This window comes from Diplotaxodon limnothrissa, linkage group LG18 (assembly GCF_057381915.1).
Source record: "Diplotaxodon limnothrissa isolate DT_005_m linkage group LG18, D_limnothrissa_male_GT1.1, whole genome shotgun sequence".
Lineage (NCBI taxonomy): Eukaryota > Metazoa > Chordata > Actinopteri > Cichliformes > Cichlidae > Diplotaxodon > Diplotaxodon limnothrissa.
Window position 1 is genome coordinate 43,334 of NC_140613.1, and position 72,089 is coordinate 115,422.

General features: G+C 42.9%; 2 protein-coding genes across 2 annotated transcripts; one reads left to right on the forward strand and one right to left on the reverse strand.

Annotated features, from left to right (window-relative positions):
- Nucleotides 1-5,565: 5,565 nt before the first annotated feature.
- Nucleotides 5,566-54,840, reverse strand: amph (amphiphysin). The gene is made up of 23 exons (XM_085379121.1): nucleotides 54,772-54,840; nucleotides 54,256-54,336; nucleotides 53,177-53,231; nucleotides 50,022-50,116; nucleotides 49,836-49,931; nucleotides 49,651-49,758; nucleotides 49,440-49,525; nucleotides 36,571-36,646; nucleotides 36,396-36,478; nucleotides 30,887-31,025; nucleotides 20,895-21,014; nucleotides 20,730-20,813; nucleotides 20,286-20,312; nucleotides 20,141-20,164; nucleotides 14,677-15,577; nucleotides 13,667-14,592; nucleotides 12,499-12,531; nucleotides 9,401-9,691; nucleotides 8,800-8,844; nucleotides 8,229-8,279; nucleotides 6,029-6,217; nucleotides 5,808-5,909; nucleotides 5,566-5,700 (listed from the first exon to the last, which is right to left on the reverse strand). The coding sequence occupies exons 1-23, from the start codon at nucleotides 54,838-54,840 to the stop codon at nucleotides 5,596-5,598; spliced, it is 3,786 nt and encodes a 1,261-aa protein (XP_085235247.1). The 3' UTR covers nucleotides 5,566-5,595.
- A 13,212-nt stretch (nucleotides 54,841-68,052) lies between these two features.
- Nucleotides 68,053-72,032, forward strand: inhbab (inhibin subunit beta Ab). Its single transcript, XM_085379122.1, has 2 exons — nucleotides 68,053-68,870; nucleotides 70,641-72,032. The coding sequence occupies exons 1-2, from the start codon at nucleotides 68,471-68,473 to the stop codon at nucleotides 71,414-71,416; spliced, it is 1,176 nt and encodes a 391-aa protein (XP_085235248.1). The 5' UTR covers nucleotides 68,053-68,470; the 3' UTR covers nucleotides 71,417-72,032.
- Nucleotides 72,033-72,089: the final 57 nt, after the last annotated feature.

Sequence of the window (72,089 nt, forward strand, 5' to 3'; positions counted from 1 at the left end):
GGTAGAGGGATGTGAGGCTGCGGGCCATCGGGGTTGATGGCCCGTGCACGCTCTGTTCCTCCTTCGGGAGGGACAGATTCTTTTCTTCAACCCTAACCAGCCAGTGCCTCGCTCCGGTTGGTCTTTGGGTCTCACTCCTAGTTAAAGCTGAATCTAGCATCTATACCCTACCCCAGTCATTTACCCTAAACCTAACCATTTCTAATTGGACAGCCCATCCCAATTTGGAACCCTAATCTCAACCAATTTGTTTATCTAAAATTTCTTAACCCTAATTTGGAATCTAGCCCTATTGTATCTACCCCCTGATCTAATCTGGCCCTAAAGTTTTACAATTTTGAAAATCCCGTTTCTACTTCGTTTTTAGAAATTAAATCTTAAACCTCAGCCCAGTACTAGATCTGAAGCCCAAGTAATCCCAATCCCAGCTAAAACCTAAAGCCTAACCCAAAGCCACATCTCCTTTCTAAATTTACTCCCCAAGTCGGGTTGAGTCCTCCCCAAGCAGGGTTGAGAGTTTTGTAGTTGAAGCCAAGTCGGCACTAGTAGTAACCTAAAATTGGAAGAGAAAGAGGTCAGATGTAGGCCAAAAGGAAGGGTAAAGGGCAGAGGTCAAGAGAAGGAAAGAAAAGGATGATGAAAAGGGAAAAGTCAAAGGGGAAAGAGGAAAAGACTGGAAAAGAAGAAAGAAAGAAAAAGGGAACAATGAGAGCCAAAAAGTCTGGCAGAATTGGAAAAGAGCAATAAGCTAAAAAAGATATAAGAAAGCCACAGAAAGCCAAGGAGGCGGGATCAGAGGGAGAGTATAAATAGGAGCCTCAAACACAGAGCTCTTCAGTATGCCCTCGCCTGAGGAAGAAGCAACACCTTCGAAACGTCGCGACAAGGGCATACTCATTTAATTTTTTCTATTTTACGTTAGTTTGTTGTTTTAGTTTGTTATTTTGGGGGATTTTATTTCATGTTTTAATTCATCTTTTATTGATTTTCCTTAAAAACTCAAATTAGAGAGAACTCAAAACTAAATTAAAAACCACACAGAAAACAAATTGGGATTGAAAACACTTTATTGGAAATAAGCCAAAGTAACGGACACGAAAAATGGGAACCTACAAAAACAGAAATACTTACCTTTGAAAATTGGAAACCAAAATAACGGACACGGGAAATGACAAACCTGCAAAAGAAATACTTACCTTTCAAATTAAAAGAACAATTATGGAGGTAGAGGGATGTGAGGCTGCGGGCCATCGGGGTTGATGGCCCGTGCACGCTCTGTTCCTCCTTCGGGAGGGACAGATTCTTTTCTTCAACCCTAACCCCCTAACCCTAACCCTTTCTTCAACCCTAACCCCCTAACCCTAACCCTATTCCCCTTACCCCTAAAACAGGCCCTAATCCTAACCTCAGTGGGCCCAACATAAGGGACAATTTCGGCCCTTAACTTAACCTCAGTGGGGTCCATACCACCTTAAACCTTTTTCACACAAACTCACCTTAAACTCCATTTGAAGTGTACTTTGGGGGCTCCTGAACGTCTGAGAGGAGAACAGGTGTGGTCTGTGCATTGGAGCCCGGCCCCCTTCGGGGACCGGACTCCCAAATTTGTTTTCCCCCAACCCGATTCACAAGCCCTAACCCTAACCATGGGGGTCTTTACTTTTTATTTCCCAACCCCCACTCACATTAGTTAAAATTTCTTTTCAATGTTTCATACGGTTGTAAATAGTTAAAAATAATTTTTCCTGTTTGAAGCATTGTTTATCTTCAAAACATGCAAACTTCATGTCTACAAATGTAAATAAAAGCACCAAAAATGACTAAGCAACAAAAAAATTAAAAAAACCATTAAAAAACAACAAAAAAAACATTTAAAATCATTTCATAAAATACTAAAAACAATTTAAAACACAGTTTTATCTACAACATTTAGTGTGGTTAAAAAGGATTAAAAAATACGTTAAAAACAATTTTGTCATGTTTACAAATGTAAATAAAAGCACCAAAAATGAATAAGCAACAAAAAAATTAAAAAACCATTAAAAAACAACAAAAAAAACATTTAAAATCATTTCATAAAATACTAAAAACAATTTAAAACATAGTTTTATCTACAACATTTAGAGTGGTTAAAAAGGATTAAAAAATACGTTAAAAACAATTTTGTATTATTTGACTATGTACGTATTTTCCATTTTCTGTGTTTTTTCATTATTATAGGCAAGGCTGCATAACTTTAAAACATCAGTTCATTGAAAACTGCATTTTTAGTTTAGTTCGTCAGAGGCTATATAAGGAGAGGAGTGCTGAACACCCTCATTCTAGCCCTGACAGCCAAAGGAGCAACATCTCCAGATTATTCACAGCAGCCACTTTTTCGTTTTGTACCGCGTGTGCCCTGGCCTGAAGAAGACCCGGTGGGGTCGAAACGTTGCCCCGGGCACACTACCATTTGGCCTATTTTGAATTTATTAAAAATTAATCAGTTTTTCTTTATTTTTTTATAAAAAACAAACGCTTTCTTTTTTTCTCATTATTATTTTTTTGCACTATAAATTAGATACATTATCATTCATACCTACATTCATAAATAACAAACAAACAAAATTTATTAAATTATAATACCAAAGGCTGCATCATCCACACAAAACTTTATTATTAGATAACAAAGGCTTCATCACAGACAAGACAATAATGGTCTACCTGGATGAGGACCAGGATTGGATCCCTGTACGGTACCGGGGACGGCGTCTTGTGCCTGGTGGCCGTAACAGGCAGTGGAGTAGCGGGAGGGCCCAAGGGAAGGACCGTGCACCTCCGCGTCCCTTCAGGGGCCGGAACACTTTTCCTCTCCCTAACCCCTAAAACAGGCCCTAAACCTAACCTCAGTGGGGTCCCCACCACCTTAAACCTTTTTCACACAAACTCACCTTAAACTCCATTTGGAGTGTACTTTGGGGCTCCTGAATGTCTGAGATGAGAACAGGTGTGGTCTGTGCATTGGAGCCCGGCACCCTTCGGGGACCGGACTCCCAAATTTGTTTCCCCCCCCCCCTCTCTCCCTCTCTCCCTCCCTTACCCCTCTCTCTCGCTTTCCCTTCTCCCTCCTCCCCCCCCCCCCCCCCGGCCCCCCCTCCCTCCCTCCCTCCCCATCTGGAAGCCTCATGCCCAGGTTGCTAAAACAATCCCTTTTCAGGGCATCAAATTGGGGACATGGTTCCTTGAGCCGGGAGCAAGGATGGCCTGCGCATTGGTGCCCGATTGCCTTCGGCAATCGGTCCCCCATCTTACCTTCTCCTAACCCCTAAAACCCTCCCTCCCTCCTAAAAACAATAAAAAAAAACCCAAAAAATAATGGAAACACATAAAAGACGCAGAACTGGAATGGACAAATATGAAGGGGGTGCCAGACAAGACAAACACAGAACACAGGACGGGATGTCTACAAAGCAGGGGGTGCCATTTAAAGTAATATAAAAAGAATAAACAACAACAGAAAAAGACAAAGAGAGCACAGTAAGGTCACGAAAAAGACAAGGACAAGATAGAAAAAGAACAAACTGAGAAACAGAAGTACAAAGAAAAGAAAGTTAAATAAAAAACAGAAAACCCAGAGTGGGTGGAGACAGACAGTATAAAAGCCGAGACAGGCACACAACACGAACACACAGACACGTTGGGCCAGCTTGAAGAAGGCCAAGTTACGCCAAAACGTCGCGACGGCCCAACGATGCACAGTTGGCCAATTATCACCCTATATGGGCAATTTTTTGAACGGGGGACATCTGCCCACTTCATTCGACGTGAGCGTGCCTCCACAGGGGTCCAGCGGCTGCTGGGTCCCTGTTCTTTTTCCTAAACCCTAACCCCCGTGTGCGGACCAATAAGACTTCTCGACCCCAATCTCAGGACCAGGACTGGTCTTCTTGGGACCGGGGAGGGAGGGGCCCAGGAGGGAAGGACCGCGCATACCTCGGTCCTCCCCAGGGGGGACGGGGCCGTAACCCACGTCCTAACCTCTACACCCCTCCTCCCCCACCTCTCTAACCGCATCTATGACATTCCATTTGGAACTCCACTGGGGGGGTCCTGGACGCCTGAGAGGGGAGAAGGTATGGTCTAACCCCCAGCGTAATTTGTTTCTGAATCATTCATTGCAATTAAACACACTAAGGTGAGAACTGCAAGTCTGCATTTTGAGTCCACCAGGGAACCCTAGACATGACAATACTTAACCCCTAAAAACTCACATTTTGGCCCAAACTTGGCAGGCAGGTGCATGCTGCTACCAGGATGCCACAGAATTTGTGGATTCTAGGCGTTAGGGTTATTCAGTCATTTCCAGTGAACCCCGTTTTAGAGCTGGCTATAGCCTAATGTAAACCATTTAAATCTTTAAAGAATAATTAAAACATAATTCTAATAGCATACCCTTTTTTATCTTTTGACTGATTTCTAAACATTAAAGATACCATTTGGTCCAATTACTTGATTGAAACATTAATATTTTATTATTTATTTTATTAGCATAGAACCATATACAATATCAAACATGGAATTTACTATTTAATTCATTACACCAATATTATCTCAAGGCTGTGTGCATCACATAAAGGTCTACTGGGAGGCTTCACCTGGCTATCAAAACCAGTTTGATGAAGGTTTACATTTTCTAGAGTATAAGAGTAATTTTTCTGAAGCCTAAAAAAATAATTGCAGACTGGTTTGTTAATACCTTCTATTTGATGAAACACTTAAACCGCTGACAAAAAATTTCCTTATTTGCTTTTTTTTTTTTCTTGTAACCAAATTTTCAGATGATATGCCATACACAAATCTATGCGTAACACACAAGAAATTCTTTATTTGTCATCTTTAGTATATGTACTTTGAATATTTAGGATTTTCATGCAGCATTTGCACTACTTTGTGTGCCAAAACCCAGACAATAAACATCAGTATCCCCTTAGCAGAACCAAAGCAACACGGGTCAGTGAGTTAGTTCATCAACACATATTACAAATGAAAGATCAATCACCACACACCCAATAATGATAACACAGAAAACATCAACAGTGATTCAAGAGTTACAGTTACAACGTGTCAGAAAAAAGAAACCCAAGTTTCATGTTGCACTCACAAACAAATCACAGCATTAAAGTTTCTGTAGTCTTTCATAGCAAAACAAAATGATTACCACACAGTGCAAAGACAGTTTTATCTTTTTCCTTTGTTTTCACCTGGTCACTTCAAGCTTTTTGTTGTTGAGTTATTATTGTTTTATATATAATTTCTATTTAAACAAAAGGCATATCTTACTTCCACAGGAGGGTGGAACATACTACCACACCATGCTTAAATCATCAGGGGAACTCGGAAGAGTACTACTCTCTCTCTTCTTTTTTTCCTTTTTTTTTTAACAATAACATTTCATTTTAGTACAGTTTCACCTGCCAGAGAAACTTTATTGTTTGTCCAGCAGACAGCTGCAGCAGGTACAACGTACAAGAAAAGGAATGGCTACATGCTGATTCAATGGCTGGGACACAGATTACTCATGTTTCTACTTATCATTTTGCCATGTCAGGGAACATCTTACTCCAAATGTTGAGTAAAGTTTTCTGGGAAAAGTCCTTTTTGAGCACCAGCTCCAAATGTTAACCAGTCGCTTTCCTTGATCCCTGTGAGCCAGCCAGCATCCTGCAGCAAACACACAAAAACATCAGAACAATCCTGTTAAGATGTTGTTTGTCATGTTGGTGAAGAACTTTTATTTATTACATTTCTGTGTGACCAGCTATTATCACCTGATCTTCCACTGAGGCAGTGGGAACCACCAAAACCACATCGCCTCTCTTCAGGTCAAGTTCATCTGAATTTGCAGCCTCAAAGTCGTGTATGGTCTCCACCTGCAGGTATCCATCATAGTTTACAGACATTAGACTCCACATTTTAACAGTTCATTAGAAAAGTCTTTTTCCTCCTCAATTGATAGCATAAAATATTTGCTTTTACTAAGAAGCCTCACCTTGTAAAGGAAATCATCAGCAAGTCCAGACGCTCCCCCAGAAGGACTGATATGCTTGATGTTCTGGTTTTCAGTTGTCACCCCATTGTCACTGATTGCAGTGGGAGAGATGATGTCAGCATCTCGGTCATCATCACCTTCGTTACTTGAGGCAGGCTCAATCACAACAGAAGGGATTGGCATATTTTCCTGCAGAGGACATTGAGCATTTAGTGATCACATCTAAAAACTTTCATTTCATATTTACAGCATCACAGCAGGTTACTGCTGCAGAGCATCTTGCAAAATGAAATGTCTCACTTAATTTCGCAATATTTTTCTATGGCTGAAAGACTTAGCTGATCTCAGCCCAGCAGGGCACTTTTACAGTTAATAAATTCAAAACAGAAGGCAGAGAGCCACAAACAAGCAGCAGCTGATTGTGCTGCAGTAAAGACCCGCAGAGCATCTCAAAAAGCAAACAACATTCTAGTGTAATGATTCTACAGGCCGTTACCAACTGCAAATGATTTGCTTTCAAGTATTAAAAACAATTCTTATATCTGAAATTATGTCAGTTTTTCAGTTTTGAGCCTTGGTTTAGACCAGGGGTCTGCAACCTTTAACACCCAAAGAGCCACTTGGACCCGGTTTCCACGCAAAAGAAAACACTTGGAGCTGGGAATACTTTTTGAAATCTAAAGTGAAGATAACACTGTATATGTTGTTATTTTTACCTTTATGCTTTGTGTGAACAACTAAAGTAAGTAAGCAAAGTTTATTCATTAAGCGCTTTTCACAGACAGGCAGTCACAAAGCGCTGCACACAAATATTAAAATAAACAATACAATCAATAGACATTATACACAATGTAAAAGATCAAATGTAAATAATGTAAAGAATATAAAATACGTACAACAAAAGGCTTGTTTGAAAAGAAAAGTTTTTAACTGCTTTTTAAAAGAATCCACGGAGCAACTAAGGTGTGTTGCTTATGAAATCCACGAAGTGCTACAGAGAAAATTACCTTTTATTTATGTAATTAACACATTTTGAACTCTTAAAGAAATATAACCAAAGGAAAGACGCTGAACTAAAATGATCCAGCAGACAAAAGCTGCTGTGAGCCACCCTCATATCGCCTTTGTGCTTTTGGAGCCTTGACCTGACTTTTAAAAAATAACTGGAAAAAAGTACTATGCTGCTAAAAATGAAAAATAGATATTTGCAAAATTCTACCTAAATATGTATTTTACCTGGTTAATGTGTGTGGCGGGGCGTGGTCTGCAGTGCCGCTGCATGGAAGTCGGACGCACCTGAGCGGCACCCGCAATCACGCCTCGCCGCCTTAAAGTCTGTGCTCTCTCTGCTGTTGTGTTGGTGTGTGTCGGGCTGTGAGCTGCAAAGCTACAGCCGGCTGTATGTGTACAGCAACCGTGTGTGAAAAGCGGTCAATAAAGAGATGCTGAAAAGCTTGTTCATGCAAGCATCGTCGGGTCTGCTGTGATATGTTTACAATGAGACTTGTGGTCCTGAACCTCTGCGCACAGCGTCTGCAAAACGAGGCTTTCATCTTCACGCAGGACTGTAAGCTGTCATCTGTGAGGCGTGAGCGGTGTTTGTTTTTAACGTAGTTCACGGTGGAGAACAGCTGCTGACATAATGTGGATCCGAAGATCCATAACTGGCCCACCTGGGGTTGAAAGTCTCGATAAATGCACAGCGTTTCGGCGGGTACACCGGCTTCCGCGAGTGTGACGCTTATTTTGAGCGATGAAAAAATAATACGATATAATTTTATTTTTATATTTCAAAATCACAGTAATCTTCCAATTTAGAACTACAAGTTAAAAAGAACTAAACACAAATAAAATACACTTCAGCTAAATACTTCTAATTTATTTTCCCAAACCACCCGGAGCCGCAAAATAAGGACTAAAGAGCCGCGGGTTGCCGACCCCTGGTTTAGACAAATTCCTCCAGTGAAAATGGGAAGTTGTGTAACAGTTAATGCATTACTTTTGTTAAACCCCTTGAATGAAAGCTGAAAGTCTGCACTTCAATCAGATCTTATTGTCCAATCTAAATTAAGGAACAATTTGTATGTTTGTAGAACACGCTGATATGACAATTTCAGCCACTCTCTCTCACACACACACACGGGCATTGAGTTAAGTTTCATGATTTCTTCTGAATCTAAAGTGATGATGCTAGACTCACCGATGAAGCTGCTTCACTGGGAGAAGTTTTGGCCTGTTCAGCAGGAGGAATCTGTTTACAGACAGAAATCATTTCCATTTGAGAACATTTGTGTGGCCATTGAATGTTTGAACAAACATTTAATAATAACTTTTGCTCTTGTAAAATTAGAACTTTGACCTCCCTGTTCACATGTGAGAAAAGAGATATGAAACAGTGACCACCACCCTGAATTCAGCATGTGTAAAATCACAGAAAAAAAATGAATTTTGTTTCAAAAAACGACCAACGTAGGGGTCAAACCATTATTCTTCAAGGTCTCTTTCAGAGAGCTGCATTCATTCTCATCATTTCATTTCAACACTTCATCCATCCTCTTCAGGGTCATGGGGGGGCTGGAGCCTATTCCAGCTGTCTTCAAGTGAGAGGCAGGGTACACCCTGCACAGGTCGCCAGTCTGTCCCAGGGCTAACACACAGATGCAGACAAGCATTCGCACTCACATTCACACCTATGTTGTTCAATAATTGTTGCCGATAAACAGTAAAAATGACAGTGAAAGCAAACAAACAGAAGAAGTGGAGTATCCTACCTCACTGACCTCTGCCTGTTCTGAGCCTGGAGATACCACTGTTGACTTTGGGAAAATAAAATAGATTTTGCGTTGATACCTGCTCAATCATCCAGGTAAGAAAATCCAAAAAGTTGATTCTGTTCATCTGGACGTTTTCAGTGGGAGAAACATTTTATTGTCATCCCACTGGAAACGCTATGGACATAGTCAACTTTTTGGGAAAACAGTAGAATATAACGATTTAAACTCAGTGATGCTAATTGAAAAGGCTTTTGTTTTTGTTTTGTTTCAAAAAGCAGCAGTGTTTTATGAGATTGAGTTCATTTTGTGTCATAAAGTGGATGGGGTAGGGTAAAGATTGGGGTATGGGTTTGTTGGCATGAAATGAGAAGGGCAAAGGGTTAAAATCCTTACACAAAAAGACATTTCATGCGCACTGGATACAGGCTGGAAACAGAAGAATGATTTCCACACTGACACATCTCCAGTGTGGAGTTCAATGATTTTCTCATTCAGTGATGATGATGATACGATGAGATGGAGGTCACAGTGATGATATTGATGAGATGATGATTAGGTTATCACAAAAGGCAGCATTTTTACAAGGTTATCCACTCACAGCAGGCTTTTCCTCCTTCAGGCTGTCTGAATGTGTGTCTGTATCGTCCTGACCAGCTGGAGCAGCTCCAGATTCTTCCACCTCACCAGCAGGGGGAGCTGGAGGTTCCTCCATCTCTGCTCCTGCAGTTGAAGATACAGGTTCCTCTCCAGCAAAAAGAGGTGGGCACTCATCTTGCTCTCCTCCAGTAGTGAGAGATGGAGGTTTGTCTTCTGCTGCAGGCTCTCTTGAGCCTGCAGCTTGGGCCTCTGCAGCTTCCAGAGCGTCATTTGATTCACTGTTTCCTTCATTCTTTTTCAGAGAAAGATGGCATTTAACTTTAAATGTCCCACTTCATTTCACAATATTTAGTATGATGTTCATTAAACGCCACAGAATTCATAATATGAGCTCCCAGCATTTAAACAGTTATATGATTACAAGTTAGGCTTTAGGTCAGTCTAACACTTTTCACTGGCAGAAATAAATACATCTCAGGACTGATATCATATATTTACATGATGTAAAAAAAAAAGTACGTAGTTACCTATGTAGGTGATAAGTACATACATATGCAGCTCTGTGAAAAACTAAGTACACCCTTAATTAAGGAATTAGGAGGTTCCATAGCAGCCAGATGCTGAAGAAAATGCACCAGTTATGGTTGCTTATCAAGTGTGAGCACCTCTGTAAGAGCAGATCTTCTGGAAATTTGCTGGTTTGCACCATTCTGGTGTATGTTAACACAATGACACAATCTTCCCTGGCGTGGACATCACAGCAAATTTACCCCACCCCAACGTTAGATCATAGGATGGCTGTGGTTCAGTGGGTTGTCTAGCAGTCTGGAGGTCAATGGACGATTCCACAACTATTTCAGCCTTAATGTCAAAGTATCCCTGGCCAAGATACTGAATTTTCCTCCAATGCATGCATTACAGTGTTTAACAAGGGATTTTGGCTTTTAAAACAAACAAACAAACAAACAAAAAACCCACTTTAATGAATGTGTGTGTGAGTGGGTGGATAACAGGGCTGGACTGGGACAAAAAAATCAGCCCGAGCATTTTGACTAGAGACCGGCCCACCGGGTATTAAAGCCATAAAGCCTTTGAATGAAAACAAACACTGTTGTGACAGTGATGTACAGTCTTGTTGGTATATGTATGATTTCTATACATTTTAGATCAGATAAAAACTTTGGTCTTTAAGATTCTGATCATTATATATTAAAGTGAGACATTTTAAATGAGAATAAGAAAGTGCTTCTTTGTGTCCTCCTCTCCCTGTTAATGCCCTACCTGCCCCCTGGCAAAGCTTTGCTAGATCCGCCCCTGCACAGTTACCAGCTGTCAGCTACTTAAAAAAGGATCCTGGTGTTATTTGTCTCTCAGAAACAGCTCATAACTTCCCTTCAACTCATTCATGTCACCTAAAAGGTAAACCTGTTTCTCCATCACCTGTTCATCTCCTGGTTTCATCTTCATGTTTCCCTCTCACCACATATCGAAACCGACATCATGACCAGCAGCTTTACAGCTGTGGCTCCAGCAAACATCAGCTGATACTAGAAACTAATATTAAATAAATTCTAACAACAGCTGATCAAGCTTAAACGTGCTGCTGTTGTTTAGCGCGACATCCGCTGGTTTCCTCTTTCTGGCGCAAAGTGGGCGATAAACAAAAAAAGAGACGATCAGCTGATCATTGATCAGTTTCATGATTGAAGTAGCAACAGGAGAGGGAGGGCGAGAGAATGAGAGAAGAAACAGCTGACAGCGTGAAGACACAGAATAACTCCAGCTTTGTGTCATTTTTCCATTCTAGCTGAAGTCCGGGACAAACTGTTCCTTTTCAGCTCAACACGAAACACGTAATATTTTCTCTGAATACGAGATGATTCCGTTTTTACGGGATGGTTGGCAACTCTACTAACTAACCTTATGAGTAAAATACAATTCCTTATCAGTAACATCATAGCACCCACCCAGCTGTATATAAACTCCGTCATGCTAGCTAGTACGCAGTACGAGTTATTGTAACTGACTGTAAAAAGTCAGCACAGCGCAAAAAAACTCCACCTAAACTTGGTTTATATCTGACCCAGATACACTGCAGTGATAACTTCTTACCTGAAGTTCAGTTCACTCGGACCGGCAGCCGCCTCGGGTCTCTCCTCCTCCTGCCTCCCCTTTCTCTCATCCACCTGCTGACTCTGTGGAAGCTCCGCCATAGCCACCACCAAACAACCGACTTATTTTTACACATCGGCCAGCATAAAAAAAAAACTTAAAAAAAAAACATCGGCCCACCAGGCAAATGCCCGGTATGCCCGATGGCCAGTCCAGCTATGGTGAATACGGCTTGTAAGCAAAAAGCCTGCAGTGGTCAGCTAAAGCACAAAAGCAGTATGGAACTACAAGTCCATTTATCATTTACTGTGGGAAACTCCAAAAAAATACAAGAGCTCCATCTCAGACTCTTCAGTTTGCAGGTTTAAACTTAAACTTCATGACAGTATGACTAAAAAAAAGCCTGAGCATGCAGGACTGCCAGGGAAGGCTTCTTCTGTCTAAAAAGAAAGCCTCCTGGAGCAGTATCCTTCAGACAGACAAGACCAAAGTGGAGATGTTTGTCCATAACGCACAAAATCAAACCCAGCATATCAGCAAAAACACCTGAGAGCAGCTGTCAGCACGGTGGAGGAGGGACGATGATCTTAGTGCACCGTGAACTCTTGTCTAAGTGTTCTAGAGTCAGTGTGAGGCCGTCTGTCCCATAGCTGAAGCTCGGACCATCAGCAGCAGCACAAACATCCAACAGAACGGCTGAAACAGGAACGAATGGAGCAACTACGATGGTTTGGTCAGAGTCCAGAGCTCAACCTGAGTGAGATGCTGTGGTTGGACCTTCAGAAGGCTGTGCATAAGTGAGTGGACATAAACTCCTTCACAGTGACAGAGAAAGTCCCACAGAAAGCATCACAGCAGGTTACTGCTGCTGAAAAATGAGGTGGATTCAGTTTTTCACAGAACTGTAAATAGGTGTGTAGATACTTAGTTAGATGGAAGATTGGGGGGGGGGGGGGGGGGGTTTACACAAATGTTTATAAAACTCACCATCTTATCAAAATCTGCGAAAAATGATGGATCCTTAAGAGTGCATGTGTTTAATAAAAAGAGAAAAACAAGTCACAACTGACTGACTGAGAATTGCATCATTTTTTAGCATTCACAAATAAAAGGGAAATATTTAAGAGATGGGGATGTAGGATAAGATGCAATCAAAGTTCTGCAACTGCACCTTCAAAAATTATGGTCCTATGAGGCCACTTAAAGTGTGAGATCCATGATTTCAACAGAGTTATCATACATAGAGAATTTCCCCCCGTGAAAGTTTTCTCAGATTTCTTCTCTAACATGCTATGGTTAGAATCTTTGGAGAAAGCAACCATCTCCAGATTTAACTCAAATGCAGGTTTAAGGAGCTACGTTTGAAAAATTCAAATGTAGCAGGAGTGCTGTTGCTTTACTTTCAGTACATCTGCAGAACACTCTCATCAAACATTGTTGTGACATAGAACAGAGACACTTGGAGAGGAGACTAACATTACTTGGACAATAAAGGCTTCTTGGCTTTGTGGAAGTAAGCTGTTGGGTTCGCCATCTACTTTCAAAGTCACTAGTCTCTGGCAGTGATCTCTGAACTCTGCATTGACCCCTTCCTGCTTCTAATCTTTTTACGTTGTTCTACTCTAAGTCTGAAAATTGTTTGTAGAAACTAGAGAAAATAGTAAAAATGACAATGAATTAGAGCGAATCATTGGTGAAATCCAAACTTTCAGTTGACTTAGTAAGAACGATCTTCTACCAAAACCCAGACACTAATCACAACAACTCGATTCATTTCAGTGTTTTGGATCCAATTACTTTAAGCTTAGAATAAAATTACCTGTGAAAATCCATTAAATGTATTGGTCACCTAAATTGAATTCCAGAGATATATGTTAGTATTAATAATATTAGAAGCCTTCAAGTAAGACCAATCTAATAACAAGATGGACTCGTTTTGAAATGGGTGTAAACATGGAATGAACAAGCAGAGGATAGTAAGAGATGGAGGCAAGCAAAAGGAGAGGCAGGAGGAGCTCAGGCTGAGGTCCAGGTTTTAGGACTTTCACTGTTTCTCAGTCTCTGGGAGGGTGGTAGACAGGAAAGGTCTGTTTGAAATTTGTTTCTATTCTTTTCTAATCTACCATTCAACTACAAAAGGAAGGGAGTCAAGTACCTCTTCCTTTTCTGTATCTAGCTCTTGGTACAACTTTCCAAATCTCCGGTTTGCCGCCTCATCTTCGGACATGTCTGAATTTTCTGGTTCTTTGTGAATTCGGGGATTGTTTACTTCTTTATTTCCTGCTGCTGCTGTTCCACAGATGGATGCAGAATTTTTGCTGCCACTACCTTCCTGCCAGGAGGTATTGCTGGAAGCAGGAGCCCCGGTCCCTGAAGAGATGGCTGAGAAACTGTTGGAAAAATCCCACCCACTCTTTCTATCCCCAGTTAACACAGCCTCAGCTTTCTTTGAAGTCTCAGCAAATGGATCAAATTCAAAACCACCCATTTTGTCTCCACAATGTGATTGTGCAAAAGGATCTGAATCAAACACACCTCCTCCCTGTTTTTCTTCAGAAGGATCAGAATCAAACGCACCTCCTCCCTGTGTTTCTTCAAAAGGATCGGAATCAAACGCACCCCCTCCCTGTGTTTCTGCAATAAGATCGGAATCAAACGCACCTCCTCCCTGTGTTTTTGCAAAAGGATCGGAATCAAACGCACCTCCTCCACAAGTTTCTGCAAAAGGATCGGAATCAAACGCACCTCCTCCCTGTGTTTCTGCAAAAGGATCGGAATCAAACGCACCTCCTCCCTTTGTTTCCGCAATAAGATCTGAATCAAACGCACCTCCTCCCTGTGTTTCTGCAAAAGGATCAGAATCAAACGCACCTCCTCCCAGTTTTTCTTCAAAAGGATCAGAATCAAACGCACCTCCTCCCTGAGTTATTGCAAAAGGATCGGAATCAAACGCACCTCCTCCCTTTGTTTCCGCAATAAGATCTGAATCACACGCACCCCCTCCCTTTGTTTCTGCAAAAGGATCAGAATCAAACGCACCTCCTCCCTTTGTTTCTGCAAAAGGATCGGAAGCAAATGCACCTCCTCCCTGAGTTATTGCAAAAGGATTGGAATCAAACGCACCTCCTCCCTTTGTTTCCGCAATAAGATCTGAATCAAACGCACCTCCTCCGTGTGTTTCTGCAAAAGGATCGGAATCAAACGCACCTCCTCCACAAGTTTCTGCAAGTAGATCGGAATCAAACGCACCTCCTCCCTGTTTTTCTGAGATAAGATCAAAATCAAACGCACCTCCCTGTGTTTCAGAGAAATAAACTCTTTCATCTGTTTCTCCTTCAGTTTCACAGTGATCTTGATAAACATCTGGTCTCTCTGGCACTGCTTCGGATGAATTATTTCTGTTTCTTTTGGCTGCAATACTAGAACAATCGGAAACAACTTCTCTTGTTTGAGGACAATCTCCTGGGACAGCTCCACCTGCCTGAACCTTCTGGCTCTTCTCTTGGGTTCGATCATCATATGAAAGCTCATCATCAGCACTTGCCCAGCCTCCTCCCTGACCACCATCACCCCACTCCTCAGCAGTTTCATATTCAGATCCTGACCCTTCAGGAGACCTGGACCATTTGTCTCCTCTGTCCTCTGCAATTTCCTCAATTTGTTCACCGTACTCATTGGTGAATATAAGTCCCGGGGTAGACTTTCTGCGATCTTCCTTCCTTAATTCATCTGCCCCTGAATCTGCCTGCCCTGTACTATCATCCTCTCCACAGCACAGGGAGGAATGAAGGTTGGAGTTAGGTTGAGATTCCCAGCAGCTAACCTCATCTTCAGCTGGTGTGATTTCACTGTCCCGGGTGATTGCTGTTGATTCTCCACCTGGCTGAATCCCTTCTCCCTGGGGCCAGCCCCGAGTCTCACCCTGCACCCCTTCTTGTGCCCCTTCCTGCCCCACAGTCGGACCTCCAGGGATAGCAGGTTCCTCAGCTCCTGAAGCATCTTCTCCGTTGGCTGACACTGAACCAAAATCAGCAGACCAGTCAGCGACAAAGCCGGTATCTGCAGCCTGCTTGGACAGGTAGCGAATGATGAATTAAAGTTTGCCCCTCCCCACTCTAACCTCAGTACAAGGTTGTGCAACACAGCATGTTATCAGGCAGACATGTGGTTTCATGGAAGGAAATGAGAATACAGTGTCGTCTGCACAAAGATGACCAGTCACAGCTGATCAAACTGTTTCAGTTTTCTGATTGAAGCACCTGCACTGCTTCAATGTAACTTCAAGGGGAAGTTTTAAAATAAACAATCAAAGAAAAAAAACCCACTAGATTAGAAACCTTCTAGTCAAACTGTTGGACTTTTGGGGGGCATTTTGCCTTCATTTGACTGTAGTCTATAGAATCGGTCAGGTCCCTGAAGAAGCAACGTGTACAACTCAGCAGTCATCTTAGATGTAAAGTAGATGATTATTTTTTTAATGAATGCAGATATAGCCATAACTTTAATTTCAATGGGACTCTGACCCATAGTCCCATTAGACATTAGCTGCTGCATTTTTATTCTAGTGCCTTGTACCTGACCATTTTCACAGGGTTTGCACATTGAAATATATATCACACTGAGTAACTTAGATTTTGTGTTAGTCCTTATTTAGTTTTTGCCATCAGTCTGACTGTAGTAGGAAAGAAGCAGTTGTGAGAGCGTCTCGTGATCAGCACGTCCACTCTCCTGCATCTCGAGCTGCATGCGATCCATGATTGTTTTGGTCTGAGGACGTGTGACCCCTGATGATAACTGTCTCTGATGATGTTTTGGGCTCTTTTCTTGCAGAGTTGTGTGTATGTTGAGTCAATTGATGGAGGATTAGCTCTTATAATTCTCTCTGTAGCCTTTATGACTCTCTTGAGAGCCTTCTATGCTTGAGTGGTGTTTTTCATAACATACAATGGCGCTAGTAATGACAACGCTCTCCACCAGTCCTCTGTAGGCTTTAGTGATGAAGCAGCCGGTTCCTTCCTAAACACCCTGAAGAAATAATGCCACTGCTTGGCCCATTGTCACTGTGGCATTTACATCCACCTCAGGGGTCCATGACATGTGAATGTCAAGGAATGTGTGGCCATAAGCTCTTTTCACCCCAGTGACATTGATATGGAGAGGCAGGCTGTGTTTCCTGAAGTCTAGGAGATAGATAGATGTGTGTTATTCAAGTTTTCTTTCAGAAAATATAAGTGTTACAATTGAGTTGAATGCACTTTTGGTCCATAATTATCATTAGCGTAACAAAACAGAGAAGGAAAGACGAAAACAAAACTAATAAACCAGTGGAGAATAGTGACTAGCATTTTACTCGAGATAAGAAAATTATCTGTTCATTTTAATAAATTTATTTATTTATTAAAATTCAAATCTTAGAGGATCTGGTGTAGTGAGTTCAGGGTTTCCAGATGAGTGTGATTTTTTTTCCAACTCCTGTCTCAAAATAAGAGTCAGCTTCTCACATCACATAAATATTGTAAATCACATCAACCCAGACTTCAGTTGAAGGGGAGATTTAATTAGTTACTTCCTGTTGAGTGCTTTCTTACCGGCTACTAACAAATACTTCTTATCACCCTCCAGAGTTGGAAATTTGGAAACTAAGTACAGGGTATCAAATGATAACAGAATTGTTACTTTAAATGTTTTTTTCTAATGTCTTGTGTATGTGCTGATTTGTGGGCAAGACCAGAAAATATGGAAGTGGTTTCTATGCTTTTCACCTCAGGATCTCCAGCAAGTTAGTTCCCCGTGGAGAAACCTACATTGCACTGAAGCTCTGAAAAGTTCTCCCATCCAAACTCTCTGAAGGAAAAAGAGGAGGTACTTTTCCACTGGTATTGATATTTTTTCCCAAGTTTCTGGTTAACTTTAGAATATCCTCCCTTTTCCCATCTTTCCTTTTATATACCTTTTAGAAATGTATCTGATTCCAGGAATTGATTTACATGCCATTAGGAAAAGCTTCAAAACACCCAACATGGCTCTTTCAAGAGCTTTCTTTTTAAATATACTTTCTGATATTATGCCTAATTTGTTTCCCCTCCATGAATCGCTACCTTATCATGGTGGAAGGGTTTGTGTGTCCCAGGGATCCTAGGGGTTATTTTGTCAGGTGGGCTTATGTCCCCTTGCAGGGCCCCAATGGTAGTATACCATTAAGGGAACAGTTTACCCTGCCCTGGATAGGGTTACTGGGGTCTCACCCTGAAGGCAGGCCTTTGGATGGTGCCTGAGGGCAAGGGTCTGGTGGCTGGGCCTTAGTTCATGGGGCCTGGCGGGGCACAACCCGACAAAAGGGACATGGGCCCGTCCTCTTGTAGGCCCACCAACTGCAGGAAGTGCCGTAGGAGCTGGGTGTCAGGCTGCAGCCAGTAGCGGAGGCCCTGTCTGACCAATCCTCAGCTACCAAGACTAGCAGTTGGGACATGTCACATCTGTCTTGAAAGAAGCCTGAGTTAGTGCAACTCTGGATAAAGAAATGACTCTAGATCGGGAGGAACGGCCTCCTGGATCTGAACCTGAGTGGTATTTTTGATGTTGAACTTCTGTGCAAATCACAGCTTGTCCATAACAAACAAAGTGAAGGTATCCATAAGTGCACCAGGCACCAGGGCACTCTTGGCTGCAGGTCGATGATCAATTTTGTAATCGTATTATTAGACCTAAGGCCATATGTTCTGGACACTTTGGTAAAGAGAGCTGCTGAGCCATCAACTGATCACCACCTGGTAGTGAGTTCAATCAGGCGGCAGGGGAGGATGCTAGACAAACTCATATAGTGAGTGAACGCCTTGCAGAGGCCCAGGCCCGTGAGATCTTCGACATATACCTCCGGCAGTATTCTGAAGGAGACTGGGGACATTGAGTCTGAATGGACCATGTTCAGCACCTCCATTGCCAAAGCCACTGCACTGAGCTGTGGCCACAACGTGGTTGGTGCCTGTCATGGTGGTAACCCCCAAACCAAATTGTAGACACCAGAGATGAAGGGAGCCACCAGGCTGCAAAAGGAATCCTATCGGGCTCAGTTAGCCTGTGGAATTTGTGGCAGCTGATACGTACCAGGCCAAGCGTAATGCAGCTCAGGCAGTGGAAGAAGCAAAAACTTGTGTAGCAGGAGTTTGGAGAGGCCATGGAAAAAGACTTTCAGAGAGATTCTGGCAAATCGTCAGGTGACTCAGGAGGGGGAAACTGTGTTCTACCTGCACTGTGTATAGTCACTATCAACACATTAATGATCTAACCACAATAACGCGTTGACGCCGTGCAGCCCCACGCACGGGCCGATCCGCGATAACTCGCTAACAGGGATTTGCCACGTTAATGTGGTTATGGCGTTAACAACATACAAATTGTCATGACCTTTGGTCAATGGCCATGACATGCCTTTCACTTCCTCGATTCAGAGATGGTCTTTCCCTTTTCACGTAAATAGCCTCCTTGACTCCACCCTCAAGCCAGCATTCCTCCCTGTCCAGGATGTTACATCCTCATCATTGAAAGAGTGTCCACTGGCCTGTAGGTGTAAATAGACTGCAGAGTCCTGGCCTGACAAGGTAGCTCTTCTGTGTTGTGCCATCCGCTTCGCCAGAGGTTGTTTGGTTTCCCCGATGTATAAATCCTGGCAATCCTCCTGGTACTTAACAGCGTACACTATGTTACTCTGTTTGTGTCAGGGGACCCAATCCCTGGGGTGGACCAATTTTTGGAGTGGCATATTTTGGGGTCTGAAAGAGACACCATGTCTCAGCTGTTCTGATACAGCAGTCTTCATGTCAAACAGTCTTCATGTGCAAATAAAGAGTGTTGCTTGGCAACCAGGCATGCTGCAACTGTTGTGCATTAATTTCTTTGGGGTCAAAATGAATTAGTCGGTGGTTCTAGGTATGTGTTTGTTTGTGTTGTTTCTTTTTTAATCCACACACCTAAAATTCACAACATGAATGAATCCATTTTAGAGAAAGTTAAATATGAGATGATGGGGTTTTAATTTAAACCAGTTATATGATTTTTTTCCCCCAAACTAATTTTAAAAAGGTTATACTACTAGTACCACTACACATGTAAACACTATAAGATTACAGCTTCCGAGAACCTATGCTGTGTTTTGGTGTATAAGTGGTTAATATATTTTTGTCTTAAACTAAACAGGGGTAAGACAACCAGCCTTGGGGAAATCTCCCATAAGTCTTGGTCTTGATAAATGCTCAATTATCTATGTCAGGAAAGCCCAGAAAATGTATTCTGTTCTTCTGGACACGGTATTTTGGAACGATGCATCCAGATGTACAGAATAAATTTTGTGGGGCTTCCTGAATTTAACTAACTGCTCCATCTCCTCTTTTTGATAATGTTTTTTTAAACTGTGGAAATTGTAAATATGTGGCAACAGCTCTTCAGCGATAACACGACTGAGTAAAATAATGATTTACATTTCCAAAGAAAGAAAAACTGACCCAGAAAGATCCATTTGTTGACCAGCGTTGACTTTGTGCAGACTATACTGGATTAACAAGACCATCTGATGGAGTGAATAACTTTATTAATAAATGATGTATTACAGAGTGAACTATGCGAGTTTACTTACAGGCTGAGCAGCTTGAGTATTTGCCTTAAAAAGGGGATAAAACTGAATTTACCACTGCAATCTGGATTTATAGATTTACTTGATCGTTTTCTCATTAAATCAAGCTGTAGAATAAGAAGTAGTTGGGTTAGGGTTAGTTACTCACCGACCACATGTCCCATGGTACAGCAGTCTGAAAGGAGCAAAAATACTGAATAACTAACACAGTTTGTGAGGTACTGGCAAGAAGAAAGGAACAATGTTTGGACTGTTTGATTTGTCAAATATATTACAGTTTAAGAAAATCCATATAAAACTGCTTATCTTCAGAAGTAATTTTTACTACAACAAGAAGAAATATAAAAATCTAATCTGAGAATTAAGGACCAAAGAGCTACTAACAGATGTGTCAGCAGCTGAAACGCCACCTGTCTTCTAGTCTGTTAGCTGATAGCAGGTGAATTATTTATCAGTTTGCTTCCCATTGTCATCATTACAGTAAGTGAAGACTCAGCTCTCAATCGCTCCTGCCGAGATGTCAGAAATAAGACCTGTGCACTGCTATGGTTTTCAGGTGTATGTGTGGATGCTTTCGGGTAATAAAGGGAACCTGTGGTACTGGTGAAACGCTTTCATCTGGTTGAAAAGCATCAAAGTCCAGATCAAGAAGAGATTCGCCGGGCCGTTCATTGGGCTGCAGATGACAGTGCAAAAACAAGTAAGCAAGTCTGTCACCCACACGACATCTGCCGTCATTATTCACATGGACTCATACCTGTGATGGCGAAGGAGCAGGTAAAAATTCTCCACCAAAGAGGTCGATGATCTGTTCCTCTGCCACCTCCTTGGTTGGTGTGACCTTTGGTGGAGGAGGCACCGGTGGCCCCTTTTTAAGCTACAACGAACACAGCGAGCTGTTAACGATCATTGTGAAAAAAATAAATAAATAAAAACATGCTGCCAAAGACAGACACCTTCTGACAAACTGTTTCAATGTCTGCACCAGCATTATGTGTCTAATCACTGCCACTGGACATAAAACACAAGAATCCCACAGAAAATGGATAGAGGCTGAAGCACTAAACCAACCTTTAAAACAGGGCTGGGGAACTTTCCTCCACCATAACATGTTTACTTTTCAGCTAAATTGTAAAAGTATGAAGCCAAATTTACTTCAATAGATGATTAATACTTATTTTAATTTTGATACCGTTTTTGAATTTGTTCATAGGTTAGACAGTGATAGCTGCTACGTGCGTACAGATCACACAGAGTTTATGTCTGAGATCTGAGACCTTTATCACACAAGTACAAAATAAACCAGTCTGAAGAAAACCTTCAACTGTTCTGATGGCAGACGGCAGATTCTACAACACTGGTTCCTGTGACATCTTCAGAACTGTTGTGCTTTCCAGGAATTGGAGACGCACTCTACCATTTGCCTCGGCCCTGATGGAAAGCACGATGAGGTGAAGTGAAAGAGACCTGAGAAGGGCTCGGTCTGGTGTTTAGAAAGTTTGACTGGTGCATCACTGATTAAACATTTGGTGGCAGACGTAGCTGATGTGGCTCTGCTATGGAGAAACAACATCATCCTTTAGATTAACTCGCATACTTCACTCAGTTCTTAGTGAGGGCGGCCTCCTGGAATGTGAATGGGTGCAGGGATGCAAATCAAAGAGCCTTATTAGCTGAGGTGATCAAACAGAAGAGACTAGATATAGTCTTTCTCCAAGAAACACATACTGACAGTTTAAATGAAATAGACTGGGATCTGTGGTGGGGAGGGCAGAAGTTTCTTAGCCATGGGACAAATTTTAGCGCAGGAGTTGCTGTTTTATTTTCTCCTTCTCTAAATGGAAATATTTTCAGCATAGAGATGGTAAAGGGCAGAGTCCTTTTGGTGAAGGCTGAAATTGAAGGTTTTAGTTTTACTTTTGTTATTGTCTATGCACCAACCTTAGGGTCTAAACGTGAGATTTTGTTTAAAACATTAAAAGGAAAATTAAGTGGTGCTGCTTAAGGGGACTGTATTGTGTTGGGTGGGGACTGGAATTGTTGTCTTGACTTTACTTTGGACAGGACTGGGGCGGAGCCGCATCTTCAGTCATCTTCTGCTTTATCAGATGTCCTACGGAAAATTAATTTGGTTGATGCGTGGCGGATGAAGCATCCCTCATCCAGGCAGTATACCTGGGTGAAAGTGACTGATGGCAGGATTAGTGCAGCGAGATTAGACAGGTTTTATGTGTCTGTTTCATTTACTGCTCGAATTTTTAACCATCAGTGTTTTCCTGTTGTTTTTACAGATCATCGCTTAGCTTTAATGGACCCGTTTCTATCTACCACCAGCAATTCCAAATCTTTTTGGCGGTTTAATATAAAAATTTTGCATGATCGATATTCTGTGACAATTTTAGTTTTTTGGGATTACTGGAGATCAAGAAAGGCTGATTTTGATTCCCTTACTCAATGGTGGGAGGTAGAAAAGTCCCAAATTCATGTATTTTGTCAGCGATCTAGTTTTCTTTTTAACAGCCAATATCATGAGAACTGTGCAGGACCTTGAAAAAGAGATAACACATATGGAGAATGTGTCTGGTTGACAGTTAGGTCAGCAGAATAATGATTGTCTACATTCTAAAAGGCAAGAGCTTAACCATTTTTTACATGAGGGAGCTAAAGGAGCTTTGGTTCGAGCACGTTTCGCCAGGCTCCAGGACATGGATGCTCCAACCACATTTTTCTTTAATTTGGGGAAGTCTGCGGTTCACAGAAAGCAAATGGTGTGTCTTCAGCTTTCGGATGGAAAGGTGACCACGGATCTGGCTGAGATGAGTGTCAAGGGTAGTGTCGTGGATGAGAGAAGGAGGACCCAAACGCTGGACTCACAGGCAGGTAGGTGAAGGTGGATGTTTATTGCCGAAGGAGTGAGCAAACGGTACAGAGGGAGGAAATGGCTGGCTGACCGAATGAACAAAGGACTGACTGACTGACTGACTGACTGACTGGACATACAGACGACATTGACATCAGACATACATCATTAATGACCCGACATTGAATGGGTAGAACAGAGGGCTTAAATACACAGACTGGTGATAATGATGATAATGAGAGACCGGTGAGTACACAGCTGAACATAATGAACTAATGATAATGGGAAGAGGACTGAACATAATGCACACAGACCAAGGCTAACACAATAAAACAGGAAGTGGAACAGGCAGTAGATAAACAGTGAACATGAACTAAGAATACTGGGTCAAAGACCCAGAAACCCTGACAGTACCCCCCCCCCCGCTAAGGCCGGCACCCGACGGCCAAAAGAACGAAAAACCAGAACAGGGCGGGCGGAGGGGGCCCAGGACGGAGGGACGGAGTCCACACAGAGACAGTTCAGGAGGGCGGCCACGTGGAAGGCAGCAGTGACCACTGAGCCGGTCCGGTGGGCGGCTGCGGCGGTCGAGACGAGACAGTTCAGGGGGCCGACCGTGCGGACGGCAACGGCGACGATGACAGCGCTGGTCCGGGGGCCGACCGTGCGGAAGGCGACGGCGGCGACGGCGGCCACTCAGGCGAAGAGGGTCCGGGGGCCGGCCGTGCGGGAGGCGGCGGCGGCCACCCAGGCGATGACGGTGCAGTTCAGGGGGCCGGCCGCGCGGAAGGCAGCGGCGGCGGCTCTCCAGTGTCAGGCGTACTGGCCGAGGCCCGGTGGGCACAGGACCAGTCGAGGCGGGACCAGTCAAGGCTGCAGCAGACGAAGGCTCTGAGGCTGCAGCAGACGAAGGCTCTGAGGCTGCAGCAGACGAAGGCTCTGAGGCTGCAGCAGACGAAGGCTCTGAGGCCGGGCCGGGCGTGGGTGCAGCTGAGGCAGAGGCCGGGCCGGGCATGGGTGCAGCTGAGGCAGAGGCCGGGCCGGGCATGGGTGCAGCTGAGGCAGAGGCTGAGGCCTGACCAGTCGAAGTTGAAGCCTCTGGCTGGAGACAGGCCGGGCCAGCGGGTGCGGAAACCCCTGGCTGAGGAGCGGCCGGGCCAGCGGGTGCGGAAACCCCTGGCTGAGGAGCAGGAAAGCTCACAGCTGGCTCTGGGTGCTGTGGCTGCAGGTCCGGGAACCGAACAGGATGGTGTACGGGCGACTGGGAAACAGGAGGCGACTGGACTGACTGGACAGGGGACTGGGAAACAGGAGCAGACTGGACAGGGGACTGAGCTACAGGAGGTGACTGGAGGACAGGAGGAGACTGAGCTACAGGAGGTGACTGGAGGACAGGAGGAGACTGAGCTACAGGAGGTGACTGGAGGACAGCAGGAGACTGGACAGCAGGAGAGTGAACTGACTGGAGGGAAAGCTGAACAGCAGGTGAGGGAACTGACTGGAGGGAAAGCTGAACAGCAGGTGAGGGAACTGACTGGAGGGAAAGCTGAACAGCAGGTGAGGGAACTGACTGGAGTGGAGATGCTAAGGGAGGAACAGAGGCAGGCGTGGCTGACAACGGAGCTGAGGTTGGTGTGGCTGACGGCTGAGCTACAGACTGGGCTAGACAGGGAGATAAAGCTACGGCCTGGGCTAATAAAGCTGGTGCATGAGCAGGGGACACCTCAGCTAGTCTAACCAGTGATACTGTGAGGGCGTGAAAAGCTGGATCAGGAGGTGGATGAAAGGGTGAAGTAGTAGGTGGACCGGTTAGCTCTTCCAAGCCTCCAGGGAGGTCAGGCTGGGTTCTGGCTGCCCTCAGCCTGGGCGCTGGGACAGGCACAGAAGGTGGCTGGACACCAGTCACCCCCACCCGAGAAACAGGAGCGGGTGTGGAGGTAGACTGGGTCGCAGCTGCCCTCCTCCTGGGAGCTGGCACTGGAGTGGGTGTAGGCTGACTGATAGGAGTGGAAATAACGACTGGGTGAGTGACACTGACAGGTCTATCGGGTTGTATTCTGGTCTTTCTGCCACCACTATTTACAGTTTTTGACTGAACGGTCTTTGGGGAGCCAGAGCAGAAAAAATCTTCCCAGTCCACATCATCCTCAAGGAGGGAAACTCCCCATGAATCAGAAAAGAGTCTGTTGTGTGTTTTAAGTGGATAATCAGATGAGGGGTGTGGAAAACAGTCACTGGAACTCACCACCGGGAGTTGCTGAACAGAGTCCGTTTTATGGCGGCGTGTGCGCCGCTTTCCCCGGGAAGAGGAAGCGGGCCGGGTAAACGGCTGAGCCTCTGGCGCGGTAGCCTCCGCTGAGCCGAGATGGGAGGTGTAGCCGCTGTGCCGTGGCGAGGCGGAAAGGCTGGAGAGTGAAAAGGCTGGCGGGCGAGCGAGGAGCGAAGCGGCGGGAGAGCGAGCGGCCGAAGCTTGGGCTGTGACGCCCACTCTCCGCGGCGAATGCTCCGGTGCAGCTGAGGCAGCAGGTGGGGGAACGTGGCGTCTCCGAGGCCCGCCCAGAGCCAGGCGAGTCCCCTCGAAGACGTGCTCTCTCTCCGCGAAGAGCCGCTGTTTTCCCCGAAGCCCCTCCGTCCAGCGAAGGAGCGCTGCCTCCTGCCGCTCGAAAAGTTCAGGGTCCGCTGGGTCCACAACGCGGGGTCGGGTCATTCTGTCAAGGGTAGTGTCGTGGATGAGAGAAGGAGGACCCAAACGCTGGACTCACAGGCAGGTAGGTGAAGGTGGATGTTTATTGCCGAAGGAGTGAGCAAACGGTACAGAGGGAGGAAATGGCTGGCTGACCGAATGAACAAAGGACTGACTGACTGACTGACTGACTGACTGACTGACTGACTGACTGACTGACTGGACATACAGACGACATTGACATCAGACATACATCATTAATGACCCGACATTGAATGGGTAGAACAGAGGGCTTAAATACACAGACTGGTGATAATGATGATAATGAGAGACCGGTGAGTACACAGCTGAACATAATGAACTAATGATAATGGGAAGAGGACTGAACATAATGCACACAGACCAAGGCTAACACAATAAAACAGGAAGTGGAACAGGCAGTAGATAAACAGTGAACATGAACTAAGAATACTGGGTCAAAGACCCAGAAACCCTGACAATGAGAAGGCATGCAGTGGCCTTTTACACGGACTTGTTTAGTGCGGATAGCTGCGATGTGGACTCTGCTTCGGATCTTCTGCAGAGGCTTCCTCAGCTGTGCCCAGGGGATCGGGACGTTTTGAACAGGGATATGACCTTGGATGAGCTGTCTGCGGCGGTGTCTCAGATGGCTTTAGGCAAAGCTCCAGGAATAGATGGTTTACCATCAGACTTTTTTAAGCACTTCTGGAGTCTTCTGGGTCGGGACCTACTGGACGTGTTTAAGGAATGTTTTATAGAAGGGATACTTCCAGCTTCCTGCAGGCATGCAGTTATCTCTCTCATACCAAAGAAGGGAGATTTAACCCTTCTTAAAAACTGGAGACCAGTGGCCCTTTTATGTGCGGACTACAAGATTCTTTCCAGGGTTTTATCGAACAGACTGAAAATGGTCATTGAACTACTGATTGGTTTGGATCAATCTTACTGTATTCTGGATCAGTCTGTGATTGATAACTTCTTTTTAATGAGAGATGTGTTTGATATTTGCAAAGTGTACAATGCTAAAGTTGGCATCGTTTCTATTGATCAGGAGAAGGCATTTGACCGTGTGGACCATGATTTTCTTTTTTCCACCTTGAAGACCTTTGGTGTTGGGTGGGGGTTTCTGACTTGGGTGAAGCTGTTGTATAGCGATGCTTGCTGTGTTGTGAAGGTGGGAGGAGGGTTGAGTTGTCCTGTGCCGGTTCGGAGAGGGATTAGACAAGGTTGCCCTATCTCTGGACAGCTTTATAGCATTGCTATTGAGCCTTTTCTCTGTAGACTGAGAAGCAAGTTGAAGGGTTTCTCTTTGCCAGATCTGGTTCAGAGCCCTCCTGTCGTTATGTCAGCATATGCTGATGATGTTAATGTTTTTATTACAGATCAAAGGGATGTGCAGGAATTGCAGGAATGTCTGGTTTTGTATGGAAACGCTTCCTCAGCTAGGGTTAATTGGGATAAGAGTGAGGCCTGCTTGGTGGGGCAGTGGAACTTCTCGAGTATTCCCAAGCTTCCTGGGAACCTTCGCTGGGGTCAAAGGGGCATTAAAACTCTTGGGGTTTACTTGGGGAGTGATGACTTTGTGCAGCAGAACTGGGAGGGAGTGCGGGAAAAGGTGGAGGCTAAGCTGTCTAAATGGAACCGGTTGCTCCCCTACCTGTCCTACAGGGGTAGAGTTCTAGTAGCTAACAATCTAGTTGCCTCATTTTTATGGCACAGATTGCTTGTTTTAGTGCCACCACGCGGTCTTCTGGAAGAGGTGCAGCGGCTTCTGGTGAAGTTTGTCTGGTCGGGTCAGCATTGGCTTCGTGCGGCGGGCCTGTATCTTCCTGTGGCGGAGGGGGGACAAGGCCTGATAAATGTTTTGTGCAGAACAGCAACCTTTAGACTGCAGACGGCACAGAGGCTGCTGTATGGCTGTGGTCACAGCTGGATGACTTCTGCTCAGTTGCTGCTTAGGAGAGCGGGCCGGCTTGGATTGGATAAACACCTCTTTCTTCTGAAGTTGGATCAGGTGGATCTGTCTGGACTTGTGCCATTTTACAGCTCGGTGGTGAACGCCTGGCGGACGCTGAAGGTTGCATGTACTCCTGACCCCAGACCTGGGATGTGGCTTTTCGAGGAGCCACTGTTTTTTAATGACTTTTTTCCCAGCACTGTATTTTCTTCTGCTACAATACGGACCAAGTTTGTGGAGGCTGGCGTTGTCAAACTGGGTCATCTTACAAGGATGTCTCTGGGTGCACTTGGTGGTGTCACAGGCATTAAGTCCTACAGAGTGCCGGAGAGAATTATGGAGGAAGTTTGGCAATCTCTGTCGCCATCACTGAGAGACTTTGCTGGTGATCGTGTCCTAGCTGATCAAAGGGCTGATGACAGCGAATATGTTTTCCCTTCATTGATGGTCAGTCCTGCCTTTGAGGAGCAGCCTGAGGGGAGTGGCATGCTTCTCTCCCTGGGGACACCAGTGCTGGATAGTTTCAGCTCTTGTGGCAAGAAGCAGCTTTATTTCTGCTGTGTTAAGGTGCTGAATTTCCACTCTCTGGTTGGAATCCGGGAGTCAAAATGGACTGAGTTTTTTGCTTCGGTTTCTACCCCTAAAGGCAGGTGGAGTGTCCTGTATAAGCCTCCTGTTGAGAAACGGATGGCTGACCTCCAGTGGAGGATTATACATGGAGCAATAGCCACGAACAGACACAGAGCCCACCTGGACCCAAGCACTGGGGAGGGTTGTCCTTTTTGTTCAGAAAGGGAGACGCTGGAGCACTTAGTGGTCTGTTGTCTGCGGCTAGTGGGTTTATTTTCTTTGTTGCAGGAGTGGGTGGAATCTTTAGGGGAGACTTTCTCCGTACCTTTGTTTGTCTTTGGCCCTAAGTATTCAGTGCAGAAAAGACGGACCTTGGTTCTGATTAATTTTTTGTCTGGCACAGCTAAGCTGGCAATATGGAAGACTAGGAAGAACCAGATGCTAGGTCAGGGTTGGACTGATGTTGTGCAAAGTCTAAAGGGCCTGTTGGCATCCCGTCTGAGAGTAGAGCATGCTTTTTATTCTCTGACTGATAGACTGGGCTCCTTTGAAACTATGTGGGGGATTGGACGGGACACTTGTTCTTAACTTTTAAGTGTGTGTGCTGGGTACCTTAGTTAATGGTTAGTGTACAATGAATGTTGCTGATTATGTGGTAGCATTTTTGGGTTAGTTTTTTTAGTTTCACCTTTCAGCCTGTTTAGATTTAACTGTTTGGTATTTTCAGTTAGTTCTGCACCCACCCACAGGGTGAGTGGTAGGGCAGGTCACCTACTTAACGGAAGGTTGGTGGTTTGATCCCAGTCTGCATACCAAATCTTTGGGCAAGATACCACCCCATGTTGCTCTCTGAAGCAGTGTGTGAATGTCAGAACGCACTTAAAACAAAAAACAGTGCTTTACTGAATGGTTGTATATAAGAAACAGTCCATTTACCATGTCTATGACATGATTATAATGAGAACCCCCACCATGTCAGACTGACAAGGAGGATTCAGACCCGACCCTGACTCATGTGTGGATCTTAACCCTCCTTCAAAGTTCTGTAAGTAAGAAAAAACAGCAGAGTGCTCCTTTTCTTTCAGTCATCACTGAGATGTGATGACTTGTTTTCATTCGTTAGTATGGTCAGAGTGTGCTCTAGTCTGCCGTGGCTCTATTTTAAAATTAGACAACAAATGTTTTTTAGAAATGATAAATCTCCTTTCTTTAATTTTGGTTGTATTTCGTTTTTGTAAAAATGTTTTTGATCATTTGTACACCAACAAACTTAATTATTATTGTACATCATACATAAGAATCTGCACATTACACAGCCAGCGTCTTTATTTGAGTCAATGAACCAATGCTCAGATATTCCTGTATTTTGTCTTAAGGTGTCTGATGACATTTCAGTATCAGCAGCAGCTCATATGGGCTGGCTGACAATTGAGATCCTCCGTGTTTTGGTGTTTTTACACTATTTCCTGGTTAAGATATCAGCTCTTGCACTGCACCTTAGCAAACTCAACCAGTGTTGTAGAAACTTGCCATGACATTACAGACACACCAACATACACTGACATGTACAGAACGTTAAATGTTAGGAAAGGTCAGATCTCATGAACATCAGTAGAAACTAGGTGATGTTCTACTCTCGGGCTCTACTGTGTTATATATGATCTGCAGACTGTATATAACACTGCTGTAGTGATCTACAGACAGAGGCACAGACACAGGACAGACAGCTCTTGTTCACTCACCAAATCAACAGACAAAAGTGTGCAGCAAAGAAAAAACAGTCCCAGAAAGTTACCGTGAAGTTCAAACAAACACACCACTATCAGTCATGCATACCCATCGATCGCTTGTTATTATTGTTCAGTCTGATCAGGTCGAGTTTTGCAGTTAAAGACAATGGTGAGCTGTGACTTTGACATTATTGATCACTGACAGAAATTCCTATTCGCAGCCTTTGAGGTTGGAACAGCAAAGAGATTTCCGCCGTCAACAGCGGAGGACAAAAGTTGGTTAGCAGCACTGCCACAGAGTTCTGTTTTTAAAGGAAACACCTGAATGCTTTGGTAATGAGGCCATGTGATCGATCACTGCTGTGAGTGAGGTCGGGTGTTTAAAATTATTAAAATTTTCATGTTTTTAAAAACACAATCCAAATCCAGGGCTGTCAAACTCCAGTCACTGAGGGCCGCTGTCCTGAAGCTTGTCCATGGTGCAACACACCTGAATAACGTTAGTGGCTAATTAGCAAGACTATAAAGTTTGACTGCAACCCCTAACCCTACTCAAGTAACTTAGAGTGAAGTAAAGGGTTTTGAAAAATGTACTTCTAAAAGTACTTTTATTGCACCATGTTCATTCACTCATGAGCTGCTGTTACACGAATCAAAGGGCTGAACTGCCTCAGCTTGCAGTCAAGTCCTATAAAGTCTTGCTAATGTTATTCAGGTGTGCTGCAGCAGGGACACATGGAAAAGTTTAGGACCACAGCCCTCGAGGACTGGAGTTTGACACCTGCACCTATGAAATTAACTTCGGTCAAATATTCAAGTGCAAAACTAATTACTACATTTACATTTTTACAAACAATGAAAATTATTATTTTGTCCAGATACACAACTAGATCCAGTGACTAACATCTACATGGGACCTGACACTTACCTGCATTGGAGATTTGGGTCGAGGTGGTCCAGGTGAGATGGGACGGAGCATATGATTGGTGCTGAGATCTGGACTATCAGGTGGACTCTCGTCTTCTGGTGGTGATGGGGTTCTCGCGAGTCGTAGAGGTCCTGAATCACTGATGAACAGGACAGAAACTAAGCAAAGACTTCTGTCACACTCACATTCAAACTTAGTGTTGAAAATTTGTTAAATTGTTTATAAAATAATTAAATGAAGCCATTTTATTATGTTAATATATAAACAATGCAAATGTTCTCATAAGTGTGTTGGCGCGTGTTTGAGGGTTGAGAGCTTCATTCAGCGCTGTTGTCTGGATTTGAAAATTTGCACACGTAGAGTGCAGAGGGTTTTTGCAGCATGCTTACATACATGATAATGGTTAGAATAGTCTCTGGGTCAGGAAGTCCGAAAAAGATGTCCTGAACTGAAATCAGCATAACAATAAGAGCAGATAGCCAAGGATACGTAGGGTGTATTTATGTGTCTGTGTCTTCCAGGAATCAGAGCAGATGGGAGGTCGGAAGTGAATGGATGGGAGGAGCACACTGCCGCATTTGTGTTGGGAGAAGATGGCCATAATAATCTTTTGTTATTGTCACAGTATATAAGCTGGACAGCCCGTTTCACCATTATTGTCAGGGCCCTTTGGATCAGCAGGTAGCTGATCAGTAGCACTGTTGTCTCTCTCTCGCCGGGGCAGAACTCAATGTGGGTTCATGCCCTCGGCTACGCACCCGTGAAGAGGAAACAGCTGAACCCTTACGCTGTTAGCATTTAAGCCGAGGGATGGCGGCTATTCATCGCTGGATCATTGTGTGACTCACGTCAGTGTAGCCAGGCTCTCAAAGTATAAAGCCTTTGTTACTTCTGTGCCTTTGTGCTAACGTGTATGTTCTGTATATAAATTCCCGGACCCGTCCCTGTGTTCCCTGAGAGGATTCCTTGTAGCGAGTGATTGTAGAGTGGCCGGTGGCGAGCAGTGAGTGATCGAAGAGGAGCGAGTGTTTTCCCCCCATCCTCCCCACCTTGGATTCCCTGGAGCCCACACCCCTGTCACCTTTGTATATGGCACTATTCCCTACGCTGTCTGTACATACACTTGGTGGAACGTGTAAAAAATTCCACTGTGTCCTTCTCAAGTTGGAGCGTCCTGCGTGTGAGTCCTCAGTGATTTGTGACAGTCATCCTTTCTGAGTAGCAGACCAGTGGTTCACACAGAGGTTCAATGCTTCAACTTGTAATTTCAACTGCTGAAGCAAATTAAATCTTTTTAACCGACAGAAATTTCTCCTGAATCCCTTCTGAAAAATTTGAACACGACAACAGCTGCAGTCAGAAGTTTTCATCCACTAATCATGGCCATGAATGTTAGGGTAATTTTGTGCTATTCATCATTTCTCTGAACTGTTCTTTTTCCAGGATGTAACCTAAAAAAAAAAAAAGAACCAGAAATTTTATTCTCTACAATCCACATAGGAAAAAAGTATACATACACCCGCTTACATTTTTAATAAGTGGTGCTGAATGTCTTTTAACATTAAAAGGTAAGGTATTTTAACTTTACATTACTAAGTAGAAGTTATTTGGATCAGTCAACACTTTGTTAGGTCTGGAAGACCCAAACTGTCCCCCTCAGGTTCAGAGGAAATTGGTTGGTTCAAGAATACCCAGGAACCACCAAGGCTCAAGCTTGCCATGAACTGGAAACATCTCAGGAACTAAGAGGGTGCCATCCAAGAAAGAAGCCCCTGCTCCATAATCAACACCTTTAAACTCAACTTGCAACTGCCCACACTGGACTTCTGTGCAAACTACAGTTTGTCCAAAGTGAACACCACATTCGAACATAAGGATGCCCGTAAGTGCAGGTGGCACTAGGACACCCTAGGTCACAGTTCGATGATCAGTTTTGTAATCATATCATCAGCTTATGCAGCCATATGTTCTGGGAACTCGGGTGAAGAGAGGAGCGGATCACCACCTGGTGGCGAGTTGGATCAGGTGGTGGGGGAGTACGCTGGACAGACCGGCTTCACCTAAACATTCAGTGATGGTGCAGTAGCAGTGGGAGATGCCCTGGTACGTCAGAGCTTCAACTCCCACCTGTTGTAGAGCTTGGACAAGCATTCTAAGGGTGGCTGGGGACATTGAGTCTGAATGCACCATGTTTAGTACATTGATAATTTCATTATTAAGTGTGCCTATGCCGAGTGGCACACTTATTACTATTCGTCAGATTTATACTTATTACTATTCGTCAGATTTATTCTTCTTATTAGGGTTAGGGTTAGTGTGCATAAGTGTGCCTATGCCAAGACCCAGTACAAGAGTTATTCTTCTATCCCAACTACTTTTTGAGTTACACGACGTTTTGTAACACCAAAAAAAACGGCGTTTTTCGCCTCTCAGTGCGATCTAATTCTGACTGCTCATCACTCTGGTTTCCAGGCACCCCTTGCTCTTGTCAGTGGCGCAATTGGTAATGACACGGGTCTGCAGACCAAACATTGTGGGTTTGATTCCACCTGGTTCAACCTTATTGTTTTCCATTACGAATTAATACACTACCACAGACCAGCAATTTATATTGCTAATTTATTACAATTCTGTAAAGTTTTATGATTTTAGCAGCTTTTCTAATATGGACCTCAGCTTCTTTTTTAAGCTACCAATTAATAGACTATGACACCGTGTGTGTGTGTGTGTGTGTGTGTGTGTGTGTGTGTGTGTGTGAGTAAGAGATAGAGACTATTTTTAGCTTTTGGGGCACAGCATCTTATTGTTGGATTCAAACTGAGCAGATACAGACTAATTGACTAATTTCAGTCATCACCTTTACATCTGGCCCACTTTGCGCCAGAATGGGGAAATCGGCGGGTGTCGCGCTAAACAACAGCAGCACGTTTAAGTTTGATCGGCTGTTGTTAGAATTTTTTTTATATTAATTTCTAGTATCAGCTGATGTTTGCTGGAGCCACAGCTATAAAACCTGCTGGTCATGATATTGGTTTGTATATCTGGTGAGAGGGAAACATGAAGATGAAACCAGGAGATGTCCTTACTGAATCATCAGAGCTGAACAGGTGATGGAGAAACAGGTTTACCTTTTAGGTGACATGAATGAGTTGAAGGGAAGTTATGAGCTGTTTCTGAGAGACAAATAACACCAGGATCCTTTTCTAAGTAGCTGACAGCTGGTAACTGTGCAGGGGCAAATCTAGCAAAGTTTTGCCAGGGGGCCAGGCAGGGCATTAACAGGGAAAGGGGGACACAAAGAAATACTTTTCTTTCTTATTCTCATTTAAAATATCTGGCTTTTATTTAATAATTATCTGAATCTTACGAACAACGTTTTTATCTGACGTAAAATGTATAGAAATCATACATATACCAACAGGAATATGTATGACAGTGATGTAAGCTGACTTAAAGCCTTTTGTTTTCATTCAAAGGCTTTAAGAAAGCGTGTTCATGCAAACATCATCATGTCTGCCGTGGTACAATGGGACTTTTGCTCCTGAACTTCTGCGCACAGCGTCTGCAAATCGGGGCTGTACGAAGTCACTTCATCTTTACGCAAGACTGTAAGCTGTCATCTGTAAGGCGCGAGCAGTGTTTGTTTTTACCGTAGTTCATGGTGGAGAAGGGCTGCTCTGCTGAGTTTTGCTCCCTGTAGCCGGCAATGGCAAACAACACTCATTGGCAGCAGCATAGGCACACTTAAAATTTCTTCTGAAACTTTCTAGTTTTATATTGCTAGTTTATATTCAGAAGACACGTCTTCTCCTGAGGACAGAGCAAAATTCCTGGGGAAAATATATATATATATATTTTTTGCTGTCTGAGCCACAAAGAAAGGACTTATGCAAGTAAGAAGTGTCAGAAGCCATTCCATCTCTTAATCCAGACCTTCCCAAAGTGTGGGGCCCGCCCCCTAGGGGGGGGCGCAGCGCCATTACAGCGGGTCGCGGTATGAAAAGGGAAAAAAAAAAACCTGAACGCTTGGACACTGCTAGCACGGGGCGCCCACAAACGCAAAGCAGGAAATGAAGCATCGCTGAATATGTTTCCAAACCAACTTCATTCTAAGCCAAAGACTAGAAAATATGGTGAAGCAAATCTTCCCTTTGGCTTCACCTGCACCAGTGTCCTGCAGGATTAATTTTCCGTTCGTCGGGAGCAGCGCTGAGCTCTCCAAATCACGGACAAACAGGATCCCACATTCTTGATTTTTAGTTCACAAACACTGGTTGTAATGACTAACTACTCCTGACATGTTGGAGATGTTTGCTCTTTATACAGTAAAGTTACAGCGGGATACAAATAACATCAGGCTGATCCTGACACGATTTGTTCCCCCAGTTCAAATCACAGGCAAACAGGATTCCACAGCTGTTTATGTTTTTGAACCCATTTTTCACAGAGAGCCTTTTTTTGAAAAATGTATTGACAGCAATGTTGAACATTATTACACAGGAAAAAACAACTACACGTAAAATAATGACACCGTGACGCCTCTGCCTTTGTAAATGGAGGGACAGTAACTGCGTGTAAAACCTGCAGACAGTCAGATTAACAGTATTTTGTCTCTATCTGCTATTCTGCAATTCAGCTCATGTAAACAATAACGTGGCCAAAGCGTGACGTGGAAAAAGGCACATACCTTTGACGTTGCGTGACGAACTCTGTATTCCTCGTCCACACGTAAACGCAAAAAAGGAGTTTAAAAAAATCTCAGTTTTCTGTGATTCGAAACGCCGTTTATGTGGACGAAACAGCTGCGTGTTCAAAAATACCCGTGTAGGTGCGGACACAGCGTAAAAGAGTTAGTAGTTTATTTCCTTAATACCTGTAATTTATTGCAGGTTACTTGTATTTGTTTAATTGTTTACTAAATGTTTGAAGTGTGAAATAAACCACGATGGAGCAAAATAAGGGTGTGTGAGGTTGGAGGATGTGTTTGTGCGTGCGTGTGCGAACATTTTTCTTGTAAAACAAAGGGGGGCGTAGCAAAAAAGGTTTGGGAAACACTGTCTTAATCCTAAATAAATTCTGAAGAACTTTCTGGAAAAAGAACAGTTCAAAGAAATCATTAAAAGCCCCAAATTACCATGACATCCATGTCCATGATGAGTGGATTAAAACTCTATGGGTACTTTACAATGACCAGTTAATAAATCTGTGAAGGTTCTCAGTCATCCAGGTTATCGTAGTCCAGATGCTTTTCTTTCCAAGCTCCTTAGATGACCAGTTAAAATGCATGTGTTTGAACTGTGGAAGGAAACTGGACTATTATCTTTAAATCCCAGCCACCCAAACTCTAGTTTGATTGGTTTATGTTGAAAGAATAACTAAAAACAGAATAATAAAATTGATTTTTTCTAAACCCATTGCTGCCATCACATTGTACAATCAGTTTAAGACACTGAAACCAAACGCTGATCTACCTTCGTTTTCCTCAGTTATGGAAAAAGCTTGTACTGACCTCGGAGCCCCTTGGATGGTGAATATCTTGTCAGAGTGCTGCTCTCCCAGTTTGGTCATCACTTCGTACAGTTCTCTGCACACCTGGATGGTTTAAAAGAGACATTTTTCAGTTCAAATGATTTCGAAGAAAAAAAGAAAAGCAACCCTGTTGGTTTAGGAAATGAAAAACTCACCAGTGAGATCTCACGATGAAACTTTGCTTCAAGATTCGTTACACTCTTGAAGGTGCTGATGTAAAAGCCAACTCGGCTGCAGAACACAAAAGTAAAACTTGGTTGTTGTTGTTTTTATAAATACTACAATTTGGGGCTGTGAAGGTTCTCTTCTCTTCTCTTTTTTTTTTTTTTTGCCTGTCCCGTTTGGCTCTTTTGCCATCAGAATTATTGTCTAAAGGCGAGGAAAGATGCCCAACAGATTTACTTTACCAAATGGACCATCCCAGCCTTGCCGTAATGGTCTATTTGATTCACCTTTTATTGTTTATTTTATTTTTTATTTTCACTTGCTAAAAACGGGACAGAAAGAAAAGGGAGAAAGGAAGAGGGGGAAAAAACAGCGGAGAAGAGGGACGGGGATAAAGGGCAAAAAACAAAAACCAACTAAATAAGCAGACAAAAAATACATCTATCAATCACCTGGATTACCTGTTGAGAAAGAAAAAAGAAAACAAGAAAACGAGAGCAATACTGGTGCGACCAACTGTTCGAGTAACAAAAAAAATAAATAAAAAATACTCCGCAACTCTGAAAGTCTCCGTGTGGTCAACAGCAGACACACATTGTGCCCCTATCATGGTCTAAACCAATCAAAGATAGTCAGGGGCGGGACCTCTCTGATTGGTCGTGGTCCAGATATTCATGTAATCCATGTATATGTTTGAAAGTCCAGGGCGGGCAGACAGACAGAGGTGAGTAGCTTGAATAAAGCGATATCGATTCATATTCACATCCTGAATCAACTTTTAAATATAAATGGATTTTGCCAGAAATGACAGAATCTCAGGTTAAAGCTCACAAAACTATTTCAACAAACAGCAAATGAGAGCACGTAAACAGATGCCACACAAAGACGTAAACGCGGACCCGACACATCCGAATCAGCTTTCTCTTCCTCGGCTTTCTCACCCAACGGCCCTCACACGGCATCGGGGCTGAAAAGCCGACAGCTCACTGATCCTGATGCGTCGGGTCGGCGCTGTGTTTACGTCTTTTTTTGCGCTCGATTCTGAGTCGCGAACCGGTCGCAGCAGATGGCCCCGCCCCTCCCTGAGCCGGTTCTTCCGGAGGTTTCTTCCTGTTAAAAGGGAGTTTTTCCTTCCTACTGTTGCCAAAGTGCTGCTCATAGGGGGTCATATGATTGTTGGGTTTTTCTCTGTATCCATTATTGTAGGGTCTACCTTACAATATAAAGCACCTTGAGGCGACTGTTGTTGTGGTTTGGTGCTGTGTAAATAAAATTGAATTGAATAGAGGAACTGCAGGAATGAGTCACTGATCCATAGTCTGATCAATTACCAATTCAATTAAACATATTTGTTCAATATGTGCGGTGAAGGACATGTCCTGGTCAAAAATGACTCCAAGGTTCCTCACAGCGTTACTGGAGGCCAAGGTAATGCCATCCAGAGGAAGAATCTGCTTAGATACCATATTTCTAAGATATTCAGGGCCGAGTACAATAACCTCAGTTTGATCTGAATTAAGAAGCAGAAAGTTAGCGGCCATCCAGGTCTTTATGTCTTTAAGACATTCCTGCAGTTTAACTCATTGGTGTGTGTTATCTGGCATCATGGACAGATAGAGCTGGGTGCCATCTGCATAGCAGTGTAAATGTATGCTATGTCTTCTAATGATGCTGCCTAAGGGAAGCATGTATAATGTAAACAGAACTGGTCCTAGCACTGAACCCTGTGGAACTCCATAATTAACCTCAGTGTGTGAAGAGGACTCTCCATTTACATGCACAAACTGGAGTCTATTAGATAGATATGATACAAACCACTGCAGCACAGTAGAATAGAATAGAATAGAATAGAATAGAATAAAATTCAACTTTGTTGTCATTGCACATGCACAGGTACAGGGCAACGAAATGCAGTGTGCATCCATCCAGAAGTGCTTTAGTGATATAGATATATTACAATATATATTAGCAATAATATAGATATGTGAGTATATTACAGAAATGGGTCTATTATGGTATGTTATAATGTACACGGTATGAAGTATGTTGTGAATATTCTATAACTATATGTACAGGCTGTAGTGAGTACAAGCTATGTACAGGCTATGAACAGGATATAAATATGAAAAACTATACAGAAATCTGAGATATACAGCTATACAGAAATGGGAACTATGCAAGTTGTAAACAGTTGTAGAATTAAAATTATCATATTGTACAGAATGATTATTTATACAGAGCTATACAGTAGTGCAGTTAAAATAAGTGAGATATGTGGATAATTTCTACAGAGGTATGTAAAGTGCTAGTGGTTGTGAGTGGTGGTTCAGTCCATGTTATTATTGTGTGTTTGACGGTACAGTTGTCCATTGTGTGTGTAGGTGGTTGTGGGTGTGTGTATATGTCCAGTCCATGAGTTTAACGTGGGTCAGATGTCAGGAGGCAGAGTTCAGGAGTCTGACAGCTGTGGGGAAGAAGCTGTTCTGGTACCTGGTGGTCTTAGTCCGGAGGCTCCTGTAGCGCCTCCCAGAGGGCAGGAGGGTGAAGAGTCCATGTGATGGGTGACTGGGGTCTTTGATGATTTTCCCAGCCCTTTTCAGACACCGCTTCCTGTAGATGTCCTTTAAGGCAGGAAGTGGTGCTCTGGCGATGCGCTGGGCAGTTTTCACGACCTTCTGCAACGCCTTCCGGTCCGAGGCAGAGCAGTTCCCGTACCAGACTGTTATACAGTTGGTCAGGATGCTCTCGATGGTGCAACGATAGAAGTTCACCAGGATGTCTGAGGACAGGTGGTTCTTCCTCAGAGTCCTCAAGAAGAAGAGGCGCTGGTGAGCCAACCAGCTTGGAGCAGTTGGTCGTCCAGGTGAGATCCTCGGAGATGTGGACTCCCAGGAACTTGAAGCTGCTCACACGCTCCACAGCCGTCCCCTTAATGTGGATGGGTGGATGTGGGTCAGCATTCCTCCTGTAGTCCACGATGAGCTCCTTGGTCTTCTCGGTGTTAAGCAGCAGGTTGTTTGTGTTGCACCACTCAGCCAGACGATCCACCTCCTCCCTGTAGGCGCCCTCATCGTTGTCACTGATGAGGCCAATCACCGCGGTGTCATCTGCAAACTTAATGATGGTGTTGGAACCATCAGCAGGTCTGCAGTCGTGGGTGAAGAGGGAGTAGAGGAAAGGGCTCATCACACAGCCTTGTGGTACACCGGTGTTCATTGTGATGGTAGATGAGCAGTGGTTATCCAGCCGGACATGTTGGGGGCGGTTGGTCAGGAAGTCCAGTAACCATTTGCACATGAGGGAACTGATGCCCAGGTCTGTCAGTTTCCTGATGAGTTGTGAGGGGTGGATTGTATTGAATGCTGAACTGAAGTCTATAGGGCTTTGGAGCGTGATGTCACGGGGGTGGGCGTGGAAAGGATTTTGGCCCGATCCGCCATTTTGGGGGTCTAAGTAAGGAGCGAAATCATAGCCATGGTTCGTACTTGCTGTGTGGTCGGCTGCAATGTTCGATCTTACGACCGGCACGGGAATAAGTTTGGATTGTCTTTTTATGCTTTCCCAACCTGGAAGCAACATGAAGGAGCTCATGTATCGGATATTACCAAACGAAGGCGTCTAGCCTGGATAGCAGCCGTGAGACGAGCTGATATCATGTTCTGTTACGTCTCCAGATATCAGCTGGTGTGCTCAAGACATTTTCATTCCGGTAAGTTCTAAATATGTTCACATCACACTTTATAGCTGAATAATATCATCGTCTCGGAACTTATAGAAATTGCGATCAAACATAGAATGGAGTGACTTGATTGGTTGATGTAAAGACAATAAATGAAATGAGACAGGAAGGACACAAATTGGCGTTAATAATTTACCCGGTTATCAATGTGTTAATTTGCATGTACTTTACAATTATGGGCATATAATATGATAACGATATTTTAGCAGTTAAATGATAAATGTGTAACATTAATTATGGTGGGGGGTGGAAAATGGCTATTTCACTCGATGCACTCCAGCTGACTTACTTTGACGACGTACTCAGAGTTTGGCGGCTTGAAAATAGCCAAATCTTGCACCCAGCCATTTGTAAATTGGATGTGCGCCTCCAGTGACTTGTAATTACGAAACTGGTTCGCTGTGTAAGCGCTTACTCCACAAACAAGATACGTGAAGATATCGGGGTAGGACAGTGGCGGTAAGTTGTCTGGGTCTTTACTCCACTGCCGTATTTCAAATGGGTCCAGATTTGCGATGCACTCTATTTTTTTTCAAGTACCGCTGCTTCGCCTCTGGACGCAATCGGTCTCTATACCGTCCGTTTTCTTTTGAGCTGCTTTTAAGCATGTTTCTTGTCGTCGTCGTTCCAACACAGTGTGTTTGTTTTGATTCGTAGACCCCGAAAATGGAGCTGCGCTCCCACAATGCATTGCGGCGTGACGTCAACTCCAAAGCCCTATAAACAGCATTCTGGCGTAGGTGTTGTTGTTGTCCAGGTGTGAGAGGACAGAGTGCAGTGCGATGGAGACTGCATCCTCTGTGCTCCTGTTCTGGCGGTATGCGAATTGGTGGGGGTCCAGGGTGGGGGGAGACAGGATTTGTAGTGTGCTAGGGCCAGCTGCTCTAAGCACTTAGTGATGATGGGGGTGAGTGCTACTGGGAGGTAGTCATTGAGGCTAGATGGGTTGGAGTTTTTGGGTATCGGGACAATGGAGGTGGATTTGAAGCAGGCCGGTACCACAGCGTGGGCCAAGGAATATGTCTGTCAGCACTCCTGCAAGCTCCCCAGAACACGCTCTGAGAACACGCCCGAGGATGCCATCAGGACCTGCAGCCTTGTGGACATTACCTGTAATACCTACAGCATGTTCTAATCGCTCTAATAGGATATTATGGTCGACAGTATCGAACGCTGCACTGAGGTCTAGCAGGACAAGCACAGAGACGAGTCCACTGTCAGAGGCCATAAGAAGATCATTTGTAATCTTCACTAAAGCTGTTTCTGTGCTGTGATGAGCTCTGAAACCTGACTGAAACTCTTCAAATAAACCATTCCTCTGCAGATGATCTGTTAGCTGTTTGACAACTACTCTTTCAAGGATGTTTGATATGAAAGGAAGGTTGGAGATTGGCCTATAATTAGCTAAGACTGCTGGGTCTAGAGATGCTTTTTGAGTAAAGGTTTAACTACCCCTTGTGATGTCCACGGGTCATTTTTGTCCTCTAAAGAAATCTTTTGCTATCAAAAATGTGTTTTTTATTCATCAAATGGTCTGAAAATAACAGAAGTTATTCATTACTATACTATGAATGATTGGAATAAGTTTTAAGTAATTTGATTTATTTATGTGGTTTTTATTGAATTTTATAACATTGGTGGTCCTCGTAGGACAAAAATGACCCCAAAGTACAAAGTGTTGCAAAGAGCCGTATTTTCACACCATACTGCTTTCAAACATCTTTGATCTTGGATCACTGATGTGTGGGGTCAAGCACTGGTCATAACAACCACAACAGGCAGCACAATGAGGAGGCAGGTGCTCTATATTCAATGAAATTTTATTTATACAGCGCCAAATCACAACAACAGCCGCATCAAAGTGTTTCGTATTGTAAGGTAGACTCTACAATAATACATACACAGAAAGTATCCTCAAAAGCCTCCATTGCACTGGAGATTTGCATACTTTGATGAGCATACTTTTTTTTACCATGTTGTGCAAAGCAATGACCAGTAGGACAAAGCACATATTGTCCTCTAGTATAATGAGGAGGGAGAATCAATGTTCAGGAAGATCCAGGGTTAGAAGATATAGAAAATATTTGTCAATATTTAGAGCACATGCTACCCTTTCTCTGAAAAAGCACATCAGCCACCTGCAGAAGTGGAAGAAGGCTATGAAGTGAAGAAAAGTGATGAAGAATCTGAACTATGTTCAAGTAGGTTCTCAGGCATCCAGGACATGGTAGTCTGAGGAGCTTGGAGAGAAAGTGACTGGGCTTCTTGAAGTTTCTTGAATTTTCAGAATGTGAAACTGAAATAGAAGATGTGTCAGAGGACTACACATCATCCATTTCAATTATCAATCAATCAATCAATCAATCTTTATTTATAAAGCACTTTTCATACAAAAAAAATGTAGCACAAAGTGCTTTACATAGTTAAAAGCAGCCCACCCCACCCTCCAACTCACTCCCCACACTCTCATTAACATAAATGATGTGAATACACACATACCCCCCCCCCCCCCACACACACACACACACACGCGCACACTTAAAGAGTAAAAATTGGGCTGGGCTCGCATGAGCCAAGTGAGGAAACACTATAACAGGGAGCCGTCTGCACCGGGAGCCGGTCACAGACCGCAGCCTCCAGGCTGGGCACACAGCAGGAGGGAGGCCAAGGAGCCCCCCAGCCAGGCTGAGAGGACCCCCAGAGACCCAGCAGCCAGTCGATCACAGCCCCGGTGCAGAGAGCGCCCTCTGAGGAAACACTGGAGATATGACACAATAGGATATATACAGGGTAAAACGATAAAGTAAATAAGAACAGGATACAATATAAATATAAATAGAGTAAGAAGATTAAAAAATGAATAAGAATAAAATCAATAAATATTAGGTAAAGCCTAAATTAATAATAGAATAACAGGATAGAATAAATAAGCATAAAATAAATAAACGCTAAGTAAAAGCTAAATTAAAAAGGTGGGTCTTGAGCCTGTTCTTAAAAACATGTACGTTCTCTGCGGCCCTGAGCTCCTCCGGCAGGCTGTTCCACAGACGAGGACCATACCACTGAAAAGCTGCCTCTCCGTGAGTATGTGTCCTGACTTTAGGGACAATTAAAAGGCCAGCACCAGAGGACCTCAGGGTCCGCGAGGGTTCGTATGGTAAAAGCAGATCTGAGAGATAAGAAGGCCCAAGACCATTAAGACATTTAAAAACCAATAAAAGAACTTTAAAATCGATCCTGAAACACACGGGGAGCCAATGCAGCGATTCTAAAACCGGTGTAATGTGGGCCCGCCCTCTGGTCTTCGTCAGCACACGAGCTGCCGAGTTTTGCAAAAGTTGTAAAGTTGAAATATTCTTCTTAGGAAGACCAGAGAGCAGGGCATTACAGTAATCAATGCGACTGGTAATAAAAGCATGCATCAGCATCTCTGTGTTGGCCCGAGAGAGAATAGGGCGGACTCTGGCTATATTTTTTAGATGATAAAATCCAATTTTGGTCACATGTTTAATATGTGGGATAAAACCAAGCTCAGAGTCAAAAATAACACCCAGGTTTTTCACTTGTAGCGAAGGACATAGTGAAAACGCCTCTAATTTAGACAAGAGTTTCTCTCTCTGAGCCTTGGGACCGACGATTAAAACTTCAGTTTTGTCCTGGTTAAGCTGTAAAAAGTTTTCTGCCATCCAAGATCGTATATCTAAGATACAGTTAAAAAGGGCATCCATTGGTCTGGTGTCATCAGGAGACACGGAGATGTACAGCTGAGTGTCATCAGCGTAACTGTGGAAGTTCACTCCATGCCTCCTGATGACACCGCCGAGAGGGAGCATATACAAATTAAAAAGTACAGGGCCTAAAACCGACCCTTGAGGCACACCACATGTCATTTTATGGATCTTAGAGGAGCATGTATCCATACTCACCATAAAAGATCTGTCAGAGAGATAGGAAGTGAACCAGTTGTGTACAGCACCAGAGAGGCCCACCATGTGTTTCAGTCTGTTTAAAAGAATAGCGTGGTCTACTGTATCAAAGGCTGCGCTTAGATCCAGTAGCACCAGGACTGAGAGCTTTTGGGCGTCCCAGTTACATCTAAGATCATTTAAAACCTTTAGGAGAGCCGTCTCTGTGCTGTGGTTCACCCTAAATCCAGACTGGAATATCTCCAGGATCTGTCTATCATTGAGAAAATCAGTAATCTGAGTAAAAACAAGTTTTTCTAAGATTTTACTTAAAAATGGTAAGTTGGATACAGGTCTGTAGTTATTAAAATCATTACAATCCAAATTGCTCTTCTTCAGAAGGGGCCTCACCACCGCCGTTTTAAAGGCAGCAGGGAAGACACCCAACTGAAGAGAGCAATTCATCATGTATAAAAGCTCAGCCTCAAAAAATCCATAAAGTGTTTTAAAGAGTGAAGAAGGGATTGGATCTAAAAGACATGTGGTGGGTCTCACTGTGGAGAAAACTTTCTGAAGGTTCTCAGCATTAACCAGGACAAAGCTGTCCAGTGTCTCCTCAGGTACAATCGAGCCCTCAGATGTGTTTACAATCATATCGCGATTAGATAAAATATCAGATCTGATGGCGCTGATTTTTCCCCTGAAGTGGTCTGCAAACTGCTCACAGAGCGAGTCTGTGGGGGTTCTTTGGGAGCTGTTAAAATCAGGGTTAAATAAATGATCTATGGTGGAAAAGAGGACCTTGGGATTATTTTTGTTATTACTGATTATTTTGGCGAAGTATGAATTTCTTGAATTCCTTAATGTATTATTGTACATTTTAAGTTGCTCGCAAAATATTTGATGGTTGATAGTATTTTTATTTTTCATCCACCTCCTTTCTGCTGCCCTGCAATTTCTTTTGAGTTTTTTGACTTCTTCGTGATGAAGACAAAGAATCAAGCAGGAAAGAGGAATCAGCTGAGACAGAGGAATATTTGCAGTAACGTGAGGAAACACTGATCTGGTCTTCTAACCTTCCCAGTGACAGACGATGCCTGACTCTCTCATGTGCCTCAGAGAAAGATGATCTACCACAGTCCAAGCACATGTGCCAGGTCCCATACTCCTTCAGTGGCTTTTCTACTCGAGTACTGAAAGCATTATACACAGTGTATTCTGCTTGTATTCTGCTTTTTAACGTTCACGTGCCAATGGATGCATCAGAGACCAAGTTGGGGTTCAGTAACTTGCCCAATGACACCTTGGTAAGAACTCCAGACTAGAGCACACAGAGATTGAACCAACAACCATCCAATTAGCAGATGACCTGCTCTACAGCCAACTCGATGACGAACAAGGAGGGACAACGAGAGAGGAAGAAAAATGGACCGAATGCAGCTGTAGGCATATGTGGGTGTGTTGATTCTTACTGCCGTGCATCCAGTAGAGTCGCTACGGCCAGTTTATGACATCCTGAGTCTGGTAGAGAAGTTTTAAAGGTGACACAAGATTAATCACAGAAGCACAAAAAGGACATAATTTCTTGATAAAGACACAATAGATGATCGTCGTTCATGACACAAACGTGCTCCCATTTGAGGTGTATGATGTGTGTTGGTGTTGACTTGACTTGAAACACAAGTGGGTGTTCCTCCTGCTGTGATGTAAGATCCTGGTACTGATGTGACTGTATGAGCACCAAGTCCCCTTCAAAGGACTCTGTCCCCTCCAACAGAACATCCAAGTAAACCAGGGAACTTTGAGACAAAAACATGGGCAGCATGTGATGCAGGTCCAGCTGTACATGGAACATGCTCTTGTGCGATGGCAAACCGTCTGTCCTGCAGTCAGGACACGCGAGTTGTCCCTAACATTGCAGGTTTCCAAAAGAAAACAATCACCTGTAACAGCTTGTTTACTGTATATGCCCCTTGGCCTGCAACTGCAGAAAGAATGCTGTCCATGATGGGACCAGTGCAGAGGAATAAACCTGAGCTTCCTCCTGCACTTGGGTCAAATATGGACACGCCTTTGTCCTCATGAAAGTTTGCCTTCACTCAGACTCATGCCCTGGTGTTCCTACCATGCCAAAATATAGAAAACTGTCAGGCAATGAGTTGGAATAAAGTTGAATAAAACCTTGAAACACAGAGATGGATGATATTTTATACTTGTTGCTTTATAAACAGTCAAAGCAAACGGGGTCATTTTTGAGCCCTGAGGACCACAGGTGTGATTATGTGCTGCCATTTAAAATTTATAAATGGTTCAAAAAAAGAATTCTCACTAAAGTTCAACATACAGCACTCTGTATGTTGAACTTTAGTGAGAATTCTTTTTTTAATTTTTAATTTTTATTTTTTTTTAAATATTTAATTTAATTAAATATTTAATTTTCTTGTTTTATTTTCGCTAAAAAACAGGGTGTATTTTTTGTAAACAAGGTCTGGTGGCCCTAAAATGTAAAATGTTGAGTAAATTATGTGTTAATGTGTTGGTCTTAAGTAAAACTAAGGTGTAACACTGAATTGATTGTCAATTTATACTTTTTACTTTAAAAAAACAGTCAAATGAAGTGGGGACATTTTTGACCCCTGAGGACCACCAGTGTGATTATTTGCTGCCATTAAAAAAATTTATAAACGCTTGAAAAAAAACTTTCTCACTAAAGTTCAACATACAGCACTCTCTAGTTATTCAGATAGTCAAAATTATCTAAACAATTAAATATTTTATTTTCTCAATTTGTTTTCGCTAAAAAACAGGGTGTATTTTTTGTAAACAAGGTCTGGTGGCCCTAAAATGTAAAATGTTGGGTAAATTATGTGTTAATGTTAGAGATGGACCGATCCGATATTACGTATCGGTATCGGTCCGATACTGACCTAAATTACTGGATCGGATATCGGAGAAAAATAAAAAATGTAATCCGATCCATTAAATATCACGAAAGCACCTCACAAAACTTGCAACACGCCGTAACTCACCTCAGAACGTTAGCACGTCAGAGCAGTATGCATCACGTGATAGAGCGGCTGTGGCATGCGGGACCTGTCGGTGGTCTGGATAGCATTTGGAGCTTCGCTAGCAACCCAGCATTTCATCTCCGACAAAGTTATCCCGAGAGAAGTAAAGCAAGTGTGTAAGTCCATCTCTGAATGTAAAGCATTCCTGCGTTAAGCTTAACAAGCGATATATGGAGCGACTGCCTCTCCTGCTGCTACTTCAATCATGAAACTGCTTAACGATCAGCTGATCGGCTTTTCTGTCGCGAGTCCGTCTCTCTAGTTTGTTTTTGGCCCACTTTGCACCAGAAAGAGGAAACCAGCGGCTGAACAACAGCAGCACGTTTAAGCTTGATCAGCTGTTGTTAGAATGTATTTAATATTACTTTCTACTCCAGGATCTTTTTCTACGTAGCTGACGCTGGTAACTGTGCAGGGGCGGATCTAGCAAAGTTTAGCCAGGGGGGCCGATAGGGCATTAACAGGGAAAAGGGGGCACAAAGACATACTTTTCTTTCTTATTCTCATTTAAAATGTCGAGCTTTTAATAAATAATTATCTGACACCCAAAGTTTTAATTTGATGTAAAATGAATAGAAGTCAATTACTGTATATAGTAACTATTAAGTCTAATATATATACCCTAGTAAGCTATAGTACTTTTTCCCTTTGGGAAGGTACCATCTGTGCAGTCTGCAATTTTGTTGAAGAAAGATGTTGAATCTATTTAATATTTCTTGAAAAATAATTGATTTCTGTGCATTTTTTTTCACACTGCATCAAATTAAGGTTGATTACGTCGATTAAGCATCATGAGGTGGAGCGTGAGGGGTGGTTCCCTATTTTTTATTTTTTTATTTTTGTTGTTGCTGGGAGTTGGAACCCTATTAGTTAGGTTGCTTAATATTTATGCTAAGTACTCTTTAAAATACTAGAATAGGGAGGATGGTGTAGGTTTAAGTTTATTAGATTGATCAGTATTGCTGAACTATGAAATTTTTTTTTTTGCATACAGGTATAACAGAATAGCTTTAGTGTAGTTGTTGTTTTAAACTTGAGTATGAACTTATACAAAATGCAGCAAGATATTTAAAAAACAGTTTTGTTGATTAAAAAACACTATATCGGATTCATATCGGTATCGGCAGATATCCAAATTTATGATATCGGTATCGGTATCGGACATAAAAAAGTGGTATCGTGCCATCTCTAGTTAATGTGTTGGTCTTAAGTAAAACTAAGGTGTAACACTGAATTGATTGACAATTTATACTTTTTACTTTAAAAAAACAGTCAAATGAAGTGGGGTCATTTTTGACCCCTGAGGACCACCAGTGTGATTATGTGCTGCCATTAAAAATTTATAAACGCTTGAAAAAAACCTTTCTCACTAAAGTTCAACATACAGCACTCTCTAGTTATTCAGATAGTCAAAATTATCTAAACAATTAAATATTTTATTTTCTCAATTTGTTTTCGCTAAAAAACAGGGTGTATTTTTTGTAAAGAAGGTCTGGTGGCCCTAAAATGTAAAATGTTGAGTAAATTTTGTGTTAATGTGTTGGTCTTAAGTAAAACTAAGGTGTAACACTGAATTGATTGACAATTTATACTTTATACTTTAAAAAACAGTCAAATGAAGTGGGGACATTTTTGACCCCTGATGAACTGCATTGTATGCAAATCAGGAGGACATCACAAGGGCTACAGCCAGCTTGAAGGCCTGTGGTACATAGCTGATTATTAGAGATAGGTTGATCATATTTAAGATCGAAGCATTAATTAATGGCAGGACTTCTTTGAGCAGTTTTTCTAGGAATGGGGTCTAAAAGACACGTTGATGGTTTGGAGGAAGTAATTATTGAAGTTAACTCAGAAAGATCAATTGGAGAAAAAGAGTCTAACTTAACATCAATGGTACTAAGAGTAGCTGTAGAAACCATCGCAGGTTGCTACATATGGCCTGGAACTAATCAGTGTTTTAATAATAACTTGTTCAATCTATCAGGGATCATGTACAAAAGCAGTCTTCTCTAAGATGTCAGTATTAAAATCCAGACTCAAACCAGGAGCTCGTTGTTCAGGAGCTTTAACCTTTTTTCTTATAAGTTACTCACCCTGAAATTTTAGTTGCCCACTCAAACCTAGCATGCTATGTCAAAACTCACCGATCCCAAAGAGTTGGCAGTTCTTCCTGTAGACCAGTATTCAACTCATCAAACACCTTCTGTGCCTTTTTGAGCTCCTCCTCTGCCTACAGACAAAGTTCATGATTAAATCAACTACAAAACACCTGCACAGATACAACAGCTGCACAGGTAACAGGAAACAGCTGATCCTTTATCTTGTGAATGTCCGTCTACACATGAAATGACTCACTTTGATCATCTTGCGGTCATTCTTCATCCCAGACGTCTGCATGGTTTCCATGTGGTGTCGGGCACTGTCATAGTCAATGAGTTTGCGGCTTCTTTTGGCGACACGGGTCTGAAACGAAAAGAAGTTGAGCTTTCATGACATGCATCCATTTCAGAAAATCATTCCCTAACCAAACTGTTGATTGCCTTGAGATCTGGAAACTGCTGCAGGTATGCATCCAGATTTAGCAGTGTCGAGTCCACCAGCTTGTTGTGGAAGTCTTCCCACAATGCATCACAGTCCTGCAGAAAATAGAAACCTAGGTTTATGGTACATATTTCAGGTGGATTTTGGTGTTCTTCTGTACTCTGGGATGTTTTTATGACTCTGACCTTCCCGATGGTCAGGACGTCATCCTTTCCATGCCAGTCGGGTTCATAGACTTCGTGCAGAGACTGAGTCAGGTTGATGGATGCTTGCTGCATCCCTGCCAATGACAGTACAATTTCAGCTGGTGGTCACAATGGCAACATTTAACTTTGCTACTCACTGCGTAAAGAAGATAAGCTTTTCTCTATCGTCCTGTCCGGAAATTTTAAATAGTGAGGTCAGAGCTCTGCCCACCTGCGCCATCTAACTGAAACCTTTTCTGTGAGGCTATGTTAGTTTACTCAGGAGTTGTAGTTCAATTTAATTCAGTTCCATTTTAATTATACAGCACCAAATCATAACAGTCACCAATTATTACTTCCAGGCTGGACGACTGTAATTCATTATTATCAGGAAGTCCTAAAAACTCCCTGAAAAGCCTTCAGTTAATCCAAAATGCTGCAGCAAGAGTCCTGACAGGGACTAGAAAGAGAGAGCAGATTTCTCCTGTTTTGGCTTCCTGTTAAATCCTGAATTGAATTCAAAATCCTGCTCCTCACATACAAGGTCTCAAATAATCAGGCCCCATCTTATCTTAATGACCTTGTAGTACCATATCACCCTATTAGAGCACTTCGCTCTCGCTCTGCAGGCCTACTTGTTGTTCCTAGAGTATTTAAAAGTAGAATGGGAGGCAGAGCCTTCAGTTTTCAGGCCCCTCTTCTGTGGAACCAGCTTCCAGTTTGGATTCAGGAGACAGACACTATCTCTACTTTCAAGATTAGGCTTCAAACTTTCCTTTTTGCTAAAGCATATAGTTAGGGCTGGACCAGGTGACCCTGGATCCTCCCTTAGTTATGCTGCAATAGACGTAGGCTGCCGGGGGATTCCCATGATGCATTGAGTTTTTCCTTTCCAGTCACCTTTCTCACTCACTATGTATTAACAGACCTCTCTGCATTGAATCATATCTGTTATTAACCTCTGTCTCTCTTCCACAGCATGTCTTTATCCTGTCTTCCTTCTCTCACCCCAACCTGTCACAGCAGATGGCCCCGCCCCTCCCTGAGCCTGGTTCTGCTGGAGGTTTCTTCCTGTTAAAAGGGAGTTTTTCCTTCCCACTGTCACCAAAGTGCTTGCTCATAGGCGTTATAAATAGGGGTGGGTTTTAATAATCGATTCATCGATTAAAATGGATGCTGGCTTGGATAATGTAATATCGATTCATTAAAATCCTGAATCGATTTTTTTATATAAATGTATTTTGCCCAAAATTCCAGAATCTCAGGTAGAACGTCACAAAATTTCAACAACCACCAAACATTTAAAACAGTAAATGAGAGCAGGAACACGGATTCTGCACAAAGACGTAAACACAAAGCGCGGACCTGCGGATCAGAATCAGTGAGATGTCGCCTTTCTTACCTGACGGCACGGACACGGTCGGGGCTGAAAGCCGACAGCTCGCTGATTCTGATGTGTCGGCGGGTCCGCGCTTTGTGTTTACGCCCTTTTTGCGCTGATTCTAAAGCTGTTAGTTTGATCTCTCTCCAGACAATATTGACTGAACCAGCAGCAAAAGAAGATCCAAACTACGCTTCACATAAACATCGTCATGGACTCCCTCTGACTTTTGCTGTTTTGCTTCCACCACAATAAAATCACACTTCATGCACAGCTCTCTCTTTCTCTCTCTCTGTATACTTCAAGAACAGTTTCCCGTCTATCCCTGAAATCTGTTTTCTGCATTATTCGCTTGCTTGTTACGCACCGTCTACCGTTGTTTACAGCGCTGTCGGCCGCTGTTTTTTTTTTCCTTTTACTTACTTCCAAAAAGAAAACCTAATTTCTGCCGTTCAACAGGCTTCTGAACAAATTTAAACTTTTTAAAATTATGCAAAATGCAAAACGCTCAGCTGTGTCTCTAATAAAACCGCTGTAACTTCAGAGGTGATGTTCATAAGTTGATTAATGATTTTCTTTCGTTTTTGATCTACTGCAGAATATTTTTATAAAATCTCAGGCCAGGAAAATCACCTCCATGTTTTCTGTGTTTTATCTTCAGCTGCTTTGACACAAAGGCCTCTGCTGTGATGCTCACACCTGTGATAAAGTCTCGCAAGTGTCAGCTTCCTTTTTATAGATACAAAAATATGTAAATGTACTGATCTGAATTATAATATTTCTGGCTGTCTGAGGCAAAATTTCCCAGATTCAAATCGAATTGAATCGAATCGTGGATTGAATCGATTCAGGACCTTGTGAATCGGAATCAAATCAATTCTAGAAATCAGTGACGATACCCAGCCCTAGTTATAAAGCACCCTAAAGCGACTGTTGTTGTGATTTGGTGCTGTATAAATAAAACTGAACTGGGCGCCTCCTGGGTGAGGTGTTCCAGGCATGTCCCACCGGGAGGAGGCCCCGGGGCAGACCCAGGACACGCTGGAGAGATTATATCTCTCGGCTGGCCTGGGAACGCCTTGGTGTTCCCCTGGATAAGCTGGAGGAGGTGGCTGGGGAGAGAGAGGTCTGGGCCTCTTTGCTTAGGCTGCTGCCCCCGCGACCCGGTCTCGGATAAAGCGGATGAAGATGGATGGATGGATGGATGGATGGATGGATGAGTTGAATTGAATATTGAATAGAATCCTAGTGAGGGGCAGCCAATCATAACAAAGTAGTCTTGAAGGGGAAGAAACTAAAAAAGCTTTTTTAAGACAGAGGATGAACTGATGCCACATTCCAGGTACCTCGTAATTCAGCAGTGGCATCACTCCTGAGTTCATATGTTTCAGTAAGAAAGTTTGCAATGTGAGAAAACAAAACAGGATTTGTTTTGGTTCTTAGCAAGATAGAGTCCTTCAGTTATTACTGACAATACAGCATAATAATATTTTTTGTACTTAAAAACTCCCCTGCAGCACATTCATGGATAGAGCCTGGTCAGTACTCTCTATGTCTTATTTAGTGAGTCACAAATACACCACAGTGGCAGTACAGATTCAAAGTTGACTGCCGCCATCTTGGACTGTTTACTTCTGTGGCTGCTCTGACTTTCCAAGTAGGTTGCAGCATTAGATAATGAAAGATCATTATAAACTGTGAATCATGCAAAGTGTCACTGAAGACGTTTCTTTCATTTGAGGTTTGTATCACGTAGATAATGAACCATACAGACCTTTAATGGCAGACATGTAGGCCTTCATCTCCCTCTGCAGCCGAGAACCTTCAGTCTGGCAAAGCACACACAAACGTGATATCAGTTATTTTACACTGGAGGAATTTGGTTTCCACATTTTGCAGAGGTTTCCTCCTGTTCAAAGGGAGTTTTTCGTTCCCACTGTCACCAGTTTCTTGTCTGAGTTTTCTCTTTATATTATAGGGTCTTTATCTTACAATATAAAGTGCCTTGAGGCAACCGTTGTTGTGATTATGCACAATATCAATCAAATCAAACATAAACTGAGGTTTTTCACACTAAAGGCATGAACTGAGCTCTCTACGACACAGGATTTGGAATCCAGGTAACTTAAAGTTTAACTCTGTGTTTTCAAGGTTACACAGAGTGTTTACGTCTTACCAGGTTACATTGCCATGGTAAGTGGTGCTGTACTCGCCTCACATATTCTGTTAACTGCCAACTAACGAATCAGATCTCTGGAAAATAAGGCCACTGCAGATCTGTTAGAATGGCTGAGATCTCATCTACAGCACGCCTGGGCATTAAAAACACCTGGTCACGTGGCTGCCTGGCCCCTTTCAGGTCAAAGGGAAATTTGTTAAAGCATATATCATGCAGTTTCTCCCCATCAGAGAATGGCTTACTGTTTACCAGAAAATCACAATGTAATTTTGTTGCTTTTATTTTGAAAGCAACTCTTATGTTACACATTTACATCTGTATAAAATTGAAAGTCTTTGAATTTTTGAAATTAATGTGAATGCTGATTAAACAGTGATCAAACATTGGTGTTTTTACATATACACTGTCTGACTGTGACACCTGCTCCCACCAGCAGTGGTTTATAATGAGGTCAAATATGGAGACAGTCAAGTTCAGCTTATTAACCAATTTGTCAGTAATTATCCAGCCTTTGTCTTCAAGTGTCAGTGAGAGCTGTACATCCAGAGCAGAGCATTGAAGTCTTCGACCTTCCAGCTCTGTATAAAATCTGTAAGTAAACTAAGCCAAGTTGACCTGGTAAATGGCCTGTATTTGTAAAGCACTTCACTTAGTTATCCCAGGTATCGTCTTACCTCCTGCCTCCGGAAGTTGATGACCACCTGTTCAAACTGCTCATCTTTGGTCTCGTCTGCTTTTCCCAACTTCTGCAGAACCTGAAAGAGAAATCACATCAAAGCGCCTGATAAATAAAACTAAGGTAGCACAATGACGTCATCACGTCGTGGACAACATTGTCGACCTTGGACCTGGGAAATACGTCACTAACGTCTTTAATTTTCAAGAGGAAAACGTGCGTGACGCGTTTTACCGCACACGTGACATCACGATCTGCTTCAGCCAATCAGAACGTGCTCTATTTGTTTTTGATGATTTCTCCGTTTCTGATGATTTTTCTCCTCAGCCCGTAGCTAATCACGTGACCTCCGAGCGGCTCAATAGCGGATGATCAGTAATACATCGATCCTCATGTGTGAGCGATCGGATTAGAGAGCGGCGGTGACCGGGCCTCCTGCAGCCTCCAGCACCGCTTCTCCATCCGCCCTCCGCATCACCTCCATCACCTGCTCCTCCTCTCCTCCCCCTCTCACCTTCTCCTGGGCTCGGTTCAGGCGCTTCTGCACGTTCTTAGCGAAGATTCCCGTTTTAATTTCCGCCATGACGACCGCACCGAGAGAGAGCGGAGGATTACCGGAGACACGGGAGGGGGAGGGGTGTGTAAGTGTAGTGGGGCGGGGCCGAGGACTCTTTGCTCCTCTGATTGGACGGTGTGTGTGTGTGTGTGTGTGTGTGTGTGTGTGTGTGTGTGTGTCCGCGAAGCTTTCAGACTGTCACGGGTTAATCTGCAGGTGGAGCAGCTTACTCACGAGCTATTTCAGGTTTTAACTCAAATCTACAGTAAACAGGAAGTGATCTAAAGCCTGTCCTGACGTCATTAAGCAACAAAACGTTCTTTTTCTAGGTGAACAAACGTTAAGGCCTGACAGCGCATATGGGCTAAACTCCTGACCCTCCATAGAAGCTCCTTCAGCTGTGACAGGTGTGACAGCTAACCCTAACAACCAGGTCTGGACTAATGGGTCATGATCTCTGATCAATAATCAATAAGGAGTGATTGGTTGTGTAGCAGCAGAGTGATCCAGGGGCGTAATTTCCAGGTGGGTTATGACCCCCCCAATAATCCGACCCAGCCAATATAACCCCCACAAAAAAATTATGAATGATCTTGCATAAATAGGCTGTTGATTTTCTTTACTCATTTCAGTTATTACCAGGAAAATAGTTGCATGTTTCGTCATCTGGGTATTTACCCACATTAATTATTTATTTAGACAGAGATCTTGACCCCCCCCCCCCCCCCCCCCCCCACACACACACACACACACACACACACAATGTTCACCACAAAGTTAATAGAATAATCAAAGCTAAAAAACACCTTTAATGAATATTTTATTTTATTTTATTCAATCCCCTGTGTGTGTGTTTGTGTGTATAATTACATCTGAGTGGCACTCAAACCCTAACCTGTGTGGGGCCACTTTGTGGTTTTTGTTTTTTGGGGGGGGTTTTTGTGTCCCGTTTGGATCTTTAGCCATCAGAATTGTTGTCTTAAGGCCAAGAAAGATGCCAAGCGGATTTATTTTACCAAGTGGATCATCATGGCCTTGCCATATTGGTCCATTTGATTGACCTTTATTATAATTGTGTGGATGCTTTAAGCATCCACACTATTGAGTTCCTGTTTCTCTTTATTCTTTATACTTTATTCTAGTTGCTTCCGTACACTTTTCGCCGTTAAACTACTTCCACAATTTTCAGCCGATTTTCACCGTTCAAATTTTAAACTATTCTGCTATTTTTGCTAATTCCTGCTACGATTTTTGCTATTTTTAACTATTATACTTTTTAAAATATTAAGCTTTTTTCCTTTAATTTGTCCCATTGAAATGAATGGGAAACTTCTGCAATTCTGCTAAATTTTGCTTGTTTTTGAAACTTAACTACTTCCTCATATTTTCACCTAGAACAACCATTCAAATTTTAAAATGTTCACAAATTATTGGGCTATTCAGGTATGATTCAGCTTTTTCAAATCTTCTACTGTTTTACTTTTATGCCTCTTAAAGTTTTGAGTTGCAAAATTGTGATTTTTCACAAAATACATGCGTTGTTATGGTTGCTATGCTCTTGGCTTCCAGTGTGTCACTGAAGGTTTTGCAGTCTTCTCTTCATGTCGGAACAACTGTTTGCTACTTGCTCAATTTTCACTCAACTTCCACAAATTATACATCAAAACGTAGGTATTTTTGCTGGCTTTCAGGAAATGTCACTATCATTGTTGTGGGATTTATAGAATTTTCGCAAATCTCCTCAGACCAACACAATGTCAGAAAACTCTCCATATAAAGTGAATGGAGAGCTTGTTCAAAATCACCGCTGGATTTCTTTAATGAGGCATATTCGAATCGTCATATCTCCTTAACGAAGCAAAGTTAAGACATGAGGCTTGTCCCCGAATATCTTCAGACACCCCTGACGCTCACAATTCAAGAATTTCTTTCTCACCTATTACCGTTCTGAAATGAGTTGGACTTGTTTGAGGGTAGGAAATTCGTCCTTCGCTCAGATTTCTTCAGATTTCAAACTGTGGAAATGAACCACTTTTTTCTCTCGTCATAACTTTTTGTTGGATTTCCACAGAGACCTGAAAATTTCCATGATTGTTCACCAAAGCCTGCTGTCTCTTACGGTGAAAGAATGATATCGATACTCCAAATAGATTTCAAGTCACAAAGCGTTGTTTGAGGGCAAGTCAAGGCAGTTTTTGCTTCGCTCTACTCAGTTATGGTGCATTAGAAGTCAAATATCTTTAATAATTCATATTTTAATGATAAATTGTAAACACTGGAAGATTCCCCCATCTCTTCTGAACAAAACGGTGTAAGAATGACCGCTCTAGCCCCTACGGTTTGGAAATTATGGTCATTTGTTTGAGGGGAGTCCTCACTATGAGAAATAGGCTGCAATAATCCTGTGCCTCTCTGTGCTGCGTGTGTAAAAAGAGGCACATGTTTTGGCGGGAAAAAGTACACAGGCTCTCTGATTGGTGGATTCAAATTCAGCAGCTCCCAGGCTGACCTAGAAACTTACTTCTCTCTCCCTGTGCATTTTTTTGCTGATTTTTTTCATTTAACAAGTATATTTGAGGGACCCTCAGCATGTTCAGCATTTTTTCAGCTGTCCATTTTGCTTTTCCAATTTTTCTGTTTAACTTATTACTATTGTGCTAAATCATACTATTTCTGCTATTTTATAAGATTTGTGCCTAATATAGTATTTCTGCTAAATTACAGTATTTCTGCTTTTTATACTATTTGTGCTAAAACATAGTATTTCTACTAAATGTAGTATTTATGCTTAATCATACTATTTCTGCTTTTTATGGGATTTGTGCCTAATATAGTATTTCTGCTTTTTATAGGATTTTTGCTCAAACATAGTATTTCTACTAAATGTAGTGTTTATGCTTAATCATCCTATTTCTGCTTTTTATAGGATTTGTGCTTAATATAGTATTTCTGCTAAATTATAGTATTTCTGCTTTTTATAGGATTTGTGCTTAATATACTATTTCTGCTTTTTATAGGATTTATGCTTAATCATACTATTTCTATATATTTCTGCCAGGTCCCCAGGCAGCCAATCCTCTGTGAGGACTTAGACATTCAAATTTTCAAATCAGGGCCTGCACGGTTTCCCAGCCAATCATATATGTGTCCTGAGGCATTCAAATTTGCATATTGGGGCCTTCATGGCTTCTAAGCCAGCCAATCATATCTGAGGGCTGAGGAATTCAAATCCACAAATCAGGGCCTGCACGGCTTCCCAGGCAGCCAATCATATATGTGGCCTCAGGCATTCAAATTTGCATATTGGGGGAATTCGTGGCTTCTAAGTCAACAAGTCATCCATGTCGTATATCTCTAAAAATTCACATTTTAATGATAAATTGTTAACACTGGAAGATTCCCCCATCTCTTCTGAACAAAACGGTGTAAGAATGACCGCTCTAGCCCCTACGGTTTGGAAATTATGGTCATTTGTTTGAGGGGAGTCCTCACTATGAGAAATAGGCTGCAATAATCCTGTGCCTCTCTCTGCTGCGTGTGTAAAAAGATGCACCTGTTTTGGCGGGAAAAAGTACACAGGCTCTCTAATTGGTGGATTCAAATTCAGCAGCTCCCAGGCTGACCTAGAAACTTACTTCTCTCTCCCTGTGCATTTTTTTGCTGATTTTTTCATTTAACAAGTATATTTGAGGGACCCTCAGCATGTTCAGCATTTTTTCAGCTGTCCATTTTGCTTTTCCAATTTTTCTGTTTAACTTATTACTATTGTGCTAAATCATACTGTTTCTGCTATTTCATAAGATTTGTGCTTAATATAGTATTTCTGCTTTTTATAGAATTTGTGCTTAATATAGTATTTCTGCTTTTTATATGATTTGTGCTTAATATGGTATTTCTGCTAAATTATAGTATTTCTGCTTTTTATAGTATTTGTGCTAAAACATAGTATTTCTACTAAATGTAGTATTTATGCTTAATCATACTATTTCTATATATTTCTGCCAGGTCCCCAGGCAGCCAATCCTCTGTAAGGACTGAGACATTCAAATTTTCAAATCAGGGCCTGCACGGTTTCCCAGCCAATCATATAAGTGTCCTGAGGCATTCAAATTTGCATATTGGGGCCTTCATGGCTTCTAAGCCAGCCAATCATATCTGAGGGCTGAGGAATTCAAATCCACAAATCAGGGCCTGCACAGCTTCCCAGCCAGCCAATCATATATGTGGCCTCAGGCATTCAAATTTGCATATTGGGGAATTCGTGGCTTCTAAGTCAACAAGTCATCCATGTCATATATCTCTAAAAATTCATATTTTAATGATAAATTGTCAACACTTGAAGATTCCCCCATCTCTTCTGAACAAAACGGTGTAAGAATGACCGTTCTAGCCCCTACAGTTAGGAAATTATGGTCATTTGTTTGAGGGGAGTCGTCACTATGAGAAATAGACTGCAATAATCCAGTGCCTCTCTCTGTGCTGCGTGTGTAAACAGAAGCACCCGTTTTGGTGGGGAAAAGTGCACAGCCTCTCTGATTGGTGGATTCAAATTCAGCAGCTCCCAGGCTGACCTAGAAACTTACTTCTCTCTCCCTGTGTGTGTGTGTGTGTGTGTGTGTGTGTCTGTGTGTGACAGGGAGAGAGAGAGAGAGAGAGAGAGAGAGAGAGAGAGAGAGAGAGAGAGAGAGAAAGCCTTTTAATGGGATGATCTCATTGTAAGATTCAAATTCAATATATTTAGACTGGGTGACTGAATTTGATCTTGTGTGTGTGTCTCTCTGTGCATGTGTGTTTCCTTATGTGTACATATTTGTGATTGTGTGGCTGTTTTAGATTTTTTTGCTGATTTTTTTCATTTAACAAGTATAGTTGAGGGACCTTCAGCATGTTCAGCATTTTTTCAGCTGTCCATTTTGCTTTTCCAATTTTTCTGTTTAAGTTATTACTATTGTGCTAAATCATACTATTTCTGCTATTTCATAAGATTTCTGCTTAATATACTAGTTATGCTTTTTATAGGATTTGTGCTTAATATACTATTTCTGCTTTTTATAGGATTTGTGCTTAATATACTATTTCTGCTTTTTATAGGATTTATGCTTAATCATACTATTTCTATATATTTCTGCCAGGTCCCCAGGCAGCCAATCCTCTGTGAGGACTGAGACATTCAAATTTTCAAATCAGGGCCTGCACGGCTTCCCAGCCAATCATATATTGGTCCTGAGTCATTCAAATTTGCATATTGGGGCCTTCATGGCTTCTAAGTCAACAAGTCATCCATGTCATATATCTCTAAAAATTCACATTTTCATGATAAATTGTCAACACTTGAAGATTCCCCCATCTCTTCTGATCAAAACGGTGTAAGAATGACCGCTCTAGCCCCTACAGTTAGGAAATTATGGTCATTTGTTTGAGGGGAGTCCTCACTATGAGAAATAGACTGCAATAATCCTGTGCCTCTCTGTGCCGCGTGTGTAAAAAGATGCACCTGTTTTGGCGGGAAAACATAAACAGCCACTCTGATTGGTGGATTCAAATTCAGCAGCTCCCAGGCTGACCTAGAAACTTACTTCTCTCTCCCTGTGTGTGTGTGTGTGTGTGTGTGTGTGTGTGTGTGTGTGTGTGTGAGACAGAGAGAGAGAGAGAGAGAGAGAGAGAGAGAGAGAGAGGCTTTTAATGGGATGATCTCATTCTAAGATTCAAATTCAATATATTTAGACTGGTTGACTGAATTGGATCTTGTGTGTGTGTCTCTCTGTGCATGTGTGCTTCCTTATGTGTACATATTTCTGATTGTGTGGCTGTTATATATATTTTTTTGCTGATTTTTTTCATTTAACAAGTATATTTAAGTGACCCTCAGCATGTTCAGCATTTTTTCAGCTGTCCATTTTGCTTTTCCAATTTTTCTGTTTAACGTATTACTATTCTGCTAATTCATACTATGTCTGCTATTTTATAAGATTTGTGCTTAATATACTATTTCTGCTTTTAATAGGATTTGTGCTTAATATACTATTTCTGCTTCTTATAGGATTTGTGCTTAATATACTATTTCTGCTTTTTATAGGATTTGTGCTTAATCATACTATTTCTGCTAAATGTAGTATTTATGCTTAATCATACTATTTCTATATATTTCTGCCAGGCAGCCAATCCTCTGTGAGGACTCAGACTCATATCATATATCAGGGCCTGCACGGCTTCCCAGCCAGCCAATCATGTCTGAGGTCTTTTGTTTCCTCTCTCGTCATATCTCAGCGACGGATGTACATAGAGCAATGAAAATCGCAGTCAAAGTACACCAAAGTCCGCTGATTCACCCAGTACAAGGATTATGCTTTTAGTCCACCTAGTGTTTGAGTTACACAACGTTTTGTAACTCCAAAAAACTGCGTTTTTCGCCTCTTACCTCGATCTAATTCTGACTGCTCATCACCCTGTTTTTCCAAGCGGCTGCTCTTTTTCCCAGTGGCGCAGTTGGTAATGACACGGGTCTGCAAGCCAAAGGTCGCCGGTTCGATTCCACCTTGGTCAACATTTTTTTTCCCTACAAATTAATACACTGTCACAGACCAGTAATTCATATTCATCATTTATTACAATTCTGCAAACTTTTGTGATTTTACGAGCTTTTCTAATATGGACCTCACATTCTTGTTAACACGCCATGGCACAAATACTCTTCCCTTTAGGCTCTGTGTATGTGTGTGTGTGTATCAATATTTCTCCCATTTTAAAGTATTACTCCTCCATAATTGTATTTCTGTTAAATCAAAGTACTTTTACTACATCTCAGTACTTCTCCTGTATCATAGTATTTCTGCCAAATGATAGTATTTCTGTCAAATTATAGTATTTGTGCTAAAACATAGTATTAATTTAAAATTACAATATTCATAGTTCATCACAGTGTCTCTGGTAAATCACAGTATTTCTGCTATGTTGTACTATTTTTCTAAATCATAGTGTTTCTGTAATGTTTAAGTATTTTTGGCTAAATATATTCTTTCTGTTATCTTATACTATATCTCCTAAGTTCTTGTATTTTTGAGAAGTTATCATGTTTCTGGTAAGTTACAATATTTCTGCAAAGTTCTGCTATGCTATTGTATTTCTGCCAAGTATTATGTTTCCTCTAAGATATTGCAGTTCTGCTAAGTTATTCCATTTTAGCAAACTTCTTTTGCTTCTGCAAAGTTTTTACAATTTCTGCAACTTTTCAGCTTTTTCAGCTAGTTTTTGCATGCAGCTTCAGCTTTAAGCATCCACACTGCATTTTCGCAGGAAATGCAAATTTTTCTAGTTATGAATTTATTTTATTTTCAGTTGCTACAAACGAGACAGACATGACTGGGGGATAGGACAGGGAGAAAGAATGAAAGAAAGAGAGGGAGAGAAAGAAAAACAGAGGGGAGAAGAGACGGTGAGAAGGGGGGGAAGAAAGGAAAAAAACAAACAAACAAACAAACAAAACACCTGGGTCACCTGTATGGAGAAAAAAAACAGAAGAGAAAGCAAACAACAAAGAGCAACATAATAAAAAAAACAGCACCATCACAATAAACTAGCTAGCAGTAGATATCAGTAGATACTAAATAATAAACGATATTGTGCAGCACGCAAGATAGACAGCGCACAATGTGCTTTGAGGCAGCAGCCAAGAAAGCTGTAGTCCGCGTCTGTGAATACCCATGTGTACACCTGTGTGCATACCTGTGTGGATCAGCATGCTTGCATTCCAAAGGTTTCTCCATGTAACGATCTGCTAGGGAGTGTGGGGAGCCACAGCCCCGTCCTCCAGGGTATGAAGCAGGTATGGGCCACTTTGTGTTTAAAGGGAGTTCTTCCTTCTGGCTTCGATCCTCAGCCCGTTGGTAGGCAGCTCTGAACACCTGAACATCCAGAGCACATTGGATTTTGTTGAAAAGGTGAGAGATGCTATTGTGGAGGCAGATGAAACAATGGTCTACCACAATTTAGATAGATTTTTTGATTTAATAAGTCAAAAAAAGACAGCATGCTGGGAAATGTATACCTGTATTTGCTGACTTTGATCTCTTTGAGGTAAATGTCTGTGATCCCGCTGACATCATTTCTGCCTCACTTTGTTTTCTGGCTTGTGTTTAAGAGCAGCGGTCCCCAACCCTTTTTTTGCGCCACAGACTGGTTTAATATTCAGACAATATTTTCATGGACCGGCCTTTAAGGTGTGGGAGATAAATACAACAAAATAAAATGATACGACCAAAACAAAAACTGTGGTATTTTGTAAATATAATAATAAATGTGAATTCACTGTGTAAATGTTTTACTTTATTAGCAGCGTGCTCCTGAAAAAACATTGAGAGTAACATCCTCCTCTCTGCCCCTTAATGCTCTCTGGTTGCTATGGTAACGCGTAAATATTTCTTTCAAGTAAAGACACACAACTACAAAAGAAATATAAAGTTCACTAAATTGTTTAGAAAATTTATTCATAACACACGGGAAAAGACCCAGGGAAGCCGAGTTAACGATAAAACCCCGAAAACCATACATTTCACACCCGAGCCTCAACTCTTGAGGCCCGGTACCAAACGACTCACAGACCAGTACCAGTCCGTGGCCTGGGAGTTGGGGGCCGCTGCTTTATAGACCAGTTTGTCAATGTGTCGCCAACAATGTCTGCCCCTGTCCAGGCCTGTAACACCTGTCAGGGCAGCATGAAGCACCTTGAGGCCCCTATCGATTGATTATCGCTTGGTGCTGTATTACTAAAGCTGAACTGATTGAATTTAATGTCCAGAAAAAACCAGCAGAGGGCAGCAGAGCCTCAAACTACATGTTGGAGAAGACTATCTTGTCTTTAAGTGATGACGAGATGAATCCTGCTTCCGGGCCCAAACTACTCTACGCTTAATAAGGCTTTTGTGTTTTTAACATGTTTTAATGTTTTGTATCTTGTTCTATTTAATCTCAACAAGCCCCTAAAAACAGTCAGTGATCACTGTCAGCTTTTCTCAGTTTTTATTACCACTGTTCATTTTAAAGCTCAGTTTTTAAAACCTTCCGATGTAACTACAGCCCATGCAGCAGTATATTAATGACTAACCTCGTATTGTGGATGGATTATCTCGGTTGTTCTCCTGACTGAAGTTTGGTCCGTTTACAGCATCCTGCCATGCTATTGCATTTGTCCCTAACTATTCTGAACCCTCACGTTAACTTTTATCGAGTGGAAAAAAGTTAGCGTTCATCCTCCAGCTTCACTGTGCTAATGTTATGCTAACATAGCTGTGTCGCTAGCGATCACGTAGCACATCATTATATACCAGCTAGCCCAACTTCAGTAACCCTACAAACGTCACTGCCGTTTAGTTTTCTGTCTTCATTTATGTTGGAAGTGATAGCAGAGCTGTACGTTTGAATTGTTTCATAAATCTCTCAGTCAGAACATGCTATATCATGTTTAGATGGAAGCTAGCGAGCTAACTTCCTGCTAACTTCTAACTCTGTTAAAGTTAATAATTTTTATTTTCATGGAAGCCTGGATGTTAAACTTAATTGTTACACCTGGTAAAGCAGCAACGCTGATCGTTTTATTAAAGATGAAACATTTAGACAGCTTTTAACTCTCAGTGATGCTGCAGTGTTCATTTGACCTGCAGCGGAGTTTGGGCTCAGGCACGGCTGATGACATCAGACTTAATGACCGGATTGTTTCCATGAGTCTTGCTTTTGTCGCGGTTCTGTTTGTGTGTTGTTGAAGTAAAAGATCGTTTCCAGCTTAGAACATTATTTAAATTTACTCTTGATCATCAGGCTCTGTTTCAGAGCCCCTTCTCTTCAGTTCTGTCTTATAAAGGTTACATTTGTTGTGACACTGTAAGAATACTGAGTACAGTTATGTAGTTCATAGGGTTAGTTAGCTGCTAATTATTCGTTCCACGCCAACCGTGTTCAGACATCAGTGGGTTTCATGTTGCGCTTCTCCACAGTGAACACTCACAGCATGTTAAACCCTGCAGTCTGTATTCGCACATTTACCCTCATTCAGTTTTCATGCAGACGTGTAAATTCGATGGGTGCACCTGGGGCACTTTGACCACTTTCAACATGCAGATTGGATTCTAACCACCAACCTTCCAAACACCACAAAACCCCACTACCTCCTGAGTGCTGTTTTCCACAGGTCAGTGTGTCTGGTGGGGGAAACCTGAAGTTCAGATGTAGAGTGTCAGTGGGGAAATGAGTCACTTACAAAGAAGTCACATGATCATTTCTGTCCAGTAAGATTTATTTTCTGTGCCGTGCGGGTCCTAATGTTTCTGCAGGTGTGCAGCTGATGACTCTGCCAGTCACTCAACAGCCATGTTGAACTGGAGATAAAGTATCTGAATTTCTGGAGCGGGACCACATCTCCAAACACGCTCCTTCCAGTTGTTATCTATATACAGTGGGGCAAAAAAGTATTTAGTCAGCCACTGATTGTGCAAGTTCCCCCACTTAAAATGATGACAGAGGTCAGTAATTTGCACCAGAGGTACACTTCAACTGTGAAAGACAGAATGTGAAAAAAAAATCCATGAATCCACATGGTAGGATTTGTAAAGAATTTATTCGTAAATCAGGGTGGAAAATAAGTATTTGGTCACCTCAAACAAGGAAAATCTCTGGCTCTCACAGACCTGTAACGTCTTCTGTAAGAAGCTTTTCTGTCCCCCACTCGTTACCTGTATGAATGGCACCTGTTTGAACTCATCATCTGTATAAAAGACACCTGTCCACAGCCTCAAACAGTCAGACTCCAAACTCTGCCATGGCCAAGACCAAAGAGCTTTCGAAGGACACCAGGAAAAGTATTGTAGACCTGCACCAGACTGGGAAGAGTGAATCTACAATAGGCAAGCAGCTTGGTGTGAAAAAATCAACTGTGGGAGCAATCATCAGAAAATGGAAGACATACAAGACCACTGATAATCTCCCTTGATCTGGGGCTCCACGCAAGATCTCATCCCGTGGGGTCAAAATGATCATGAGAACACACTACAACGGCAGGGAATCAAATCCCGCAGTGCCAGACGTGTTCCGCTGCTGAAGCCAGTGCATGTCCAGGCCCGTCTGAAGTTTGCCACAGAGCACATGGATGATACAGCAGAGGATTGGGAGAATGTCATGTGGTCAGATGAAGCCAAAGTAGAACTTTTTGGTATAAACTCAACTCGTCGTGTTTGGAGGAAGAAGAGTACTGAGTTGCATCCCAAGAACACCATACCTACTGTGAAGCATGGGGGTGGAAACATCATGCTATGGGGCTGTTTTTCTGCCAAGGGGACAGGACGACTGATCCGTGTTAAGGACAGAATGAATGGGGCCATGTATCGTGAGATTTTGAGCCAAAACCTCCTTCCATCAGTGAGAACTTTGAAGATGAAACGAGGCTGGGTCTTCCAACATGACAATGATCCAAAACACACCGCCCGGGCAACAAAGGAGTGGCTCCGTAAGAAGCATTTGAAAGTCCTGGAGTGGCCTAGCCAGTCTCCAGACCTCAACCCCATAGAAAATCTGTGGCGGGAGTTGAAAGTCCGTGTTGCTCGGCGACAGCCCCAAAACATCACTGCTCTCGAGAAGATCTGCATGGAGGAATGGGCCAAAATACCAGCTACTGTGTGTGCAAACCTGGTAAACCCGTTTGACCTCTGTTATTGCCAACAAAGGTTATGTTACAAAGTATTGAGTTGTATTTTTGTTATTGACCAAATACTTATTTTCCACCCTGATTTACGAATAAATTCTTTACAAATCCTACCATGTGGATTCATGGATTTTTTTTTTTCACATTCTGTCTCTCACAGTTGAAGTGTACCTCTGGTGCAAATTACTGACCTCTGTCATCATTTTAGGTGGGGGAACTTGCACAATCGGTGGCTGACTAAATACTTTTTTGCCCCACTGTATGTTACCTCAGTTCTACATGCTTTTCGTTCTCGTCTATGTGCCCCACCCTCCCTTCCCTTTTCTTTAACTTCTTCTCTTCTATTTAGTGCATGGGGAACTGCCAGGCCCGGGAGCCGGCGCCAGTCCCCATCAAGGCCTTCCCCAAACCGCAGCTCAATTCATGTTCAAGCCATTCACCTTTATCGACTAAAACACTGTCAAACCTAAAATGAGGACATGGGCCAGCAAGTGAAATGAAGCTTATGTGTAAGTTTAATAATCTGTAATCGCTCAACTGCTGCTTCTGTTCTTTTTCATCGCTTTTCCGCACTGTCAGTCTCAGCACTGACATCATTGCTCTAGTCCAGGGGGTGGGGAACTCCAGGCCTCAAGGGCCGGTGTCCTGTAGGTTTTACATGTGTCCATGATCCAACACAGCTGATTTAAACAGTTAAATGACCTCCTCTTGAAGTTCTCCAGAGGCCTAGTGTTGAACTAATCATGTGATTCAGGTGTGTTGACCCAGGGTCAGATCTAGAACCTGCAGGACACCGGCCCTCGAGGCCTGGAGTTCCCCAACCTGCTTTAGTCCAATCATCTGCTGATCTCATCTTTATACAGGATGCTTCAAACAGCTTCTGCTTTAAATGACGTAACAGCATTACGTCATTTAAAAGTGAGATCAATCAAAAATTCACATCCACTTGAATTTTGTCAAAAAAAAGCACTTCTTGCCAGTTGACATCTTGAATTGATCAAACAAACGAGTGACTGTGTGACATTTTCAGCTGACGCTTGACCTGTGTTATGACGGCGTCACATTTGTAGGCTTTACAGCCGTTCAGGTCAGACATCTGCGGTCAGTTCACTGACATCCACACATGGATATTCCCGATGTTTCTCCTTCCTGCCGCAGAGCTGACAGACCTGTGTGAACTTATAGGAGCCACTGACTCAGAGGGTCCCTCTCAGGTGAAGAGGACGCTGTAGGTCCTGACTCCCACCAGCAGAGGGCGTGCTGATGTCACTGTGTGTGCGTGTGTGGTAGTCTGTTTTGAGCACGCTCCATCTGCTCTGTGCAGGACTGGTCTTTAGAACAAACTCTCTCCATTCTAAAAATTTATTTCACACCGACAGTCTCTCCTCCACGTGAGGTGATGATGACGCTGCGCTGACTCATCTGTGTGTGTGTGTGTGTGTGTGTGTGTGTGTGTGTGTGTGTGTGTGTGTGTGTGTGTGTGGTGAATGAATCAGGGACACTACCTCCTCTTTCCTCCTTCCTCCTCCTCTTATGTCGTGACGTTCATTCAGGAGGAAACTCCACAAACAGTCCTGAGGTATTCTGAGAGACTTTGCTCACTGTGTGTGTGTGTGTGTGTGTGTGTGTGTGTGTGTGTGTGTGTGTGTGACTCACAGGGAAATACCTCTGTGGATGGAGGGAGGGATTAAACAGGCTGAGAGGTATAATTACTGTAACAGAGCAGAGAGGAAGAGTAGAGTGACCCTGCACACTGTTCGTTCAGTTCAGGACCACCGGGCCAGCACCAGGAGGACTAACAACACCAGAACATCCCTCACAGCGCATCAGACCTGCAGCAACTTCACGTCAGAGTTTCTAGTTTCCGCCCTGAAGTCTTTTGAATTTCAGAGGATTTCATCTGAAGAATCTCAAACCTGTTTCAAATAAAAACTCTACTGTCTTTTACTCTGCATCAGACCGCCAACCATTATGTGTTCTCTTTCTGCCGTGGTCTTTTCCATCTCAGCATGGCTTCTCATCGATGCCTCTCCGACCATCTCTCCGGCACCACGGCTGCAGGACTCGGCGGTGTCCTCTGACTGTCCTTCGTGCTCTTTGCCTCAGCTGAGGAGGAACTCGTCTTCGTCCGGAGCTCAGAGTGACATGGTGGAGGCAGTGAAGCGTCACATTCTCAACATGCTGCACCTGAGCGCCCGGCCCAACCTGACACAGCCAGTTCCTCGTGCCGCTCTGCTCAACGCCATCAAGAAACTTCACGTGGCCCATGTGGCTGAAGACGGCAGTGTGGAGATCCAGGAGGAGGGCCAGGGCACAGGCAATTCAGCACCACCCGAACCGCCATCTGAAATAATCACCTTTGGAGAGCCAGGTGAGTCCCACGGCACGTCAGGCGTGGTTTATCTTCTTGTCCTGACAGAGAACACATCCAGTTTCTGAGTTCAGGGTCAGTGTTATTAGTGTTATTAGCTCTGGTTAAATACAGCCGTAGAAAGTTTTCAGGCTCACCACTGAGCCCTCTGACTGGTTAAAGCTAATTCTGCGAGGAGGCGTCTGGCAGGAAAAAACCCTTTAATGTAAGAACTGAAGACACGATGAGCCTTTGACATTCAGGATGGATTAAAGAGTGTCTGTAGGGAACATTTTCTCTTGGCTGGGTTAGGGTTCGGTTATTAACGTCAGCAGATCCAGACTCAGTGGAGTCTGTAGAGTCAGACTCTTCAGAGGTTCACTGACCGTCAGTGATGTCAGACTGTCTGTTTGCTCTTTTAGCTCATTCACAATAATCCAAAGAGGTCAAAGTGTGTTTACAGATTTCAGCCACAGGTTTTCATGTTCAGGTCAGAACATTCAGCTCACATTCATGTGTTTGACTGCAGTGCTGAAACTTCCAGTTTGTCTCCGAGTGAAATAAACGTGTTTGTTCTGTTGACAGAAACAAGGAAGGGTTCTCTGATGGAACGACAGCCTTGTTTCTTTCATTTCTGAACCCCAAAATGTAAACTAACAAATCAACTTCTCATCAAAGTTCAAACAGTCACTGACGATGTCCATCAGACAGACTGGTGACCAATTAGCGGACAAACTTTACTTCAAACAGGAATGTTCGAATGATCTGCTGGTTTGGCTCACAAAGACTCAGAGTAACAATCAATATGAGAACATCTTAAATCCACAGAGTATTTTCACTGAGAACAACAGCTGGAGAAAGTCTCAACAGATGAAAGATGAGGGAAACATTGGTCTGAACAGCAGTAGATCTTTGCTGGCAGAACCTTTGCTGCTTGTCATTAACCTGCTCTCAATCCACTGTGACTTACTGAAGATGATGATGGTTGCAAAGCCTTTAAAATCTCCTGTGAATACGGACCCGTTACATTGCTGCTTTGCTTTGTTCTATAAATAGTTGTCTCTATCAAAAGGCCCCTCAAAGGATGCTCGCCCAAATTAGTGCACAGTAATTTGGGCGAGCATACCAAGTGATCTTAGCGCGTAAATAATCTGTTCATTCAGATAAATCTGGGCCTCACTAATTATTCTCTAACAGGAGACAAAGAAGGAAGCGCTGAGACAGGACGGGCCTTTTTTTTGTTGGGGTGGTGTCGGGTGGGTGGGGGCGGGGTTAGTGTCCTATATGACCAGGCTTGTTAACATCATTAACATCATTCCCTGAAATCAGGCCTGGTCTTTTTTTAGTGCCTTTCCTCATATTGAATATATTTAGAGGCTGAAGCTCCATTCAAGCTTTCACTGTTAAGAACATCGACTTTGTTCACTCATTAAAATTTCTATCTGGGGGCGTCAGCGGGGTCATGGTTTCAAGTTCCTCGTTTGTTCCCTTCCCTTCAGGGAAAAACAAACTGCCAGATGAAGTTGGTCTTTCCTAAGGCGTCTTCAGCACGTTTCATTTGATATCTTCCCAAACTCAGACACACCCACCAACCCTAATCCACATTAACCCATCCAGTTTCCACTTAAAATACAATCTGAGAGGTCAAAGGTCAAAGACTATCAGACTGAATTCTGAACGCCCCTCTGTCATTGTCAAGGGTCAGAGATCGCACTGTTTTAGACTGAAATTTTCTGACTCTGTGTAGTAAATGGGACACAGCGCTAATGTCCTAACTATTCTCTTTCACAGGCGACGGGCCAAACGCGGTGACCTTTGACATTTCGAGGGAGGGCAGTGGCTCGTCTGTGGTGGAGCAGGCAAACGTTTGGATCTTCCTGAAAATGTCAAAGATGAACCGCCTGAGAAGCAAAGTGATGCTGCGGCTTTATCGTGACGATGATGACGAGGACTGTGTTTCAGAGAAGATGGCGGACACCCGTCGTAGTGGCTGGCACACCCTCGCCATTCCTCGCACTGTTCAGAATCTACTGGACGGCGGCAACAGTCCTCTTAGGTTACGGGTTTCCTGTCCTCTGTGTCTCGAAGCAGGTGCCGCTCCCGTCCTGACGCCTGCAAACGGTGAACCGGCCACGGGACGAGATCAGTCACACCGGCCGTTCCTCATGGTGGCGCTTCGAGCTCAAGAGGAGGTGGCTAAGCGCCGAGCTAAACGAGCTCTGCAGTGCGATGGGAAAATACGCATCTGCTGCAAGCGAGAGTTTTACGTGAACTTTAAAGACATCGGCTGGAGTGACTGGATCATCGCTCCGGCTGGTTACCACGCCAACTACTGCGAAGGCGACTGTCCAAACCACATGGCAAGCATTGGAAGCTCACCGCTGTCTTTCCATTCAACGGTCATCAACCATTATCGCATGAGAGGCTACAGCCCATTTCAAAACATCAAGTCATGCTGCGTGCCAACGAGGCTGCGAGCAATGTCAATGCTCTACTACAACGAAGAGCAGAAGATTATCAAGAAGGACATCCAGAATATGATCGTGGAGGAGTGCGGCTGCTCGTGAACAGCTGGCTTTTGCTCTGCTGCTTCTACCAGACGTGGAAAAGACTCTGGAAACTGTCAGAGAACCTCTGAGAAATATTCTATGAAACCTGCAACCTGCAGGAAGAAACATCTGATATGCTCTTTCCCAGGAAAGACAGTCTCCTGTGTTCAGTGAATTTTTGTGTTTCATACTGGGAGAGACTTTTCCACATTGGAATGTGCTGAGGATACTATGCAACGTGGATGTCTCTGTGTGCTTCATCAGTGTTGGTTTTCTGCTGCTCAGAGAACATTTCCACATTATTAGCATGTTCCAGCTGAAAGTAGTTAATCTGGTTGCTGAAGCCAAACGTTATTTTCGTTATTGTTATGAAACACACTGAATGTAGATATTTGCACAGTAATAGGTATTTCTAGATGCATTGCCGCAGTTTGGATTCAGATGAAAGCCAAAGACAAACGTTTGGTTTATTTTCCTGAGAGACAAACGGCTGAAATCCACCTGTGTCAGATTAAACCTTTAATCTGCTGAAACAAAAACAAACTGAAGACATTTCTCTTCACATCAATCTTTAATTGTAATATATGTTGTTTCTGTAATTTATTTCCATTGATTGTTTTCTCATTAAACGGACTACCAATCCACATTTTGTCTCTGTCTTTGGAAAACTCTAAATAACACAAGTCTTTGC

Excerpts from the sequence above, each read along its gene's own strand:
- inhbab (XM_085379122.1), top strand. The coding sequence starts at position 68,471 with ATGTGTTCTCTTTCTGCCGTGGTCTTTTCCATCTCAGCATGGCTTCTC. Across the intron at positions 68,871-70,640 it reads AATCACCTTTGGAGAGCCAG|GCGACGGGCCAAACGCGGTG; the intron begins GTGAGTCCCACG and ends TCTCTTTCACAG.
- amph (XM_085379121.1), bottom strand. The coding sequence starts at position 54,840 with ATGGCGGAAATTAAAACGGGAATCTTCGCTAAGAACGTGCAGAAGCGC. Across the intron at positions 6,218-8,228 it reads CCAGTGAAGCAGCTTCATCG|GAAAATATGCCAATCCCTTC; the intron begins GTGAGTCTAGCA and ends TGTCCTCTGCAG. Across the intron at positions 5,910-6,028 it reads CTGATGATTTCCTTTACAAG|GTGGAGACCATACACGACTT; the intron begins GTGAGGCTTCTT and ends GGATACCTGCAG.